Source organism: Furipterus horrens, unplaced genomic scaffold (genome assembly GCF_987537825.1).
Source record: "Furipterus horrens unplaced genomic scaffold, mFurHor1.1.pri manual_scaffold_5, whole genome shotgun sequence".
NCBI classification, from domain to species: domain Eukaryota; kingdom Metazoa; phylum Chordata; class Mammalia; order Chiroptera; family Furipteridae; genus Furipterus; species Furipterus horrens.
This window is the reverse complement of record NW_028327175.1, coordinates 1,307,370-1,368,317: the sequence shown is the minus strand read 5'-3', so window position 1 is coordinate 1,368,317 and position 60,948 is coordinate 1,307,370. Positions and strand designations below refer to the sequence as shown.

The following is a 60,948-nucleotide window of genomic DNA, read 5'->3' as shown; positions in this document are numbered from 1 at the left end:
GTTACAGAGGCTTTTCATCATCATCTTCATTGGCCGATAAAGCACAAAAAGCACTATTGTGTGAGCTTCCATGGGATTTTTATTAGAAAGGACGCTTATCGTTTTAGGTGTTGAGAAGCTGGTGAAAGATATTTTCTTTTTTAAGAAAAAACTTCTGTTGCTCTTTCCCACAGAACATGATACATTTTACTTTAAAACTTCGGAAAATCCGGATAAACAAAAGACAATGAGAAAGAGACACCCCGTGGTCCCAGCACCAGAGGTAGCCCCTGCTCAGCCATGTTGTATGAACTCCCGAATACACATGCGCCTCACGACTCCACATTGGCCGGGGACAGACCACACACAGCGGTGGTCCCCAGGATTGGAACAGAGCTGAAAAGTGCCTGTCACCTAGCGACAGGCAGCGTCCCGACAGCCAGTGCAGGGCCGCGCGCCAGTCCCGCATCTGTGCCACGCGGCGGGGTCCACAGACCGCCTGCTCTGCTGTCCCTGCCATTGTGTGACAGCGCAGCACCTGCGGTGACGTCGGCCCACGGTACCGACAAGGATGACGGTGCCTGCTCCCGGGCTAGGTGTCTACCCTGCTACCCTCTGCGTCGGGGCCTGAGCGCACACGTCCTGCCTGTGAAAACGTGCACTGTGGAGCAGCTTCGTGCTACCCGGCAGCGGCCTCCTCCGCCTCGTCTGCCTGTTCACCACTTCGCGGTCCCTCGTGCGTGATTCGGTCTCGTGCTGCTCTGCGTGGGAACGTGCCGTGCAGGGCTGGGGCCCGGGAGCCCCAGGCGTGTGGCGGGCCAGACAGGCCGGGTCCCTGCGAGGGCACTCTGGGAGGTCTGCACGACAAAAGCCCCGCGTGACGCGTTTCTCAGGACGGATCCCCATAGTTGAGGCGCACGATCGTATAAACAAATGTTCTCAATTGTACACATACGTGATCTGAGCTCACTTGTGTTTATGAACATCTTTTTGACAGTACGTCCCCACATTTTAACTAGCTACACAGCATTCTGCAGATGGACCCGCCCCGGGTGACCCCCTGTGGGACATTTCGGGCCCTCGTTCCTCCATCACGGCGCCGCAGGGATGAGCACGTGTGTGTGTGTGTGTGTGTGTGTTCACACCATTCCGTCCTGAGGCTCTGCCTCTGGGGTGAGTCCCGGGCGTGCCCGGGGGCTCCGCTGCCGTCGCCGCGTCACCTCCAGAAGGCCTGCGTCACGTCACACCCGCGCTCACCACCAGTGGCCCCTGCACGCCGTGGTCAGGGAACCACCAGCACTACTGCTGTTTCAGGGCCTGAAAACAGAAAGCCCTTTGAACTCCTTTTCTGCCGGGGAGGGCGCACGTGTGAAAATCAGCTGTGGGGTCATTTACGTTCCGTGAATCCAACCGGTGTCAGCACGCAGCCCCACGGCTCCAGGGACGACACAGCCGGGCCACCACCCCACAGCCCACGGCGGGGCCGTGCCTGTCGCCCTAGGAAGTTCCCTCCCGCCCATGTGCAGCTAATGCCGTCTAGGGCCACCCCCGCTTTGCTCTCTGCCCCTACAGATTTACCCTTCTGGGCGCTTCATAGCCATGGCAGTCCCTGTGCCGGCTCCTCCACGCCATGATATGTTTCAGGTGGGCCAGGGGCCCGTCCCTGCAGTTCAGCCCCCAGCTGTCTCCTCTTCTTCCTCATCTGCGGTTTTCTGGCTGAGACCTGCCTGTTCCAAAGGCCCGGGTTTGTTTGTTTTTTTTTAAGCTTTTATTTATTTATTTTTAGAGAGAGGGGAACGGAGGGAGCAAGAGAGGGACAGAAACATCCCTGTGTGGTTGCCTCTCCCGGGCCCCCAACTGGGGACCTGGCCCGCAACCCAGGCCTGTGCCCTGACTGGGAATCGAACCAGGGACTTTTCGGTTCGCAGGCTGGTGCTCCATCCACTGAGCCCACCAGTGGGGCCGTGGAGGACTTTACAGGGGCCACCACCCAAGCCGCATCAAATGCGGCACCCTGGCAGCACTGGGAAGAACTCCCTAGTTGCGCTTCCAAATCCGGGGCAATGGGTGACAGCCTTCTGCCTGGGCTGGGCTTCATCGCTGCCCGGCTGCAACGCAGCACTGAGGGGCGCTTATCGGAGCAGTTAGGTCCCTGATTCTGATTTAGTCTCTACAGGTTTGTAGGTTACCCCTTCAAAGCTGGCTTCCTGTTCCGGTAGGGGAAGCGGACCCTGTCTGCAGCGAGGCGGCCTGTGAAGGAACCACGCGGCCTCACTGCGGCCGGCGCTTTGTGGTCTCAGGAGCCCTTGCAAAGGTCCTCGTCCCTAAAATGCAGCAACCAGCTCTTTGACGCTCTTTGACAATTAAACAGTATTTGCGGGGCTCTTTACTCTCTCTGTAAAGATTGAAAGGAAAATAAAAACTCCTGCCAGATCCATTCTCAAGTAAAAACTAATTAAAAAAGAAAAACGTCCTGCTATTCTGATCCCAAATTCACCGGACCGAATTAGTAGTCCATGCTGTGTTGCTAAATCCAATTTGACTCCTGCGGAAAGAAGAGCTCAGGTCTGGTAAAAGGGTGACACCCCGAAAGCCTGGCGACCAGCGGGCCCCAGACAGCTCCGTCTGCCTCCTGGGTCCCCACCCGGGGGCTCGAGCCAGGCCCTGACTGGCTGGGCGCCCTCCTCCCTCTGCGCGTTTTCCTTTAAGAGGAAGCTCTGAGCTACACAGACGTCAGGACCCCCAAACCCTGGCTCTGCCCCTTCCGTCAACGATCTCTCTCACCTGCTGCAAAGCTGGTTCACAGCTTGGTCTTGACTTCACAGGCTGAGTGTAGATTTCTTTCCTTTCCACAGTTTATCCTAGACATACTTTTAGAAAATCTGTCAGGTAAATCATAAAGTCACAAGACACATGATCCACCTGGACTCCCATCACCTCCACAGGCCACCTGTGTTCACCTTCTGTGGCCCTTCCTTCCGGTGTCCGTCTGCATGTCCACCTCATTTTATGTCACTGTAAGTAACCTATGCCTTGAAAAGTCTCAGCTTCAGAACCACGCTCCCTCCACAGAGCCGCATCTTGTGCAGCGTTACCCTGGACACATCCCTTCAGCGCGTGGATGGTGTGGCTCCGTCACAGCACTGGACAGAGATGGGGCAGGGGGAGGGGCCAGGCCGGGTGCTGGGGGGCATTTAGGGAAAGTGGCAGTTGCCGGGGCTGGGCAGGGCGCTCAGTTCCGGGTGCCCAGGTCCGGGCGCTCAGCTCCGCGGCCAGCATCAGCGAACACTCAGGTGCTGACTGAGGGTCTCCTCCTAAACCCCACTGAGCCCAGTTCTTTTCTTTGAAACAGGGGACAAAATCTTATAAAACAGCAATGAACTGAGTGCGCTGCATTCAAGCAGACCCTGGAGAGGGGACCCCATCCCGCGTTTGCACCTCATGGCCGGAGAGCGAGGAGGAGGGAGCAGCTTCTCGCCTGTGAGGAGGCAGCCTCCTTCGGTCTCCGCAGAAGAGGGGACACAGCAAACCGGCACGGGGAAAGGCGCTGGCTGGGCGGAGGGGGCAGGGGGTCATCCTCAGGGCCTTTGTCGGCCCTGGGAGAGTGTGACCCTTAAGCCTGTGGCCTGTGACGGGGCTCCTGTTACGTTAGGTGACACACTCCCTCTGCAGTGTCCTTCCAGGGAGAGGCCGCGACGGTCTGGGGGCCAAGAGGGAAGCCCCCTTCAGGTTTGGTCAGCTTCAGATGGCCTATACCTTTCTCCGGGATCGGCCTGTGTGGCCTGATGTGACCGGTGGCAGTCACGTGAGTGACCTGGTTGGGACACACGCCAAGTCTCTTGAGAAGCTGACGCTGCAGAAGAAGAGCGTCAGCTTCCTCCTGCTCCGGGGTCAGGGGGGCCAGGCCATGGCATTTCCCGGCAAGATATGAGTCAGCAAAGTCCCAGGGTTGTTTTTCTTCACCATAATTTTGATTTCATTTCTTTTCTATTAAAAAAACAACAAATGACACTCCAGAGAACACAGTTAGGGTCCGAGGTGCACACCGGGCGGGCGCACACCCTCCGACGCGAGTCCCGGGGCCACTGGCTGCCCACAGGGGTCACTTGAGAGCACTGACCGAGGCCACGTTCCACTTTCAGGCATCAACTAGATTCGGACTTTGCTTTGGACGCTTGGGTGACAGAACAAGCCACCGCCACGCGCGACACAGCAGCAGGCCAGCGCTCTGCAGAGAAAGCTTGCACCAGCCCTATTTTCTGCTCTCCCCAGTGAGCTCAGCCGCTTGACATTTTGGATACTGGTATTTAGGTCAGTCCTTGGAGAGAGGGTTCTACAGAATCTTTCTGTTTGTCCTGCCCAGGGCGTTACTAATCATTTCCCCTATTAATCAGCCGCTCTCGCTGGCCGGCCGGAGGCAGAGAAGTGAGTCACGCGCTGTTATGGTAACAGGGCAGGGAGCAGTCCCCAGGGGCAGCTGAACGCCACTCGTGAAATATATCTTAGATGAAACGGCCGAAAGGCGGGCAGTGGTGATGGCCAAGGCCCCGGGGGGAAGGGGAACGCAGCAAAGGCCCCCTTCTGGGCCGTAATTAGGGGCCCCGCCCCGCCCCCGCCAGCACCCCACTCTGGGAGAGGAGAAGTGCCCCTGTGACATGAGTGTCTGACTCACCTGTGTGTTCTCCAAAGCCCTGAACACGGCTGACTCAACGGAGTATGGAAATAAGTCACAACAGATGACAATTCTCCTAACGGACTCCCAGTAGAAACAAAACACTCTCCCTACATATTTGCATTGTTTGCAAACCCACCTAATGTAATTCAATATTTCCCTTCCACATAGTCCACCTTGTGGGTGGACTTATTCTTTACTCCAGTGAAGTTTTGGGTGTGATCATGGCTGGCTGTGGCTGCCCAACCCCAGGGGTCACACGTCGGAGGACGTTTGCCTTTCCCGACTCAGTCAGCGTTCGCACATACTGTTCACCCAGAGGCGGGCTTAGGAAGACTTCGCTAAAAGTCCGCCCTCAGTTGTGTGTCCAATAGGCCAAATTCAGAGAAACTGAAGTCAACCACATCCGAGCAAAAAGTGAAAGCCACTGAATCAGGAAGTGCAAAGAGGCGCGGGCAGGGGAAGCGGGCGCATCAGAACGGGCCCGGGCGAGCTCACAGCTCACAGCTCACAGCTCACCACCCTGACGCGGGAGGCAGGCCCCGCAGCGCACGGAGCGTCCGGCCGAGCCGCGCGGCGGGCTGCAGGGGCCGTCCTCACGCAGACGGACTGAAGCAGGCCGAGTCCTTCAGCCGACGTCCAGCAGGGTTCTGGAAGTTCTGAGTTATCGAGTCTTTTAAAGGAAACAGAAAGCGAATACCCACGTGGCTTTTTAGTTTAGTAAATAACACATTCAGTGTCCTTTCCACGTTGATCATTAAACGGGCAAAAACATATCACGTTGTTCCACGTGTTAAAACATTCAAGCAGATTCAGAAGAGTCCATGAAAACTCTGCTTCAGGTTCTTAGAGACGAGAGGGGCAACGGGTGGACAGGGGCTAGGCCTGGGAGGTCTCTCAAGGAGCTGCCTCGCTTTGGATCCCAGGTGTGTAACTGAGCCAGACTCTGAGGCCATGAAGATGCACCAGCTTCCAGAGAGAGCGGGAGGTGGGGGGGAGGGGGGAGAGAGGGAGGGAGGGGGGAGAGGGGAGCGGGGGAGAGAGGGGCGCTCTCCCCAGGCTCCCCGCGCCTGCTTCCAGGCAGGTAAACGCGGAGACTCCGACACCAAGTGCAGAAGCTTCTCATCAACCCGCCTCCGACCGGCAGTTGCCGCTAACCAGCACCTTTGAGACGGTCTCCATCCCGAAGTGGAACTAAGTCCAAGGCCGTTTAGTGCGCATCAAGGTTTGTTGAGAAGAAATGACGGGACACCCAAGGCTGGCGTTAAATATTCCCGTGGAAAAGGGGGGCCGCGCAGGGCGAGAGCAGTGGTCTTACTGTTACTAAATCGAGGGGCCGGGTACTATGGGGTATTAGCATATTATTATTTTTTGAGTTATAAGCAAGCATATTATTTTCTCTTTTTTGCGTTTGCTTGAGAATGTCACACGGGACCTTTCCCAAGAGCTGCAGGAGATAGAACCCGCCAACACTGGTCTGCGTCTGTGGACGCAACACCTCACAGCGGGACGTGGGGCTGGTCTTGCGTCTGCGGCTCTGCCGGCTCCCACCTTCCTCAGAGGGAGGGAAGGACATTAATCTACACCCCACCCTGGGGAGCGGGGGGGTGTGGGAACACAGTGCACTTTGCAACATCAGCCTGAAGTTAGGAACTCTTAACTTCTCGGTGGAACAAGGAGGCTGGGCCACAGGGACTACACGGACTTCTTCGTTCTGGCTTAGCTTTTAGTTTGAATGAAAAGGAGGGGCGTGTCCAGTCCAAGAAGTCAGATCCCCTAATCCTCCTGTCAGATCCACGGAGATTTTCTTCGGGGAATGTAGTAGCCCCTGCCCTGCCAGTTCGGGAGGCCACTCCTCACACAGATGTAGCCCCCCCCCCCCCCCCGTAGTAATGAACCCATTTCACCAGAGAGCACGCTGGAAGGGCACCTCGCCCAGTTCCCTCCTCCACTCCTCCCTCCCGGCCAGGCTTCCTCCACCCTTCCCCACGGGGCCGTCCCTTCCCCACAAACCCACCGCTGGATCTAAGGGAGCGATCACATGGGGCCCCGCACAAAATCTGGCCGGGGAACCAGAATTCTGACCTAAGCCCCTGGTGCTGGGTCAGGGACAAAAGAGAAGTCAGACAGCAGCCAGCTCCATTGGTGCGTTTATTTTCCATAAATTTCACGACATGGGGCCTGTGGTGACATCCTTCTCTCTTCTTCTCCAAAAGAGGTTGAGGACATGGTTAAAAATTCACCCTGTGGACACCCGGGTCATGGAGATTTTTTTAAAATGAGGTATTCGGCTGACTGTCCCAAATAGCAAAGGTTCGGGACACCCGGAAAACGGTCTGGCAAGCACGGAGACGAACCTGAGCACGCGGAGCGCGGAGCAGAGACAGAGCCCGGCACACACTCCGCGCGACACCCTGAGAGTCTTTATTGGAGCCAAACACCCCCCACTTCGCACCCAAAGCAGAACAGAGCGCAGTTCCCCAGGGGCCGCCCCTCCTGCCCCGGGCGGACCCGGAGAGTGAAGAGGGAGAGAGAGGAGCGACCCAGGAAAAGGGGGCGACGAGGTCATTCCGATTGTCCCTTTGCTCATTCTGGTCAAAATCCCTTGTGAACGGACCACTGTGTCCCTCGTTTCCAAATCATCTTAGGGAAACGTCTAGAATCACGAGTTCAGGCGGCGCTGCTGCCCAGGGTCCGAGAGCGTGGAGACCCGGCCAGGCCAGCGGGCACGTCACGTGAAAAACTGCGCGAGCAGGTTGGCCAGGCCCAGGACGATGAGGGCTGCGTGCGCGAGGAGCGTGGGCCACGTCAGCCGGCCCTCCTGGCGCAGGGCGAGGATGTGGGTGAGCGCCGGGTACACGAAGACGAAGGCCAGGCCGCAGGCCGCGCCCGAGTACCTGCAACGGACGGGAAAGCGCTCTGAGTGCGCCCTCGTCAGCGCGCCCTCTTCTGACTCACAAGCGGGGGGCCCCTGGTACGACCGACACCCTCCTCGGCCTGACGGAACCGCGCTATCACGAGGTTTGGGGGGAAAGGATTTTAACGGAAGAGCCATCTGGGATCTGAGTTCTTACCAGGACTCTTCCTTTCTGACTACAGTTGGCCCTGAAATATGTTCCTGATAGAAATGGGGAAGACGATTGGGACGTGGCCTTGACATTTAAGAGGCCTCCAGGCACCCGGAGAAGTTATGTATTACTCAGTAAATATAGCTCTTTATGTCGGGTAAGAAAAAGGAAAACAGCACAAACTAATGAGAAAAAGAGGGGAAAGAAAGGCCTAGGTGTCCCAAGCTAATGGCACCTCCGGTTGGAAACAGGCAGAGACGGCCGACAATGAGCCCTCGGCCGCGGCCCCGGCCGGCTCCTGCATGTCCGCCCCCCACCCCCTGCGGCCAGGGCGCGGCTCCGCGTGTCCCCTGCCCTAAACGCCAACATCACACACGACTGAGTGCCAGCAGCAGCGGGAGCAGCAGGAAAAGCAGACAGGGCACCCACGAAAGCGGAGGCCCCACAGCAGCCGCACCTGATGATCCCTCCGATGTTGGGGTAGAAAGAGGCCATGATCACTCCGGCTCCCACGATGATCAGATTAAGGACCAGCACATGGAAAATGCTAGAAGTTGACGAGAGAGTTTGGGGGAAAGAAAACACATAAGTACAGGCAAAGGAGGACCATTACTAAGACGATACGATTCGCCATGAACAGCTTTAACACAGGATCGTCCTGAACTTGACAACAACATCGCAGCCGTGACAAAAGGCGGCCCCGGCCAGGGCAGGGGACGGGCACTCGCCCCCCGGCGCGCTGACGTGAACGGCCGTTCGTTTAGGAGGAGCGGGGTCACAGCCCGGCTCGGAGTTCACGCTCCTGGGTCTGCGATCCCACTGGAACACCTTAGGGGACAGTCAGATCCCGAGAAAGCGACCTCCCTGAGGGTACTTGTGAAAAACAGAAGTAGCCTGGACATACTGCACACCGACCGTTCACGTGATGGGACATGTTAAAAGTTACTGAGAACACTTATCGTCGTTACCCACACGGCAAAAACCCCTCTGGGCAGCTTGGGAAAGAGCTAGCCAGTCTTCCTAACAGGAGAATCGGAAGAAAAGACACTGAAAAGCCAGCAGTGATGGTGTTAAGATTTGGGTACTGTTTTTTCACTTTTCTATATTTTACAGTATTTAAAGGTGTTTATTTTACTTTTATAATCAGATAAATTAAATGATGGAAAGGGCAAAGTGAGCAGGTTCTTATTTTCAAACTCAGCCACTTAAGGCTATTCAGTATTTACCACGAATAGAATATCTACTAAATACTTAAACTAGATGTTAATAATTGAAGGTCTGGGAGTCGATCTGGACACAAATAAAAATACAGTAGATGAAATCTGACGCTCAAGAAATAACTCCCTTTCCCCAAAACATGGTTCCTCAAAGCCAGGGACACAGGGCAGCGCCCCGGAGCGGGGGTTACCAGCTGTGAGTCAATCCCAGGTAAAGACTGCGAAGAGGGTTAAACACAAGAAAAATCGTTTCTACAAACGAGTGGTCAGTCACACACCCTGAGGAATTACAAAGGTGCTCAGGCTTCTGGGCCTCACTGTGTACCCAGAAACTCCAGAGCTTTGGGACCTGGCTGGGCCTTTGTTATTTCTGGGCTGTGAAAGGAAGCAACTTCCCGCATTTTCCAAAGCTGTGGTTCCCCAGCCGCACCCCAGCCCCAGGGAAGTCCCACGCCCTCTCAGGAAGTCCCCAAGGCAAATGGTATTTTTATGGCCACACGAGGCCTTACTGCTCTGCAATAGCACCACTGGGCAGAGGCGTGGCCCCAGGCAGGCACCGGCGGCAGCAGCTTGTGTGCCTCCCGACTGGGCTCTCGGTGCCAGACAGGCCCCCAAAGGGGCGCTGGAACTGACCTGGGCAAAGGAGCCAACGTTACCAGCCGCAGCGCCTCTCGGGCGGACGCCAGCAGAAGTGCCACCTGGTGCGCTCACTGTGCGTCGCCCGCTGTGCGTGGCGCCAAAGCACCGGGGGCCGAGCCGCAGGGCACCCCACGTGCCCCCTGGAAACGCTATTTCTGCTGAAAGGCGGAGAGACGGTGCTCCCCAGGCCTGGCTATTTGACAGACACTTTCTTGAAAATGACACTTGTCATCTGAAGGAAAACAAATGGTCATACGTGCCACCAGCGATAAGATTGGAGCTTTCAAGTCAAACAAGCATTTTGGAGGCCTTGAAATTGCTGCCCTGAGCCTGACAGTTTTCCAGATTCAAAGGCGTAACGGAAGCGACGGGGCGTTGACACTGTGGAAGGAAGGGTGTCCACCGTTGGGAGACCCTCAGAGCCCAGGGAGGCAGGAGGTCCCAGATGACTAACCATGATGTTACGAAGCCATGCGTGGGAAAGTTCCGAAGGGCGAGGCAGGCCCATGGGTTATAACGCAGCTGAGCTTCGGATCCGGCTGATTTGCACAGAACCACCACCTGACGCGGTTTGTCAGGTTTTGGAAGAAGAGATTCGCAGTCACCTGAGAAGCCTGTTAAAAGTGCTCGTCTTTCCAGCTCCGCATCTGAGTGAGGGGCTGCTTTGTTCTCACATTTAAGTAAAAACAACATATGACAGCAGTTTGACTGAAGAAGATAAAAGAATCCAGCTGTCATAAGTCAGACATTAAAAAAAGTTTTGAAAATATAAAACAAGTTATTTTAGAAATAGTTATTATTCATAACCATGTTACTTATGTTAATAAGTAATGGTTTTATTGCTTTTAAAAAATTAATATTTTTAAAATTCTTGGTTTTAATTTTTTATATGTTGAATATTGGGATAGAAATCGAAGTCCCTGGGGTCCGCAATAAGCTTTGAGAGTGCAAAGGGGTCCCAAGACCAAAAAGCATGCCCCCAAAGGACACGGCCCAGGGGCTGCGAGGAGCTGGCGGGTGGACGCGGTTCCTGGTGGCAGGGAGGAGACGGAGCGTGAACACAGGGAAATTCCAGACTCTCCTCAAGAAGAAAAACATTCTAACGGCCAACATGACGCAAACAAATGGCCGAAAACAGGAACATGCTTTACCTGGAATGTGCCCACCTAGGACGTCACTGTGTTTGTCTGCCTTTGGGGATGAGGACGCAGCACAGGTGACAGACGCAGTGAGCGTCGCCCACGCACGGACGTCCAGCCTCCCGGGGGAGCAGCGTGACACCCGCGGCAGCTGCTACCGTCGATCCAGAGACCTGGGGACTCTTGACTTTTCTTTTAATGGTTTATGGTTTTTAAACCAACACATTTATAACTAATCATTTATTTAATGGGGGACAGACGGTCTCCATTCACTTCAGAGAAGAACTGATTAAGACCATTTGTTGGTTACTGTAAATGTAATTATTTTTTTTCAAATATTATCCAAAAGTTCTCTTCACTGAAGATGATTTATTCCCCACGAAGCAGGTCAGGTCGCGGCGCACTGCACTGTGACGCGCAGCCAATGAACCGGCTGAGTGAGTGGGGTGGCCGGGGCCCCGGGGACTTCGGGGGGCCTGGCGCAGCACGTGGACACTTCTCTCGGATGTGACCCGGATTCATACAGACACGCCCCCGGCACCACCAGCCAGGGGTTACGGCAGCACCTACGGTGACTCGATCTCCAGCCAGCACGGACGTGAAACGCACGCGTGGGAACACACACACGGGCAACCGAGAAGCCCGAGAACCACCGATGCACGGCAGCCGCGGCTCGGCAGCTGACGCGGGTCCTTTATATCATCGGCTCCCTGACAACGTGCGGCTCAGCAGCAACCAAGTCACAAGATAAATATAACGGGCATCAGCCCCAACGCAACTTACCGGAAGGCACGGACTTTAAATAATTCTGGACAAGGAAGTGTCTTCTATTTTTAAAGCTCTTCGGGGAAAAGAATAGCAATGATCTACCCCTAGTAACCATCTTTATGAGGCAAATTTTTACAGCAAAAGGACCAGCCTCCTCTCCGACCCAGCCGCTGCAGTCGCGGGCGGCCTGGCACGTCTCGCTGGTCAGAGAAGAGCCCTTACCTGGGATACACGTCCCCAAAGACCTGGCCCAGGAGCTGGACCCGAGCCAGGTAGCCCAGCAGCGGGTACACGGTCACCATCTGGAACAGCAGGAAGATCCTCGCAATGAAGGACAGGACGTCACTGCTGGGGAAGTTGTCTAAAAAGTTCTGACCCGGGAGAGAGAAGGAAGTCACGTTAGAGTCCGCCCTGGGCGCACACACCGCAGGAAACGGACTGTCCGCCCATCGTGGCCAGGCCTCCACGCTGCGGTCTGCGGCCGGCCCCCCACCTCAGCGCACCATGTTCAGAAGCTACAGGAACGTGATGGCACCATATTTTTATTCCGTTTTACAGAAGCATCAGCCCACAGTTGGTTTGACATTGAAATGGCAGAGACCTTGTCCTTCACAGGGATAGTTGAGGAGCAGTGGCCTGTAAGGTCCTGGCGATGATTTGTCTGATGTCACTGACTGCTGTCCCCTCCCCCCCACTGGCTCTGAAGCACCTGAGCATGTCCAAGGGCAAGAGTAGGAGCAGACCCACCACCAGGGCCACCACTATTTACAGTCCATCACTAAGAAGGAAGGGATTTATTTCTATTTCATTTCAGGGTTCTTCTGTCCATTGCAGCTTGGCATCCCCCCAAACAGTTAATCACTCATTTCCCCCCCTTTCGAAATAAAATACCACAGCTATTCCTCTTCCCAAGGGAGTGAGCTTTACGTGGGATTGCTCCCATCAGGGGAATTTTCAGCAAACACGTGGCTGCCAAGAAACTTCTGGAATGAAGGGAAAAGCCGGCTCCAGACCCTCACAGCAGCCGCGACTCAAGCCAAGCCCTCTCACGAAGTAAGGGACGACGTTAACAGCGCGAGACTGAAGGGGCCTTCGTGACTCTTGTGTGACGGGTCGCGCTGCAGGTGTAATCGACTGTGCTCTGCAGGGAACGCTCTCTCTGCCCAGAGGCAGGTCACCTGCAAAGTGTGTTCTTCTGGGAGGGATTCTGCTGCCCCATCGAACCCCAGACCACACCATGGCTAAGTTCACGACGGGCCGGTCGGAGACAATCTTACTCACGGCAACCTTTTAGTAAACAATGTTTTTTACTCCGTCTGTCTGTCCCTCTGCCTGTTTTGCTGCCTGACATCCACAGTGTCCAGGAGTGTGGGCCTGCCATCAGCAGAAGTGCTGGCCTTGGCCGGTTCACCGGGACGTCCCTGGGTCTGGTCCTGGAAGCCCGGGACTTGAATGTGCTCTTGGTGGAGGTTCTGGGGGCCACTGACTACTGCTGCCACCCTCGCCCTCACGGAGGACAGGGGTCATTTATCTGAGCATCCCAGGTGCCGGCAGGAGGCAGGTCTCCGCAGAGAGCCCATCTGCAAACCTCCGGCATGGGCGTCCCACTAGTCCGCAGAGAGGACACCCAAGTTCAGGAAGGATGGGGATGGGGCCGAAGCCCCACCGTGAGGAAGCCGTGGAGAGGGGAGTCCCGCACGGCGCCGCCCTGCTGGCCACGCAGGGTGGAGGTGGGAGCCGCGCAGAGGGGACGCAGTGCCTCACCTGTTCGATGCAATCTTTGGGTAATGGTGGCGAAGGAAACGAAGCGAAAACCAGGACTCCAATATAGAGATAAGTCAGCGTCACCAGCAGGTAGGCGACAGACAGGTCCCTCACCTGGGAAGAGAGGACACCACGCTCATAACCCAGGCCCCGTCTGCGGCGAGGCTGCGGAGCAGGGCGACATCTGTCTTGTGCTGTGTGTCTGTGAGCACAGACCTTCTAGGGTCCCATCTGCTCTCGGGAAGCAACGAAAACAAACTGCAGGGACCTGGGAGCCAGTCCGACCGCGCCTTTTACTGCCCTGCGGGGTGGGCGCTCAGCTCCCTTCCGGCCGCTTGCTGGGTTACCCACACGGTATTAATGGGACAGAAACACTGGCTTAATTTCAGACCCGATTTACTTACCAAAGTATAAAATATTTAACTAAATAATAAAGCTCAGGGACAACAGGAAAGCAAGGGTAAGCCACCTATGACCTATGAATTAGAAATTTTTTCTTTTAGTAAATTAACGTACATCTCCAAAGCCTAGACTGAAAGAGACGGCTACGTAACAGGCTATATTAAATGAAGAAGAAAAGCCGGTTAAGGGCGGACAGCAAGCAGGCATTAAAGGCAAGCTTAGTAACCCCAACCAGTAAACAAACGGGAATTAAAAGCAGCTCAAACAGCCGCACATGTTATTGCTGGAGTCCATAAACACACAGAACACGGGCTAAAGCGACAGGTCTCCCCCCTGGCGGCTCCCCCGCCGGCCGCCCACGCCCACGCGGGGTCAGGCCTCCGCGGCCACTCCTGCCGCCGGCTGCCGGTCTCAGCGGCACGGGCCCGCGCTCACCACGCTGCCCCCGCTGGCACTCAGGTGATGGCTGACAGTTCAGCACAACTAAGTTACGGCAAGAAGACTATTCGCTTTTCACTTCAAACACCAGTTACTCCGCAAGCTAGGGAAACAGGTGAGAAAAGTTACATCCAAGTTTCCTTTGGTTTGATAGATAACACGAGAACACACACGTGCTCCGAGGGAACACATCTGATTTTTGGACAACTTTCCTCCTTAAAGCAACAGCAGGGAGTTAGACACTCAGGTGTCGATAAATTCACTTAAAAACCAAGTGACGTGCTATGAGGAACCTTCAAGTCAGGTCTGAGCTGACACCCAGCAGGAAAAGCAAGCAGGGATCCTCTGCCCTAATTTCGATGACGCACCTGGCCCGTGGAGCTCCGGGAATCTGGGTTGTGCAGGCTGGTTCAGTCCCAAAAAGCTGCTAATTATTTAGGGAGCAGGAAGGAGAGGCTGACCAAACCTCCAGGGGGTTCAAAGTTCTCCCCTCAGTTCACGAAGCTCTAGGCTCACCTGAGACCAGGCTTCCATCACCCCGACGCTGCCCTGTGGGCTTGCATGGGACAGACAGAAACGGACCACACAACCCTTATTCTCCCATCACAGGGTCGTAGCCTCAGATTCTGATGCTTCAAGGTCATCCCCCCTCAGCCTGCTCAGTGCCACTCAAGGACCAGGTAGTCCTCAGGGGCGCGGCTGTGTCAGAGAGCCCCACATTAAAGGGACAGCCACCATCTCCCAGACAGCCATTGGCCCGTGTGCCCCTGTCACTGCACCGTGCGGGGCAGGCTTCCCGCAGAGCCGTGAAGCTCAGCAGCCTCGGGGGTCTGAGGGCGGTGCAAGGCCTGCCCAGTGCGACCGCTGCCCCTCCCCCGTCCTTGCAGCGCTGCATGCGGATCCCAGGCACAGCCTGAGGACAACTGGCTGTCACTCATTTGTATCACAAAGGTAACACACGTGAATCTGGTGGGTCCCTGACCCCCAGAAAGTAGCCGAGGTCCCTAGTTCTTATGTCAGGTTGGCATTGCAATTACTCCACATCTAAGCTGGTCCAGGCCACCAGAGGAGGCGACCCCGGAGACAGGGGCTGCCTTCCTCATCTTTAATCCTCCACGCCCTGGTGCTCAGCGGGGACTCAGCACACGTAGCGAAATAACCCGTGTCGGCTACAATCCGGAAGTGCTTCCCAGCGCCAGGCCCTGTGCCAAGCGTGCTGCATGTATGATCTCACATGTCCTCTTCATTCCACAGCTGAGCAAACCAGTGCAGTGGGTTCAGGAACTTGTTCGTGAGTAGCTGGGCAGTCAGCAGTCCCCCCACATTGTCTGGCTCCAAACTGGACGCCCGTAGCTGCTACAATGGAGGGCAGGCTGGCCCCTATGCGCTGTCGCAGCCAATAAGCGACCAGCAGGACAAAAGCCAAGGAGGCAGCGGGCTGCGGGTACGACAGACACAGGGCGGCACACCCGGAGATGCAGGGGACCCTGAAACCTGCGCTCCACTTCCTAGCAGCCCAAGCGCACCTGCAGGAGGAGGGGGTCAGGAGCCGCCTATCTGCTTCCATCTGAGGACACTCCGTGGGCAGAAACACTGTTTCGGTGCAGAAGTGGCCGAGGTCTGCACGACCCTCGGCGACGTGCCCCCTACGGACGGCCACCTACGCACGGCCCTGCGGCTCCCGGCCTCGAGCACAAGCCGTCCCTGTGCCGGGCCAGGCAGGCAGCTTCTGAAAAGCCCGCCGGGCGGGAAGCGGTAGGAAAGGCTCTCTTTCGGAGCACGCGGCTCCGAGTGAAGGACGTACTGAAGAAGAGGCACTGGTGACGATCTGAAGACCCATGGACAGCGTCTGTCCCCGCGTCCACTGTGACCACGGCCGGCCTGCAGGGGCTGGTTGCAGATGTGAAAGGAGCGACGTGCGCTCAGACCAAGTAGCACAAAGGGTTGGGCCACGTCCTCCTTCTCAGACACGGTTTCCCGTCGGTCCCGCATCCCATTCACAGCGAAAACACCACTGATAACAGCGAGGGGCCGACCACCCAGACCCACCCCACACGCCCATGGGAAGACCTCTGCTGCCGTTAGTGACCTAAACTTCAGCGAGAAGCAGGGAGTGAGCGCGCTAAGACGTGAAGCGTTTCAACTCGTTTTTCAGGAACGAGGCGGGTGTGCGGTAAATAGCGGTGGGAGAGACAGAACAGAAAGGCGCTGCGTGGTCTGGATTCAGGGCGAGTCAGACCGACTCCCCTGCGGCCAGAGAAGCGTCTCCATTCCAGAACGGTAGGGCCAGGCGGTCCTCTGCACAGCCGGACGAGACAGTGGCACCACCGGGGGCCCGGGGAAGCCGTGGCCGCAGCTGCGCGGAGCTCGGGCCGGGCTCTGCTCCGGCTGCCGCCGGCTGTTAGCGCTCACAGGAGCGGGGGGTGGGGGGGTCAGGAGACCCCGGAGGATGGGGGCGACGCTAAGCAGCCGCGGCGTGAAACCCTGCAGGTGGGTGCTGACTTGATCAGAGACATAAAGGAAATGGGTCTCAGCCTGCCACCCAGAGTGGAAGGACCAGTCTCTGAGAGGCACCATGAGAAGAAACCCTTATGCTGATGGTCTAAGACTAATTACTTCAGAGGAAGGAAATAAAACTTGAAGGTCACCGAGTTAGGGAATTTGGAAAATGCAGATTCACTGAATTCCATCTCCATTCCGAGGTAATATGCCATACGTATGTTGCCAGGTAATGGAAAAGACGTACATTTTTGGCCTAATATCAGAGCTAACTTCCTTCTACTTTGTAAGATTTGTTTTGCCTTTTTTTCCCCCAAGATTTTATTTATTTACTTTTAGAGAGGGGGGAAGGGAGGGAGAAAGAGGGAGAGAAACACCCATGTGTGGTTGCCTCTCATGTGCCCCCAACCGGGGACCCACCCTGCAACCCAGGCCTGCGCCCTGACTGGGAATCGAACTGGTGACCCTTTGGTTTGTGGCAGGCACTCCATCCACTGAGCCACACCAGCCAGGGCTGTTTCGCCTCCTTAATGACTCTGCCAAACATCACTCAGAACCTTCTCAGAAACTCCGGCACAGGGCGCTTCCTTGCTGTGTACACCTCGAGCAGCAGGGTACACCCCTGTTAGAGCTCCATCGTGATTTCTGTTTACATGGTTATAAGCTATCAAATCAAGTTCAAAGTCTGCAGATGAGGCCACAAGTAGCTGCTGGCACCTGCATGCTCGGGTTTAACTGGCTCCTCTTCTGACGCTGCCTTAAGGGAGGTTAGGTATTGGATTTGAGAGCTTCCTTCTTTTCTGTGTTTACAGCTATACATTTTCCTCTAAGCCCTGCTTTAGCTGCATCCTATAACTTCTGCTATGTTCTGTCTTCCTTTTCAATAATCTCTAAGTATTTTCTTTTTTTTCCTTTTTTCCTCATAACTTCTTCTTTGGCCAATTGGTTATTTAAAAATATGCTGTTTAATTTCCACATATTTGTCAATTTCCCACGTTTCTTTCTTTTATTAATGTCTAGCTTCACTCTGGTCAAAGAAGTACTTGGCATGAATTCAATCCTCTTAAACATACTGAGACGTGTTCAACACATGGTTGAGCTTGGTAACTGTTCCTGAAACACATGTCCATCCTGCTGCTGTCTGAGAGAAGACTTATAAATGCCGATGAGATCGGGTAGGTGGACAGCATTTTTCATACGTTCCGTAGCCTTATTTTCTGTTCATTCTGTCAGCTGTTAAGGGAGGGGTCACAGACACGCCAGTCACCACTGTGGGTCTGCCTGTGTCCCCTCTCAGTCTGGCACGGCCGCTGTGCTGTCTGGAAGCTCTGTCACAGGGCGCCCACATCTAGGGGCAGTATGTCTCCCTGATGAGCTGATCCCCCAAGATCATGATGGAACAGGCCTCTCTCTCTCGGCAACACTCGGCTCTCTGAGGTCTCCCTCGGCCCTAACACAGCCAGCGCCCCTGCCACATGTCCAGTGCCTTTATGACACATCTTTACAGTGAAAGTAAGTTTCTTATAGGCCGCATCTGCTGCTGTTAGATTGTTTGTTTAACCAGCCTGACGATCCCTGTCTTGTGACTGCAGCATTTAGACCATTTTATTTACGGGAATTAACAATATTATTTGGTTTAAATCTATTATCTTGCTATTTGTTTTTGATTTGCTTCATCTATTCTTTGTTTCCCTTCTAGATGACTTGGGTATTTTTGAAGATTTCACCGCTACCACTGGCCACCAGCCACACCTCTTTATTTTCAGAGCTTGCTCAAGCGGGCACTGGGGAACTCTGACCCGTCGGTGAAATCCGGCCTCCCTTTGTTGTGGTAAATGAAACTCTCTGGGAACACAGCTACCACCCCCGCTCACATTGGTCCGTGGCTACTTATGCCAGAGCGGTGGCTCGGGCAGCTGCCACAAAGGCCACACGTCCCGCCAGGCTTAAGCTATTCACCCTCCGAACCTTCACGGAACAAGTCTGCCGACCACCGCTCTACGGTTTAGACGTGAAAGTTAAGATCCCGCAATAAAAATCAATGCCTCGGGTAATTACTCACATTGTTCTCTTGGTTCTTGTTGTTCTTTAAGAGTGTGATAATACAATTATGAATAAAGAAAGCAAGGGTAAGCACTCCCGTCAGCTGTGGGAACTGAAATCTTATCTCTAGGAGAAAAAGAGAGAGGGGAAAACACCACGTTAACACTCACAACTGGAAAACGCATATAAGTTGCCACAAGCTGGTCGCTAAGCACAGCTGTCGGGCTGCCGCTGCTTGTCCAGGGACGAGACTAGTCGAGCACCCCAAGGCTCGCGTCCCCCGAGCGGAGTGCGGCGCCCGGGACAGCAGAGGCAGCGAGGAGCGGCTGCTCCGAGCGGGGACTTTCCATCACTTATTTCTGCCTGAGATCACCTGACCAGCCTGTGGCCGAGCCCGGCTCAGATTACTGTCGTGTGTACGTGAAACAGAGTTTATTCCTGTGCTGCTGCTTAGTAACTATTACGTTATTTTCCACACGAACAGCTGTGAGCCTGCTTCCGCCCCGCCCTGTGCCAGCTATTTCTGCCTGAGGCCACGTCACCAGCATGTGGCCCACGGGGCTCAGACCTGGGGCCTGTGTGACTCTGCAGCTCCCCCTCTCCCACTACGTTCACCGGCCAGAAAGCGCCTGTAGGAAAGGAGTCGCGGGAGGGGAGGTGGGTCACTGCACGGTTTTCATGGCTAAGCTCAAAAGCACTGCCTGACGATCCTGGAAATAAGTGTCTGCAGAGAGGAAAGGGCCGATACCATGAGCCACCCGTCACGTCGAGTGAGCGAGGAGTGATGTTCTAGGGAAGATCTGCTGTCAGGACAAACGTCCATGACCCAAACAGCACGTGCAGAACGCCACTTTTATGTTAAACCACGTGTGTCTGCAGAGAGAAGAGACTGGGGCAGCGTCCCAAAGGGCAGCGAGCAGTAACTCTGGCTGCTGGGGTTTATTTTAAATTAACCACTTACCTACATTCTTTACATTTTCTGCAATAAACGCAAAGTGACTTTAAAACAAGAACAGTAAAGATGACACCATCTAGATGTCAGCATTATACGTATGTAATTGTAACAGAGGCAGCGACTTTGGAAAGATGATAAAAGTATTATTTACATCTGACATTATTTGCAGACATTGTTTTTAGAGAAACAATTGGAAAACGTTTTAGTAAGAACTCGAAGCCATCAAATCACAAATAAAAGCAATGGAATTACAAGGTGACCAGAAACCAGTTGACAAAATGGCAATAGGAGGTCCATACCTATCGATGATTAGTTTAAATATAAACAGGCTACATTCTCCAAACAAAAGACACAGAGCGGCTGAATGGAGAAAAGCAACAATAAAAAAGAACAAAACCCCCAAACAAGATCCCCTGACACTGCGGACCAGGGAGCTTTGAGGACGCACAGACGAGCGTGAAGGCGTGTGCCGGGCCAGGAAGGGCGTCCCCGCCAATGGCAGCCAATGGCCACCGTGCCAAGTGCAAGAACACAGGCTCCGCAGCACTGTGGTCTCGAAGAAGCCCCCAACCTGCCCCCGGTTTCCAGCTGCCGCTTGGACCCTCTGAGAAAGCATATGAAGGACGTAGGCAAAGAACGTGCATCTAGAAGGTATCAGGAATGCTTGGAAATCGATTTAAAGAACAGAAAATGGGGCAGAAGACTTAAGAGGTACTGGCTGGAGGACAAGACAGAGCCGGCCAGTGTCGGGGAGACGCTCGCCACTGGACGCGCCGCTGGGGAGGGGACTGGTCCGGGCGTGTTGGAAACTGGGTGGCAATATCTTGTGAAGCGGAATGTGTGCACACCTCCACCCAGCAAACTCGCTCCTGGGTTTACACGCAGGAGGACACGGCCACGTGCTCACTAAAGACACGGATGAGAACGAAGCCCACGCCATGTGCATGCCAGCCCAGACCTGGGGACACTCCCATGTCCCTTAGCGGCCGACCGGAACGAATGCAGCACAGGGCACACAACACTGCGGGTCACTGTCACACGCGGCGTGGACCAGAAGAAGCCAGACACCAAGGACTGCCCGTGGCACAGCCCACGCCCACTCAGTGAGCAGGACACGCGACCTGCCCTCGGGGCTGGAGTCAGAACAGGGGTCACTGCAGGGAGAGGGCAGGCAGGAAGCATGAGCGGGACTTCTGGGTGTTGGGGACCCCTGTTTGTTCCTGTAACCCTCACGTGAGGACACGTTTATTGATTGGAGAGAGAGAGGGGAATGGGGCGGGGGGAGGGGGCGGCAGGAAGAGACTGGAAGGGACATCGGCCTGAGGGAAGCTGGAGCCGGGCCTCCTCTGCGTGCGGGGACGGCATTGAAAGGCGCGCTGGACGGCACCCCGCCCGGGCCGTTTCTTCTCTCCCTGCCCGGCGAGCGGGAGCGGGAGGGTTCTGTCTGGCTATTCCCCACACGAACCTTCAGGAGCGCTCCCTTTCGAAGCCCTTCACCCCGCGCCCCCGCCTTCAGGCACCCCCGCACCTCCAGGTGTGGGGGCTCCAGGGGCCGCAGGCTCGGCAGGAGGCTGCGCTCACCCCCGTCACTCACTCACGGCTGCCAGGCCGCGGCCAGCGGGCAGCCCCCCGCCTCACCCCGCTGCCCTCCCTCGCCTGCTGCCCGCTCTCCGACGGTCCCTTCTGTTTCTTTACGGCTGTTTTACGGCCCGAGGAGAACGCAGAGATAAAAACGTGTATCCGCTGGAGTCTGTACTAAGCACTTGCCAAGCACTACGGGCCTTGGGGACACAAGAGTCGCAGGGAAGAGAAAACAGCAAAGACAGAGAGCCCTTTTCTCAGAGAGCGGACGTTCTGGCGAGGGGACAGGACGGCGGAGAGGAACGCGCGCCTGGCTGTTCCCTCCTCGCCGCCTGAGCTCTCCCGGTCGGAGTCCCCGAGAGCCAGAGACTGGGGAGCGTGTTTGGAAAAACCCCCTGTTGTCTGAACTTCCGCTGCCTCCGCTCTGCCACTCAGGACCCCCGGCGAAGAGCACAGCAGACGTCCCTCCGTGTTCCAGGCCCCGGCAGAACCAGCAGCCCCGCAGGCCAGGCCCCCTGGGGCGGCCGCAGGTAAGAGCGCTGAAGAGGGACAAGGCAGGAGACAAACGGGGGGTAAGGGGGTCCCTCAGACGGCACTCAGTGTGAGGACACCTGAGGACAGACAGGGCACCTGACGCAACGGGGGAGAGGAGGTGCCCAGGTGGCGGGCGGGCCGCCTGCCCGGCGTGATGCAGAGCAGCGAGGAAGACGCTGTGGCTGGAGGGACCGAGGGGCAAGCAGGTGGCAGGAGGCCACGTCGGAGAGGAAGCCAGGAGTCGGGCCACCCAGGGCCTGCGGACTATGGCCTCTCCGCCCTGAGAGGCGGGGAAGCACTAAAGGCGTTTTGCAGTGGTGCTCTGGAAACCCCACTCGGGCTGCTGGGGTAGAATGGACCCTGGAGGGACAGAGTGGACACTGGGCAGCTGGTCCAGGGCTACGGTGATCCAGGTGAGACCAGGAGCCAGACCCAGGTCCTCCCGGTGGAGATTATAAGGGCAGGCAAGCAGGGTTCCCAAACTTTTGGCCTGATCACGTGGAAAATGGGAGTCCCCCGCGGTCTGAAGCAGAGACGCCCGGAGAAGGGTAGGTTAAGCAGGTGGGTGAGGAAGGACACAGGTCTTCGAAGTCTGGGACCCCAGCGGACATCAGGTGGGGACGTTGAAGGCGCAGGTGGACACATGAGTCTGGGTGTCAGTGCAGAGACTGGGCGAGAGACACGAGACCGAGCCCGGTGGGACAACAATAAAGCCCAGTGGCCCGACGACATGACCTGGGGAAGAGGGGCGGTGAGACCCCATCACGCACGCGTCAGGAACAGGAGGGGGTGCAGCGACGTCAAAGAACCGAGAGAGGGGGGCTTGGGAGTGGCGCAGAAGGGTTGCTTTGAAACGGCAGAAACAACCCAATGCGCCTGTGCGGTCAGCCGGGCAAGAGGAGCGTGCGGCCCAGGACCACGCGCACGTCCTGCCTCGGGCCTCCCAGCTCCCTGGGAGGCTGGGTCTACGGCAGCGAGCGAGGGGCGCTCAGGCGCAGAACAACAGAAAGACCCCATCAGAACCCACGTCTCCGCGCACCCCTCCCCGGACGGTAAAGGCGGACCCTCCCGGGAGCCCTGACCCTCAGCAACTTCCGTCCCGGAGAGACTGTGTCACAGCAGAGTGGTAGATTTCACGGGCCGGTTAACACAAACGTCTCGTCCTCAGGATGCCCCCTTCAGGCCACGAGAAGTGACATGACATTAACGGCGTGGGGACTGGTTAGCTATGCCCCCTCCGTCGCCTACGTAACCGTTCCTGTCCTGCTCCCTCACGCTTGTCTCCCACGGCCTATCGTCAGCAGAAACTTCTACCACTCAGATCTAAAAATAAATCAGTATGGACCTAATTCTAGACATTAGCACCCAAGAGTATTTTCATTGAGCAGCAGAAGAGCCAGCTTCGCACTTCCGCTTCCGTCAGCGCCCGGTCTTGAACTTGCGCTGCGGGGCACGGCCGCCTTTCCAGACCCAGTACTTCCTGGACCTGAACTTAAATGGATGTTCTAGTCTTTGTAGGTCTGGAATAGAAATACCCCCCAAAACCCGAAGCTCGTGCAGCTGCAGGTGTGGAAACAAGTAACCACGGTAACTAACACAAACACCTTCCCTTGGCCACCGAGTCAGTACACCTGGAGACCGCAGGGACCAAAGGAGCCCAGACAACGCTACCTGCTGCCTTTGCAGGGCGACGCCAGGGACTGGCCAGAGACCGGAAGTTCTCAACGGCCGGCATCGCCGGGGGAGACAGAAAGAATGCCGTCCCTCTCCACCAATAGCAGGACTTCGTGTGACGGTCACTTCATTCTCTTTCAAGACATCAGTGTGACGGTCACTTCCTCTCTCTAACCTGTCTGCTCACTCGGCATTCGTTAGCCCTCACTGCCTCAGTGCTTACGTCACGCCCGAGCCCTCTGCATTTGGGGGAAACTTGAGAAATCGCCGAGTTCTAGCTAGGAGCCAAAAGAAGGGGGCGGGGGACACTCACTAACCACCACGAGGCTGTTAAAGGCAGCCCCCAGGGGAGCAGCGGGGCCGGGGGCAACCCTGCCCACCGCGGCCTGCGGCCCCGTCTCTGGGACCCTAGGCTTTCGTTTCTCAGGAACGTGCAGGCAACGCGTCCTTGACCTCCCAGTTGCACTGGAGCGCGAAGGAACCCCAGTTCCGTTCAGAAAGGACGAAGGCCTGTATGCCCCGAACTTCAAGCAAGCCTGGGCAACAGCAACCGGCCTCTGGTCTCGGCTTAAGGGCACCAAGGAAAATGCTCCTCATAAAAAACATCCCCACTTGTTTCAGAGCCACGAGTCAGAAATAGGTCACTTCGAGAGCAGAGCGCTGCGATTTGTTAATTATGTGGCGAAAACGGCTCACCTGGTACAAAAAACTCTGTTGGCGTAAACCAGTGAAACTCCAAATGGAATCCCAAGCGAACAGCCTTCAAGGTGACGAGGAAAATCAAGTAGAGGACGGACACCGTGCCTGTAGGGAACAGCCAGAAACCAGCTGTCATCTCTCTGTTGTTAGAGACTTAAAAGTCGACCTCTGCTCCTTTCCCGGGAAAGGCTGGAAGGCGGTGACCTTCCCTGATTACACCCACGACAACCCAGGAGGGGCCTCGGAACGGGAACCAGCCTCGTGAGCTACTGGGAAACAAAGCGGAAGCTGTGGAGGGGCCTGAGAGGCCCGGGAGGCGGCTCCCACGCCACCGACGCCGGCGGCCCAGAGGAGCACGTGCAGTGTCTGCCCCGGAGCCGCTGGCTAACTAGCAGGAAAAAGGCCGCGTAAAGCTAACTCCCTCTTCGTCCTGGCAGCATCAGAGACGGCCAGGAGGTTGGAAGAGCCTGCCACACACGCAGCGCATGACAGTAAGGGAGTGAAGGTGTGCATGTGGGTCACAAGGCCCCCCGGGAAGGGTGAGGAGCTGACAGTCCCCCAGCTGGTCTGGTGGGCGGGGCTGCCTGTAGGTGACGGATCCCAGGCTCCACTCGCAGGCCCCGTCCACAGGGCAGAGGAGCACCCAGAGCTTCCTAGAAGCCCCCCAGTCAGAGGACTGCCCCTGCCAAGGAAGTCAGTCCAGTCACCGCGGAGTGGAGTGCAGGGAGGGGCCTAGAGGAACCACATGCTAACTTCCCTAAGGAAGCTACCAACTTGGAAGGACGGAGGAAAGGGGCCGCAGCAGAAGAGCCTGAAGGAGGTGGGAAGCAATCAAGCAGGGGAGACGGCCGGGGGTGGCTTGCGTAGCGGAGCCCTTCTGCTACAAGCTTGCACGCTGATCGTCCAAGGTCTGTTCTGCAGGGAAGTCAGCAAGCAAGCCGACCAGGCAGCCACGAGCTGCGTGAGCTCTGCTGGGGACCCGGCGACTGGCTGGGTCAGGAAGCGTGCGAACAAGAGGCCACAGCGTGAACGACCAAGGTCTTCAGTTCCTGTGTGCCTGCCGCAGAGGGCCCTGCGGTGAGGCCGAGGCTGATGGAGCCGTGACCTGCCCTCAGCCTGCGGTTTGCCGGAAACCCAAACCCTGCCCTCCACACGTTGGGCGATCTAATCACTTTACGCCCTGACGGCCCCCTGGGAGCTCAGCTCTGTAGGGGAGGGGAAACTATGCTCTACGCGGGCTATGAATTCTTCATGAACGCTGTCCTTGTCTTTACTTAACTAGACCTGAGCTTTCACGGCGGACCCCTTTCATCAGCGTAAGGCTGGAAAGGAAAACATGGTCAGAACATCGCTTTAGGGATTCAGACGTTTCTGGAAAACAGGCTCACAGCACGAAGTCTGGTCCTCCAAGGAGGCAGCGTGAGGGCAAGCAAAGCAGATGGGCCCCAGGCGTGGGGGCCAAGGACGGCGTCCCGGCCGAGAGGCAGTGGCGGTCCTGTGCTAAGCTCTTCAACAGAAACTGGGGGGAAAACGTCCTCCGGTGTCCAGCCTTTGGAACCAAGAAATCCTACCATCCCCCTTGGGTCCTGCCCCCTGAAGGCTTGTCCACTCCTTCCAGGGTCACCACAGCTCGGAGAAAACGAGGAAGATGTGCTTGGTGATCACACAATGGGACGCCCAGTCACTGGCCTTCAGAGGGACTTGGCTTTGAAACGCTCGCCAACATGCTTCTCAGGGCCAGACTCCAGGAGAAAACCCAGCAGCGGGCAGCGGGCCGGGGCAGGTGAGCAGGCCACACAGCGGGGGGCCGGCCCGAGCGCTGCCGGCCCTCCTCCACCCCCGGCAGGGCCCGCCCACGCCTCAGCTCACCCAGGATGTTGAACTTGGAGAAGAAGGAGGGCGACTTGAAACTGAGCAGCGGCAGGAGCAGACCCACGAGGTAGAAGGGCACCGTCTGCGACTTGTCCCACCACCGTTCGAACTGCTGCAGGCCCGTGCCGTTGGCGCGGATGATCACGGAGCCGTTGCCGGCCTGGCCGCTGCCTGCGCCCGGGCAGATCACTGCAATGGGAACCCGCCGGTCAGAGAGTGCACAGGTGGCGGGGGCAGCCGCAACCCCCCGGGCACCCCCACCTGCCCAGCGACCTCAGCCTTTACCCCAGACACTCGGAGAAGACGAAGGATTACATTAGCTCTGTAATCTCTCGCCTGTGACTGCTTAAAAGGGGCAGAAAGTTAGAACACTTTGAGGTATATCCTTAATTTCTACTGGAAACTATAAAATCTTCCCACCGGAAATCCTTCGGTTCCCTCGCCAGAGAGAAAGTACCGGGCTGGGTGGCACTTGATCTTATGTCAACAATAATATACAAATATTATTCAGGGTCACTGTTTGTTGTGATAATAACCCATACAAAGGTCAAAGAACAGGTTCCTTAAAACAACAAACAAAATCTCTGGCTTTGGAATAAAAAGCGGATGTTGAAACAGCTGTCGCCATATTGCCAAAACCTAATTACGGATGAGAGCTTAAGAATCCCGAATTCCAGCAAGCCAGAGTAACCCTCCTGGGAGCCTGTCACCCCTGAGAGCAGCCTAGGGGCCCAGATGTTAACCAGAGAACCAGGAAGTAAAATCTGTTTTTCTTAACACGGACTACAGGTGGCAATTTCTTCTGTTAGTAACGTACAGAGCACTCGCACGGTTTCTAATTCCGTAACAGCACTTTTGCTAAGAGCCAGCTCTCTGTAGGGAACCCCTATTGCTTGTGGGAACGCTCATACTGAGCCACAACCGTACGCTGCATCAGTCAAAGTTCTGCGTTTAGTTCTACTCCGTCCTCATTATTTGCGTGCGCGGCACAGCCAGGCCCCCCTTTCCCGCCGCCTCCTTCCTTGCCAGCGTCTGTTTTCACATGCACCTCCCTTCCGTGCCCTGAAGAAAGTTCACTCGCGTTTCCTGGTGCGAATAACTCCAGGGTCAGGGCGCACAGGCTGTGCAGCACCGACCGGACGGTGAACCGCGGCCCTCTCTCCTGGCCACGCAGCCTTGCTGGCCACCAGCTCCGCTTTGCCCCGGTTTCTACATCCCGGAAGTCGCTGTAAAGTGCTCAGGACGCCGCCCGCCCACGGCCGGTGTCCAGCAGACGCCGGCTGCGGGCTTTACACGAACTGAGGACAGCGCTGGCTCCCTCTACCGCACGCTCTGCTCAGCGTCAACAGCAGAAGAGCCAATGGCACCAGTGCCAACGTGAGTCACCACTGTGCCAAGCACGGCGGCCTGCTGCCGGGGCGCACCGGGCCGTCGGTGTAACTGTGACACGCGGGAGCTCAGCAATGACCCGACTCCTTACGGAAGACACCCTATTAGACGTGAATGAACTACTTTCATCAGCTGATATCACGACAGCGGCAGTGAGAGGAAGTTCTCTCTTAATACAAGGATGCTACTTGGTCCTGCGAAAATTCTAACATAAAGGATAGAATTATACTAACACATGTTAGCACGATTATTCAAAGGTGTACGTGTGCGTGTCCACAGAAATAAAGGCTAGTGATTCACTCACTCATTTTCTGGCGCTAGCAAAAGACAGGTTACAGTTAATTAGGGACAAAGTAAGACACTGAATGATAAACACTGGAATGTTTGCTTCCCGCAAGGAGAGACGCTTGTCTGTTCATTGTGTCCCAGAGCCCAGAACAGCGCCTGACACACAACATGCTTAGTGCATGTGTACTGAGCGAATTGTTCTTTCAGTGATCGATGTGTATTTGCAGCAAAATGATATCTAGTTGGTCTCTCTGAAACCTACACACACACGCGCGCACACACAAGCTTTAGGTGATGGGCAAGGGTCACCGTGTAACTGAACAACGTAACTGAACAAGGTTACGTTCACTTCTAGTCTCCTTCCCTGCGACTGCCACACTGGATAAAATCACGGGCCATGGACATTTATTTTTAATTGTTAATTAAAGAAACTTAGTCCTAAGAAATTAAAAATTTTTTTGCCAAATCTTCAGTTTACTTGTCCATATTTATTAACTTCTGTTCCTTATTAGGAAATTAATTATTCTAAAGATATAGATTTGTATATCTTAAATATTAGTAACTAAAACAATAAATGTTTAAAACTAAGTTAACAGGCTGGGAAGTGTACTTCTACACCAAAGCAATTAGCAGTGATATAGGTTCTTGAAAACATGTACTGATTATTTATAGGCAAATATGGATACTAAAGACTTGAGCTACAATCGTGAATTGTGTAATACGAAGTAAATATTGTGGAGCTCACACTAATACAGCCTTTGGTGGAGCTGGTCTTTTCTGTTTTTAAACACACTGATTGCCAACAATTTACCAGCGATAATGATTTCACGCTGACCATTCACCCAAAGCAACGTCGTGGGTTCTGACCTTAAGCCCTTGCTGAAGCTAAGTGAGGAATAAAAGACAAGGCTGATCGTGAACCCCAAACCACTCACCAGGGCTGCTGCCGTTGGTGCTCAGCACCGCGTCCGTGTCGTTGATGTGGTGAACGAAATCTGAGAAGTAAGGGGACAGCGTCATTCAGTGCCGAGTGAGACGCTATAGCGATCACCCGAGGACGTGTTTCATCTGTGACAATCTTCGCAGGTCTACTGTGAGGCCACACCCATGCGGCCACCGAGCCCAGGCTGTGCCGTGGTCAGGGTGGCTCCGCATCCTCAGCCTCCCGCCCTCACAGAACGCGGCCCGCGGCCCCACACCCACTGTGGCCACGTCACAGAGGCAAGGACGTTTAGGACCCGCCCACAGGCTGAATTTAGTGGAAGCTCTGGAATAAAGATGACGTGTGCATTTTCTCCCCTGTGCACTCCCAGACTTATGTAAGTATAGTTACACCTTAGACTAAAGTGCTAACGTCTATGAAAGGGGAAAACCAGCACTCACAAAGGCCGAATTCAACTGCAAAATCATTTACTTCTTACGAAGTAGAACCATCTTTTACAGCTCAAAGGCTGCAGAGTAGTTACTGCTCCTATGCACACTCAGGTCCAGGACAGGTAGCAGCAAACAAACCCAAAACCCTCCTGCAGGCGCCCGGGCCTCGGTCATTCTAGAGTGAGAGAATGGGCCAGGGGTGCGCTTCCCTGCTGGCCTGAGAGACTTCACTTATTCTGTTTCATGTTGACCTTTTATAAACTTAGCAATAATTAATAAACGTGTTTGATTAAAACTTAAACAAGATGGTAAAAATGATGGCTTGGAATGGCTTGGACTTTAAGGTCATAAATTAAGTTAAACACGTGGATTATTCACCTCCATTGTATGCCTGTCAAGACAGAATAAAAGAAGTAGTTCAGTGCTCTAGGCTCTTACAGCATCCCCAAGGGTTATTAGGGATTTAAGACGAGAACTTTTGAGTCATTATGTAGTTCCTGATGCCGGGGCCTTCGTAAGGCTAGCAGCAACGAGGAAAATCTTGACACCGAGTACACTAGGCTGGACGGTGTCTCCCCAGACCCATGTCCACCAGGAACCTGGACAGCGAACTTATTTGGAAACAGAGTCTTTGCAGATACAACGAAGTTATGAGGAGGCCATGCTGGGTGTGGGCGGCCCGCAGTTCAGTGGCTGGCGTCCTCAAAGGAACAGGACAAGGTGGACACAGAGCCGTGGAGGGAGGATGGTCCCGTGAAGAGGGAGGCAGAGATGCAGGGACGCAGCCACAAGCCGAGGGTGCCAAGGCCTGCGTGGCCGGTGTCACCCCTGAAGCTGGGAGCAGCGGGAAGCGCTCCACCTGGAGGCATCAGAGCGAGCAGAGCTGCGCGGATGCTTGGATTTCGCACTCCTGGTCTCCGGGCTGTGAGAAAACCCGCGTCTCTCCTTTCAGGCCAAACAGAGGCCCGAACGCCCCGAGGCTCCACAAGGACCGTGTGGGAAAGAAAACCACAGGCCAGTATCTCGTAAGAAAGGAGGCGGAAGTTCTAAATAAAATGTTCGCCCCACTCCTCCCACAGAAAGTCAGATCCAGCCAGGAGTTTTAAAATTATATGTGATGACTAATAAACCAAGTTTTCCCAGAGTATAGGAATGATTTAAATATGACAAAGTGTATTCATTTAAGTCGTTATGTGAACAGTTTGAAGGAGAAACACTTAGGCTGTTTTAGGAGATGAAGATTAAGTCTCTGATAAAGTCCAGCACATGTTAATAAAAACGCTTAGGAAAACAAGAGGCAGGAACATCTTTAAATGACTAAAGGGTGCAACCAACATCCCACAATAAATCCTGTAAATTACACATTTACACGTAAGTTCCATCCCCTCCTGTCTCCTAATTTAGATCCGGATATTTTGAAAAGCGGTGACTGAAATTTGTTTCTCCAAGAGTCTACACATCGAATGGTCGATAACAAACACCAATGAACTTCACAAATGCTGCTGCATTACATTTTTGTGGGAAATACTGAAACAGTGCTTAAAATCTCTGCGGGTACTTAGAAATATTTTATATTAATTAGAGAATCCGAAGGACTATTAGTTATTCAAAAATTAGTTTTTGGAAATAAACATATACATTAAATCTGAGGTCATAACCATAGAAAACAAACCGAATCAAGCATTTTTTTCAGAATTACCAATAGGACTTTTAACTTTATTTATCCCAAGTCCAGAATTTGAGGCTGAAACTAGAACATGACAGTAGTTACTGTTCCCAAAAGCAACTGTGTGACAACGTGTGCCATGGATACTTACTAAAGATAAACTCTCCGGTGTTAAAAAGAAAGTTCGACATAAGCACCCAGTACACGATCATCGCTCCGATGAGGGACACCAGGGAGAAGAGCAGACTCGACCACCGTCCGAAGGAGCCGAAGTAATGCCGGCAGACGTCGGGGTACTCCCAGGCCGCGGTGTCCGCCGACGCTGCGCGGCAGCGGGGGGCAGAGACAGGCGTCAGGTGCCAGCGATACAGTCCGCAGCCATCATTTGTTTTCCCCAGGTTAACTCAGAGTTAGTCAGAGAATCGGGGTATTCCGCCAACAGATATTTGACCGTATTACGAAATATAGAAATTAAAACATTATAGAACAAGCACATAAAAAGGAATGTCGTCGTCGTCGTCGTCGTCGTCGGCAGCCGTCCGTCTCGAGAGACGATGGTGTAGCTTCTTAAGAGTCTATCTGCACCGCCGAGAATGGCTGTGCAGTCCGACTCGGGAGTGACACGGTATCTGTCTCCTCCCGTGTTGAACCGACATCTTGCGATGACGCTGGCAGCGAGGGGCCGCCGCAGGAAGTACGCATGCGCGCTGAGCCAGCCCCCGCCCCGCCCCGCCCCCAGCCCCGCCCCCAGCCGGCCCGCCCCGCCCCGCCCCGCCCCGCCCCGCGGCCAGTCCTTACCTATGGCGGCTCGCGACGTGGCCACGCGGTAGCAGCAGTACAGTGTGAGCAGGCCCATGAGCACGATGACGCACACGCCCGTGGTGAACCCCGCCTGTTTGCAGGGGAGCGCACAGGGCAGCCGGCGTCACCGTCGAGTGAGCATGCACCCCGTCACCTGAGGCCACCCCGGGCAATGACAAGAAAACCACCGCACTCCGTGTGACATTATATATAATGATCCGTTTTCTTTAAACACTCATGGCGATGGATTAAATCCTCCACTGCGTGTGCCCACGCGTCCCGGCCTGTGAGTGACGTCCCGTGCTCCGGCTCCGGACGGCGGGCACACCGGCGACGCAGACGTCGGGCCCCAGCGCGGACACGTGCGTGACGTGGCCGACCAACGCCACCCGACACGCTTCACGAGGATGAAAACCAAACCAACCCCAAAGCCATAAAAACACCTCTATTACAAAACGTACGACGTGAAAAGAAGAAACACCCGGGCTAAAATGACGCCGAAACGCTGCCTCACCTGCTTTATGCCCCAGGGGATGCTGAGGATCGACGTGCCCATCATGGTGTTCCAGATCACGAAGCTGCGGGCAGAGGGGCGGCGGTGAGGGCGCGGTTCCGTGCGCAAGGGCACAGGGAGGGCAGGGGGGCCGCCCCCACGCCGCGCGCTCGGCTGGGCCCGCCCACTCACATGGTCACGACGCTGCTGTTCTTGCCGGGCCCGTCGCTGTCGCTCTGCAGTTTGTACGCGGAGCCCAGGGGGCTGTACACATAGCGCTCCTCGGGCGTCGGGACCACGTGGTCCGGGGCAACCTGGCGGGACGGCAAGGGACAGGTGAGAGCTGGGCGCGGCCCTTTCTCACTGTCGTGAGCGGGAACAGCAGGCGGCCCTGAGTAACAGATACAAACGCTCCCTTTTAAATGCAGTAAAGACCGAAAGGAGCAAGGATGTAAGGGCTGTATGAACAACCAGCGGGTCGGCGGACAGGAGGATGAGTTCTGGAATACGCAGCTGTCAAGATGCTGTTCTCTTCCGCTTCACGGGAAAGGAGGCAGGAGAGCCAGCCTGCGAGGACCAGGGGGCTCCAGACGGAGGAGACCTGGGCCATGGTCGGGGGGCATTTCAGGAGTCCAGCGGTCACTGAACTCCCACGAGAGGGTGGTTCCGGCAGAGCCAGGCGGGGGCTGAGTGGTCAGGAGAGGAAAGACCGGACTAATAAACACAGACTGGGCAAATGCTTCAGCAGCAGCAGGAAGAGGTGAGCTGAGGGGCGCAAGGAAAAGGCAAAGTGAGGCTTCTTACAGGTGAAGGATATAAACCCAAGGGAGGGGCCGGCAGAGGCCGCAGACACAGAGCGAGGGACGGTGGTGTGGGCCTCCAGCCCCCCAGCTCTGCCACCGTCTGCCTCAGTCTGCCTCCCCGTTTCGGAGGAAAAGGTGCAGCTTCCTGATGGAGTCCTGCCTGTCACCCTGAGAACAGTCCTTGGAAACCTTGGGGATTCTCAGAGAATGATGTGCATGTGAAAATGGCCGTATCCCATGGTTAGTTTCAGATCACTGTTTATAGGCTTTGATTTATACCAGAGACGTCTCACAGCCAGTTAACAAAAGGGATTCACCCGGCGCGCGATGCTGACTTAATTTTCAGGCACACAGTGTACAATCCGGCCAAGACCGGCCCAGCCGGTACTGCTGAAATTCGCTTCCATAAGCAGAGTGTACGAGGGCTGAACTAGATCTGGAGATACTGGATTACCTCTGGCTCCCCAGAGGGTTTAAATAATTCTGGTACGAAACTAAGACTTTATCACAACTGCTAATGTAAAGGCCTCGGGGAAGAAAAAGTGAAAAAATTGGGGGGAAAGTCATTCCATCCAGAACACTTTGGAAGCCCCCACTTTGGCTGTACAAAAGGGGCCCTTAGTACTATGCAACACTTCAAGTGATGTGTCTACGATCAAGTGACTGGCCCAGTCCTTGCCCCCTTGGAAAAGCTAAAAATGTTGGTTCCCTTCTCCCTTTTTAGGATGACCTATAAGAAAGTCGTCTTTTCTCACAGATGTTTCCATTTTTCTCTAAGCTTTCGAGTGTCTGAATATCTCCCAGTGGTAATTCTTATAAGCAACCAAGTTAATTATAATAAGTGTTTTTGACCCTAAAATAGTAATTCTGATTTTAGAAGATGAAAGGTTTGGCCTCCCACCTGACCTGTTTACAGCTCCGTGGCTGAGAAGAGCTCTTACACCTGGAAGGATATGAAACAGAAGTCAGAACACGTGACAGTGCGGGCTGCAAGCCTGCGATGTTCCGCCTCTGCTGTCTGATCCAGGTTTGGATCCAGGAAGGGGCGCTGAGAGCGGGAGAACATCACCTCTCCACAAGTGCGCATGTCAGTTTCCCACTCCTGTAGAGAATTTCTACAAGCATTTTTCCCTTGCAGCTTCAAACTTAAAAATTAAGCCAGCTAACCAGGACCTTGGGTTATTTATATTAACCAAGGACTTAACTACTTCGAAGGCCGTTTGCCCTCTTCTGAGCGCTCAGCATTGGGGATTCGCAGAATTGCAGCCCATAAGCCTCTAGGCTATTGTCAGCAAAGAGAAGCTGTTTCCAACGCCAGGCCGAGCACGAGGGAACCAGCCTGAGCCGTGGGGCGAGCATCAGTGAACTACTATCTGTGACTTTCCATGATGCCATCATGGGCCCAGGACCAGCAGAAAGGTCAGCCCTGGGCGTCGCCCTGGCTCCTGCTGCCCCTGCCCCTCTCAGCCCGGCCCAGACAATGAGCAGGGCTCCGCCCTTACCAGCGCCGTGTCTGCAGGGGCGGCGAGCCGGCTGTAGTAATGGATCCTCTTGTTCATGGCCGAGGCCCGGTCGCTCACCCTCTGAATGGCGTCATTCACGCGGACGATGTTTGTGGGCTCCACACAGAAAGGCCTGGGGAGGGGAACAGACACTTGACAAAGAGCAGTCAGCCAGAAATCTGGAAGTCAGCCATGGAGGAAAACAACGTCTTGTCCTCGGAGCGAAATGGGATGCACCCGGGCAGGACGGGACCGCGCACGTGGGAGAGGAAGCGGCACAGAAGGAGGATTATCCAGTCCACAGAATGGAGCTTTTGTATCATCCGCTATCACTTTACAGCGACTTTTTTAAACTTAAGAAATTTAGCAACAGAGGGGATGTAAGAAAAGGAGCTTCAATCAGTTATTACAAAGAAATATAGCAGCTGTCAATTTTTGACAATAAAATGTAGACGCAGCTTTGAAGAGTCTCTCAAAAAGCCTCTGGCACCAAATCAGAGGAGTTACAGAAGAAAATGTTCCCATGCTGGAGCCTGTACTCCCACTTTCTGGGCCACAGTCACTTCCGGTGACAAAGAATTCCCGTTTCTGGGTTCGGGCACTGGGGACTAGTCACCCCCACGCTCTCCCTGTGAGACTTGACCCCAGCGACTATGAGGCGGAACGTCACGACCCCAGCAATGTCCCCTTTCCTTGGAATCCAGTAATGTCCCTGTTAGGCTGCCTGCTTGCTTCCCTCTCACAGCTGTGTCCAGGGGTCATTTGGGGTGTTAACCCCTTCTGTGCCTTGCCGAAATGCCCTCCGTCTGCTCCAAGCTTCCAGCGGTCCCCTTATCCAGGATGGACAGACCTGGCAGAGATGTGCACAAGGACTGCGTTCCTCTGCGGGTCCTCAGGTCCCCTGAGGCCACAAATGATTCTGCACCCCAAAGTGCACGTAAGGAAGGGAACAGGGCCGCAGGTTTGTCACTGGGTCCCAATGTCTCTCTGCACTGGACATTTATTAAAGTACGGCCACCATTTCTGCAGGAGATGCTGTCAATCTAAGCTGGTGGGAAGCACCTGCAACACCAAGGGACTGAAATTTTAGTTCCTGCTCTTGTCCAGCTCCGTGACAGTAGAGGAATGGCAGCACAGATGCTAAATTTAGTCTCGCCTCCCCGGTTAGCACACAGAACCTCGGCTCTTCCTTTTATTGTGTGCCCTCCGCCACGCACTACATACGGGGGTGGGGGGGCTTTGTATTTAACCCAACGGAGGTCGAAGAGGAGCCCCTATGCGAGCAGACACGTGGGTCAGGGACGGACGTGGCACGCGATCTGAGCCAAGCACAGAATCGCTGAGTTAGTCAAGTGCTGTCAGTAAGCCTCCTGTGGACACAGCGGAGAAGGGAGGGTCCCAGGCAGAATAAACCAGCCCTGTGTGGAAACCGGGGAGCCTGCGGTAACCGCCCCGCCTCGCGAGCACGTGCCTGCTCCGTACAGCTGACATGCGGCTGCGGCACTCAGGGCTGCTGAAGGGCAGTGCCAGGTGTCTGTGTCCAAGAGGCAGTCTAGCGCACCTGGGGTCCCCCTCCAGGGCTGCACCTTCTTGTTCTGCAACAGCAATGCCCCCCAGAGCTCGGGGAGCAATGGCGGCTTCGACGCCCCCAGAGCTGAGGGTGACCCGCAGCCTGGATTACCCAGGGGACTGAAGTGGGGCTCTGACGGAGGGAGACGGGCGTTCCGCTGGGCGCGTGTGAGTCCCAGAGCTCGGTGGTGCTGCCAGCAAGCACTCAGGGGCCGGGAGGCCACAAGGGCCACCCGGCAGGCCACGCTGCGCGGCCACGGCCCCACACAAGTGTTTGCTGACTGCCATGGCCGCTCGGGCCACTGAGAGCAAAGGCGCCCTTTCCCAAGAGCTCTCACTGCGATGCCGTGCGCCTGTTCGAGCAAGTACTTGGGCATCTTTTCAAAACAGATTCTCTTGAAAAACACGTAAGTCAGCACATTTTTACAGACTCTTTAGGAACAGGTGCTTAAGGCTTCCTCTGAGAGAACAAACATATAAACTACATTTCTGAGCTGAGCTGGAGTGGACCTGAGAACACTGACACCGTGAACAGGACTACAGAGACCACTATCAGAATGGCAGACGTGACATGTGGCCTTTTCCTGTGGGCACTTTCACAGGACGGCTCCCCACCCACGTTCCTGCCCTGTGACATGCAGCTCAACTGTCCCGCACTGAGCAGAAAGGATCATCTTTGATGGAGAAGTATATTTGTCTACATGACACATTGTGATGGTCATGCTACAGAAAATGCTTTTGATGTTCAGCAAAAATTTTAAAGTATTTTAAAACGTGATTCAAAAATCCCATATTTTCATTTTATATAAACAAAGAAACCTTATCTCTACCCACAGCCTTTTCTAGGTCCCACTGCCTAAATTCCTTAAGATTTTTGGCTTTCACACCTGTCTCCACCCTCCCACGGACCAGCTCTACTCCTCTGAAGTTCAGAACAGTTCCACGCCTCTGAGGAAGGTTTGCACTCAAGATGAAGACCCTTGGCTTAAAACTGTTCTCCTCCTCACATGCCTGAGAGCTGAAGCACTCAGCCGCCTGCCAGGCGGGGTAGTTTGTTAAAAAGAAAAGAATGAGAAGGGAATCTGGTATTCAAAAAAATACCATGCAAACAAACATTCGAAATAATGAACCACTGTGCTTGATTCTACCTGCTTGGGGAAGCGGAGTGTGTCTGCCGGCAGCTTTTCCGCACAGACGACAGAAAAGAAGTTAATTGAGCCGCCGGGCCCAGAAATTGCTTGCTGCAGGGAATTACTGGGGACCTTGGGCTGGCCGCCACGGCCCTCGCCTGCGATGCCCGCACGACAGCCTTTCACCGACAGCCTTTCACAGAACGGCGGGCCGCTCCGAGCTGACTCCCGGCCCCCGCAGGCCAGGCCTTCCCCAGGCCCCGCTGCTTCTGTTACAGCCCCCTAATTTATACGAGTTCCCAAGTCCCTTAGATGTGGCCTTGAGTGCCAACCAAATCCAAAGCGTTGCACTAAACGCCTAATGATGACCAGGATTCTGGTCTGCTGGAGGGGATTCCGGTGACTCCATTCCCATGAAAAGAGGGGGGGAGCTGAGGAGCCGCAGGGGAGGGGCGGCAGAGGGGCTGTGTGGTGCCGGGGGTGGAGCCCACAGGGGTTCATCCCCCCACGGAACTGTAAAGATAATGTGCGGGTACCAGAAATAACCTTTTATGGCAGATAAGCATCTCATTACCCAACATCTGCTCTTCTTATCATCCTGGGAATGGCCTCCCCCTGCCCCCGAAGCCGCAGGGCGCCTGACCTCATCCCTGGCTCAGAATGTCACATGGGCCTTATCTATCTTTCTGTCTCATGTGCATGGAGTCTGTGACGTGCTCGCGGACGCAGGAGTTCCCTTATATGCATATGGGATTAAATCTGGTCATTTTCTCTTTTTCTCTCTCTCATGTAGATCTGCTTGTTGGATCAGCAGGCAGAGACTAGAAGGGTAAAAGAAAGGGTCTCCCTCCCCAAAATGAGTCAGCTGCTCTTTAGGACAGTATCACTGACAAATGACCGTGACAAAGGCCACTGCGCCAAAGTGCCCGCCAGCAGCCGTTCCGCGACCAGGGGCTGCAGGCGCGCAGTGTGTGCGTGCGCCCGGGAACGCTGCCTGACCTAAGTGTCTGCCTGTGCCCCACTGGCTTACTGGAGCGCTTCAAACGTCACCATCAGGGACACCTAACGTTTAGGCTGGACTTTTATGTTTCCGTAATTCTCCACCTTAAATGCAACCAGCCATGGAAGGGGTGGGCCGACCCCTTGCCACTGCAGCGCTGACCAGGGACAGGGCAGACGCAGAGGACGGTCCCAGAGGCTGCAAGGGACTCCCGGGGGGTTCTTCTCTTCACAGAGAAGAGCACCGAAGCCCCAGACTCCAGGGGACATGGAAGGAGAGCGGGGGCAGGGGGCCTGGAAGGGGAGCGGGAAGACAGAGCAGCCACCATGCCCCGCATGCCGGCTGGGCAGCCCGACCCCTGGGAGCGGCAGCAGGTGAAGCGCACGGTGAGCAGCTCAGCCTGTGTCCCCAGGACGTCGGGAAAGGCAGCGCAACAAGCTCCCAGACCGCTGGCCCCACGGGACACCCCTAACCCAGCTGAGATTTCCATCCCCCCACCCCAAGAAAATCTGATGGGGGAGGGGAGACAGCCGTGCGGAGAGTGGGGGCTTGTGTCGTCTGCGAAGTCCCCAGAGACCCAAGCACGGAAGGCCAGCCCCGTCCTGCACCGCAGCAGCCGCCTAGCGCCCAGGTCCACTGAAGATAGCAGGTCCTCTCTCCTGTCATCTGAGCCGAGAGACGGTTTGCACTGCCTGCCACCCAGTGGAAGAGACAGAACCATCCACGAGCCGAACTGCATGTAGGAGCTCAAGTACCCAGCGCTGCTTTCTACCCTCTGTCAAAACCCCCACACAGGCCCAAGGGACGTCCCTGCCGCTCAGCCGTGCTCCGTACACCCGCTCACTGCCCGTCGCTGCCGGTCGGCCTCTGCCGGGAGAGCCCCCTCAGCCGGTCCTGGGTTCCCTGGCCACAGCCCTTCCTCACCTGTCCCCTTCCAGACGCAAGGCTTCCCTGTGGCCACGCTCCTCTGGGCGCCCACCGAGGGCTCATGGCACCTGCCGAGGCGCGAGCCCCCGACCAGGCCAGCGAGACCTGCACCTCACTAGGCTGAGGCCCGCGCTTCGGCACCTCTGACCGCGGGGGGCGGTTCTCCAAAGGCAGCGACACGTAAGGTGCTGTAGGGCCCCCCGGAAGATGCTCCTCTACCTGCTGCTGGGCACTGCAGCGCGTCATAGGGAGTACAGACCGTTCTTCAGACACATCGACCCACAAATATGCAGAGAGGAGGCCACATTAACCCTAATTTTTAAAAGTCGGTAACTCAAAAACACATTAAAATGTAATATTTTACAGGGGGTAATGGGATATCCCCAAAATCACATGGTCACTAAAATGACTGAAGTTCTTGAAATATCATCAAGCTGTTTCCTCTAACAGAAAATAAACTCCCCTCCGTGTTCCTGACTTTTATTTACACGTGTGAAGTGAAGTAGCTCACAGTTTAATAGAAATGACGATGTTTCAGGTACTCCTACGTTCTCCTTCATCAAACACTAGTTTGTTTTCAGTGCCAGTGAGTTCACAGGCAAGGGAGGGTCCGCAGCCCACACACACCCCGGCCTCCTGGCTCACCCGGGCAGCTCCCCAAACCGTCAGTTGTCGGCGCCCTCTCGCTCGGACAAGACTCATCACAGAAAGTAGGTTCCCACTTAACCTCCGCGCTTCAGCAAGTTATCTGAGCGCTGTGTGCCCCTGCCGCCGACCGCAGGGGGATGTCCCCGCCGGCCTCAGTCCGTCATCACAGGGGCGATTGTGTGTCACGGAATGCGGGGGCTTTGGAGAGCCGAGCGTTCCGCCAGCGGGCGTTAGCCCTCGTGGAAAACCACAAGCGTCCTTTCTCTCTCTTTCCTGGCGGCCACCGTACAGGACGATGCTAAATTTCTCGTGCGGTCCGTTTCACGTGGCCACCCCTCTCTGCAGGACTAACCACATTCTGGCCCACCACCGACTGCCTGTACGATGACGGCCCCGAGAGACGTAATGGGGCGGAAGAGTCCCCGTCACCCAGTAACAGCGCGGTGTCCCACGGCACAGCGCAGAGCGACGGGCTGCACCGGCCGGCAGTCCGGCCACCCAGCCCGGGGAGCGGGAGGCCAGGTGACCGAGGCCTCTGTGCGGTGCACGTGGGCGCGCAGCACAGCCTGGACACCCGAGGCCGCGTTTCTCCGGCGGCAGCCCCCTCGGGGACCCGGGGCTGGCTGAGTATCTGCCGGGCAGTTCTCTGGCGGTGTCCCCGCCCCCAAGCTCAGGCTCTGGGTGTCTCTCCGGGGGCCACCAGACCGCCGACCCTGTTTATTCCTAGTCATTTATACCCGGCGCACTCCATGTAGCGATCTGTGTTCTGCCTCACGGCGGGCGCCACACGCCGCTCTGCACCTCATTCTCCTCGCTTACCCTGAGAGGCTGAAGGCTTGTTCCAGTTCCACACGTAACAAAGCCACTTCCTTCCCTTTCATGGGTGGAAAGAGTCCATCGCATCACCATGCCATAATTTCCTTACCTAGTCCCGTGAGAAAAGGCAGCCTGCTGTTTTCAACCTTTCGCTAGTATAAAAACACTGCATTCAACGACCCAGTACGTGTATCATTTGACATTAGAGTGAGTGTTTTGACGTGAAACTGCTGGGACATACAAACTTTGGAGCTGGCTGCTGGCATTTGGGGGGGGTGTCACATTAGATCTGTGGATTAAAATGTACAGGGCAGGACGTTTTATTTTAGTCTTCCCATGGAGAGCAGAATATGCCTGTTTGGTACATGTCTTATGTTACTAATTCTAGTGCCGTAGACACATCTAAACATTTCTAAAATGTGGAAGTGTCTCAGAACCCTGGACGCCTTCTCATTGCCGTGAGCAATGCTGATTCCTGGTGGCCTGGCGGGGCCACCCCACCCCTGCTCCACGGCCACCTTACCCTCGGGACCACTTCCGGGAGAGCTAGGAGCCGTGGTGCTGTCACACAGCCTTTGGTGACACCTCCTGGCAAGATCGGGGACGTGCAAGCACTGAAACTCAAAAGGTGCCCGTGACCTGGAAGAAAATTCTTCCGAGAAATGCTACCTTATCAAGGCTCCTAGTGGTACAGAGGACCATTCTGCATGGGGGAAAACACTGATCTTGATGGGTCCAAAGCACGATTCAGAAGCATCAGAGCAGTAATGTCTTCACTGATACACCGTTTCTATTTTCATTTTTATAACTGCCCAAAAGATACAGGACACAGGACAAAGTACCAAGTCCAAGAGCCCTCCAGTAAACAAAATATAAAACAACAAAACCCTGAGTCCTAAGAGAATATCGGATCAGAGGTACCGGCGGCAGTTAACCTTAGTGTGATGCCTGTATGTCTCCCTGTCTGTCTGTCTCGTGCAGCTTACAGTCAGCATCTCAGGTCTGAAGCGATGCGCTCACCTTACCGTAGGTCCCTCGGTGGTAGCTTCTAGTTTCTCTCATGCAGATTTTGCACCTCCTTCAGGCTACCTTGTGTATTTTATCTTTTCTCCCATGACATTTCCTCATCAGAACGCTATTCACTTTTGCCTGTTTTGTAAACAGCCACCTTACTGAATTCTCTTCCTATTTATAACAGTTTTTCGGTGTGTTCTTTGGGGTCTTCCAACTATGCACTGGAATAAATTTTAAACTCAAGTCTTACGCGACGTGCTGGAGTCTGAGCTCAGCGAGGGCCGGGCTGTGTCCTAACTACTGTCTCTGTTCCGCCCTCGGCATCCAGTGCGCTGCCTTGCACGAAGCAGGGAGTCAGCACGCACTGGTCCCATGAATTATATAAATGCATCTCACTTCATAAAACTCACCGCCCCCAAGAGAGGCTGGGTGTGGTTGGAAAAGTCCGATACAAACGAGGAAACAGTATTCAAAGTTATCCCTTCCCACCACAAACATACAGATCCGGTAAGAAAGTGGGCATTTTTATCATTAAAGCTATCTATGTTTGGTTCTAATTAGTTCTATTTTAATAACCAAACACCCTAATTACAAAATAAGTGTTTTATTTTAAACCTACCTTTTGGACCTCAGATCCGATGAGTCAAACTGAATGTTCCCAGGCCCGGGATGTATTTCGTCGCCTGCCTCGGGGACGAGGAGAGGCCTGGAGGCACCGTCCGTACCGGCCATTTTCTCAGGCTCTCAGCACTGAACAAGTCAGCCCTGTATAAATCAGGAAAGACAGGTAACTTAAAGTTTCTGCTCTTAATAAATAATACATTTACATGCCTAAGGAGCTGGAAAACTACAGGAATTTGCTGACGATGTCTCAATGCAGTCTGTGCCCAAAACATTTATTTTATCAGAAACTTGCCAAGTTGAAATGAAGTTACTGCTTATTTTCAGTTTAATAAAAAGTAGGTGGACCAGTCCGTTTCCAGTAATAAAACAGATTAGGCTATGTGGACCCATTTTTCTGCAGAAAACAACGAAAAATACTGGGTAAAATACTAAAAACACTTTTCTGGAAAGTTTCAAACACCAGCAGGAAAAATCAGGCCATTTGTCAGTAAAGTTAAGGAGCCTAGAGAGTAGACAGCTTAAGGAAGCTGCTTCTGGCTCCGAGGGTATTTTCTGTACCAGGAGAAATTGGGCTGAAGTCTCCAAGGCCTTGGGAAGTACGAAGAAAATATAAGCCAAAACCCGATTCACTCCAAGTGCAGAATGACGCAGTGAGAAGTCACGCCCTCTTCCTCCTCGCCATCATATTAGATGGCTGGGCCCACACACAGCTCTACACAGCTTCGCCACCCCTGTAGGAGCTAACGAGACGTAATGTTGCTTCACTGTCCCACCAGGGGCCTGCAGACGTGTTTTCCTGACCCTGAGCACAGCGTGTGTGTGTGGGGGGGGGGGGTCTGTGTTTGGGCACACAGGCATGGGGGAAACGGTGCCCACCACCAACTGTATCCCACGTGGATCTGCAGGTGGTCAGAGTACTTCAAGGGCTTCCAGGTGACTGGCAGGATGTAAGTCTTTTCTGTGGGGACACACCTTCATCCTAGGCCCGAAGGAGACTGGCTGACAGTCCTTCAAGGACAGTGGCTAGTACACAGTCAAAAGCACCTAAAGGGGAAGGCGCTGTTAGTGAGAGCCAGGAGAGACTTCAGCGGAAATGGGTCCATGAGGGCTTCAGCTATAGGGATTATCAGAATAAGACGACCGAACAATAGGCTTCCTATGTTTGAATAGATAAAGAAAAGGGCACACTGTCAAAAAGTAACTTAGCATGTTGGAAAAGGACCTGAGTGAATTTTTAGGCCAAAATAATAATAATAATAATAATAATAATAATAATAATAATAATAATAATAATAATATACAACCAAAATTTAAAACTCTACACATGGGTTTAAAAGTTGATGAGAAAATGCAGAAGCTATCAGACTAAATCAGGAGAAACTACCCAGAAGTGGCAGAGAGAGGGGGAAAGACAGAAGACGAGGGAGCAGCTCAGAGACGTGGGAGAGGCAGCGAGAAGGTCTAACGCGCACGTAACCGGGGAACCAGAGAGGACCCAGCAGAGGCAACACTGGAAGAGGTAAGGGCTGAGCAATTTCTAGAATTCATAAAAGATAATCTGCGGCCTCAGGAAAGGCAATGAATCCAAGCAGAATTAATAAACAATGTATTACAGGGCTGGAAAAAAGGAATCACAATTCCAAAGAGAAAAAGAATCAAGGGCAGGTATTGGAACTAAGGCATTTGAAGGCCCTTGTATCGCCCAGAACAGTAACAACATGTGACACATGTTGTAATTTTAAAGCTAACGACTAACATCAAAGAAAACAATGTGTAACTGAAAATCTAGCAGGGAAAGGAGAATAATAAAAATTAATTGGCCTAAAAAGGGGCAAGAAAGGAGAAAAAAAAAACCCACAAAAGAGGCAGGACGCAAGGAGGAAGGCAGAAACAGGGAAGAGCCTCGCACTCCTTCCTGAGCCCACGCGAAGCCGGCCAGCGTCCTCAGACCCGCACAGAGGCTGCTCTCGCTGGGCCCCAGTGGCCTCCAGGTGGGTCCACCCTCGGCTGAATCAGTTCTCGGGCTTTAACTTCCTGGCCCTGTTGGAAATATGCGCCACAGGCATCGCTCTCCTCCTCAATAAACCAGATCCACTCGGCTCCCGCTCGTCTCTATACCTCTCTGGTCCCTCTGTCTCCTTTGCTGTTTGCTCCTTGTTTCCCAGACTTAACGTTGCAGAGGCCAAGGTTCGGTCTTGGTCCTCTTCTCTACTTACTGTGTTTGCTGATACAGAGCAAGTGTTAGTGGTCTGGGTAGAAGATGAAACCAGCCACAACTGTCCCTGAAGCCAAAGCCTAATCCAGATCCAGAGTAAGGCCCTATCTCTTTTCAATTCTTTTTTTATTTTTTAAGATTTCATTTATTTATTTTTAGGGAGAGGGGAAGGGGAGGAGAAAGAGAGGGAGAGAAACATCAATGTGTGGTTGCCTCTCACACGCCCCCAACTGGGGACCGGCCCACAACCCAGGCCTGTGCCCTGACTGGGAATCGAACCGACGACCCTTTGGTTCACGGCAGACGCTCCATCCACTGAGCCACACCAGCGAGGGCTCCCTTCAAGTCTATTGAAGGCTGAGAGAGATGAGGAAGCTGCAGGAGCAAAGTGTGAAGCCAGCGGAGGCTGGTTCATGAGGTTTACGGAAACAAGCCACCTCTGTGACACAAACGCATGAGGTGGCGCGGCAGGTGCTGATGCAGAAGCTGCAGCAAGTCACCCAGGAGGTCTAGCTCAGGTAACTAACAAACGTGGCTCCACAACAGATTTTCCATGCAGATGAAACAGCCTTATACTGGGAGAAGGTGCCAGCCAGGGCCGTCTTAGCCCCAGAGAAGTTAGTGCCCGGCTCCAAAGCTCCAAAAGACAGGCAGGCTCCCCTGTGAGGCGCTCATGCAGCTGGTGGCTTTAACTCTAACGAAGTCAGTGCGCACTTTCCATTCTAAAAATCCTAGGGCCCCTGAGAATGCGCTCCATCTACTCTGCCCGTGCTCCCTAAACGGACACAACACGGTTTACTGAATCTTTTGAGCCCACTGTTGAGACCTACTGCTCAAAAAAAAGATCCCTTTCAAAATATGACGGCTCCTTGAGGCGGCACCTGGCCACCCCCGAGCGCCGATGGAGATGGGCGATGAGACCAATGCTGTTTTCCTGCTGACACAACATCCGCTCTGCAGCCCACGGGTCAAGGAGCCATGTCAACTTCCAGGTGTTACCCTTTAAGAAACACATGTTGTAAGGCTGTACAGAGCTGTGGATGGGTCTGGGCACAGTAAATCGAAACCTTCGAGAAAGAATTCACCTTTCCACCTGCCATTAAGAACATGTGATTCCAGGGAAGAGGTCAAATGTCAGCATCAGCAGGCGTTTGGAAGAGGCTGATTCCAACCCTCCTGGGTGACTGAGGGGTTCAAGGTCAGGGGACGACGCAACGGCACGTGCGGTGCGGACAGCGAGGGACCCCGGGTGAGAAGTGGGGCCGAGGACGGGACCGCGTCACTACCGTCTTACGGCAAAGCTTTCCTGGGCGAGGAGCTGCTGCTTATGGGTGAGCAGAGCCGGGGGTTTCTGGGGAGGGACCCGACTCCCGGTGCGAACCGTGGAAACGCCAGCAAAGGACTGAGAATATCACAGCCGCTTAGCCGAGGAGGCAGCAGCGGGGCTGGGGAGGGCTGACCCCAGTTTTCAAAGGAGTCCTATTGCAGGTCAAGCGCCAACAAACGAACCACCAAACCAAGACCCAGCCTCGCACCCTCCAGAGGCGCCGTTTGTAAAGGAAGCGACAAGGAAGCGTCCGGCCGCGCCGCCCACTGCGCAGCGGCGTGAGGGCTGTCACGGCCACGCCGGCCTTCCGCAGCCGCCCCCCGCTGGGCCGGCAGCCGCCACCGCGGCGGCGACACGACATCGGCAGCCGCAGGCTCGGAGGACGGTTAGCATTTTCTGGCAATAGAGTATTTTCAACGACGAGCCGCGCGTTTGTTGGACATAGTGCTATCCACACCAGGGGACGACAGTGCGCACCCGGAAACCGCGTCGCGCACGGGGCTCGCTTCCCTACGCGGCCGCGCCGCCCACCTGCGGGGACACTCACAGCCGAGCCCAGCCGAGCCTGGGGGACCCGCCTGCCGGGCCCCGCCCCCTGCAGCCCCAGCTCAGGCCCCGAGGAGCAGCCCCCCACCCCGCTCTGCGGCTCTTCCCCGCCGGGACAGAGAAGGGCGCTCCTGTTCCCGCAGCCCCTTGTCCCAGCTAGGCGTGCATCGGAGCAGCCCCGCCGCCCCCGCGCCCCCCGCGCGCGCCCCGCTCCGGAGCGATCTCCGCCCGGCTGCGGCCTCGCCGCTCCCGCAAGAAGCCACTGGCCCTCGCGTGTCACCGAGAACGCCCCGACTGACAGCTCAGCGGTTCCGCCCGCTCAGCCGTTCCGCCGGCTCAGGCCTCCCGCCGCTTCCCCTCCGCTCCCTCCCGAAGCGCGGGCTGCAAGACCAGGGAACGTGCTGTACCCGATCAGGCCCAGCCCGCGGCCTCCGGAGCCGGGCAGGAGGGTGGGAGCCCTTCCCCGATCCTGGGCAGCGCGGCTTCGCGTCCCGGGAGCAGGAAGTGGCCCGGCCGGGCCGTGGGGGCCGGCGGGGAAGGGAGCGAGCGGAGCGCGGGGCCGCGCTGCGGACTACAACTCCCAGCGGCCCCTGCGCCAGCAGCCCCGCCCCCGGCCCCGGGGCGAGTCGGGGTGCGGGCGCTAGTGGCTCTCGGCCTCCGCGGCTGCGCTCGCGCCTGGGTCGCCTGCCTGCCCCGAGGCTCCGAGGCGTCGAGGAGGAAGGACGCCGGCCGGCTTTCGTCCCTGCAGCCCGGAGGCCGTGTGACCCCCGTGCTCTGTGGCCCCGCTTTCCCGGTGCTGCGCGGCGCTCTGGCACGGGCTGCGCGCACCCTGGGGACCCGCGGGAAGGCTGTGCGGCCAGCACCTACCCCCGCGCCTAGACACGGTCCCGCCCCCTCTAAACGTGCCGCGGAGGTCACCTCCAGGCCAGCGACGCTTCTCGTCTCGTGGCACACGGACTACTGCGGCTCCGCGGCCCCCGGGAGTGTGGCTTACGCCGAGCCCACAGGAGGAAGGAGGTATAATTTGGGTTCATTCGCACTCAACAGGCTCTCGAGTGGGCTGTTGTCATTTTTTTACTTGGCAGCCTAAATAGCCAGGGATTGCATGTTTTACGAAATCTAGTGGCCCGCGGTTGCAGATCTGCCCCAGGTTAAAAGAGGAGTTTGGGGAGGATTTTAGCACCCTCTTCCTGTTATCGGAGAAACCCTGGTTCTGGTCAGCGCAGTAAAGAATCACAGATCCGCGAGCCTGTTAGCGTGCAGGCAAAGTTCACTAGCGAACGGGAGAGCCGGAGCAGGGGCGGCCAAAGGCTGGGGTGGCAGGCTCACCCCAGGGTGGCCAGAGCACCAAGAGCCCAAGAGGGCAAGCGCTTTGTTCTGACTTCTATACTTGGTGGGGTGGGGTGAAGAAGTTACATACCGATTGATGGATAAAGGTGGTGCCAGCTTTTGGGGGGGGACGTGACCACCCAAACTTAGGTACGGGGTGGGGGGGGGTCTGTTAGCCTGAATCCATATCTTGCTCCAGACTCCATTTGTTCATCTTGTTATAATAGATGTGTGACAAGAGGCAGTGAATTAAAGTCGGGGCAGTTACCCAGAGTTATTTATGGGCTCTTTCTGTAAGCATTGGGGACTTCCTCATAAAACCGATAGCAGCCAGAGGCAGGCAACTAACCAAAGTGGTTTCATGAGCCTTCTCTTTGTCCACTGTGGACCCTCTCCCGCCTTTCTGGCCCTGGGATGGGAGCACAGTTTCAAAGGCTTTCCTTCCCGGGAAGTGGAAAGGGTACATAGAGTTTCAAGGGCTGCCCTGCTCCCGTGTTAGCCTGGTGTTTTCCTGTGATGCTGGAACACCTGGCAATGTTATCTGACCAGGCCCATGGCTCCCCGTGCCTCTCCTCCTGTAACACGTATGTATCAGCCACTGCCACCAGTCAGAGCCAGCAACACACGGGTCAGAAGGCCTGGAAGGAAGGGGCTGTGGAAGCAGATCCTGGGAGGAAAGTGGGTTTGGAAAAGCTCCCTCCTCTTCTGGGGAATCTAGAAGGCCTCTTGCATGCCCCGATCCGGACACGTGCTCAGAAACACCTGAGAAGACCCTCAGCTCTCCCCTCGGACTGCCCTTCAGACCCTGTGCAAGCAGGACGTGAAGACCAAGGCGGCTTGTACACCATTTGACTAAGCGTGCAAGAAGTGCCCCGAAACACAGCTAGCTGGCAAAGACTGGGAGAATTTTTTTTTCCATTTTGGCTTTTTTTTTCTTTTCTTTTCAAACTACTTCACAGAAGTAGAAGAAATGAGCTGTAGGAAAAATGGGATCAGGAAACAAGGTACAGAGGCAAAGAATGGGGCCCTTGGAGCTCAGGAGAGGTAAAGGTAGCATACCTGCAGGGAAGAGGTGGGGGCCGTGGGGAGAGGCGCTGGCATATCCCGAGAAGGAGAGCACCTGTTCTTTTTTTGTTTTAATTTTTAATTTTATGCTTCCAGGCATTTAATAAAGAAATCTCTGTTCAATCACTAGCTGACCACTGGACAAATGGAGCAGAGACTCAGTGACCTCACAACAAGGAATGCAGACTTGACAGAATGGGTAAACTGGTAGTCAAGCTTAAAACCTGGATTGGACTCAAACTGAGTCTTTTAAATCAAGCCTTTATACCAGGAGGGACCCAAAGAAAACTGAATTATCTTCTGGAGAGCAGGCCCCTTATAGGATAGGCTTCAACCACTAGGTGAGTGTTCTAGAAACCCATCTGTATCAGCGTGTTTGGCTTTGGCTTCAGTGAATATTTTTTTGAAGACTCTTTGAACGCATTTGCCCATTTCATGATGGGTGATTTATGAGTGCACCTGCCCATACCGCGCTGAGTGTTCAGCAGTTTTTGACCAAAGATGGCATGACCCCCATGCCACACCCTCCTGATCTCGTCCCAAGCGACTTTTTTTTTTTTTCCAAAATGAAAAATGTCCTCAAAGGGAAATGTTTTGCTGATGTGGAAGGTGAAACAAAAAATGGCAGAAGCAATAAAAGGCATCAGAATTGATAAGTTCAAAACCTGTTTTTGAGCCATGGGAAAAATGTCTTGATGGGTGTGTTGCATCAAATGGAGAGTACTTTCAAGGTGAATAAAATTTAAACATGAAAATAAATACCCAATGTTTTAGAAATACATTTCGGATTTTTTGGATCCCCCTCATAGGTGATGTTTTATGTTGGGTTGACCAAAAAATCCATTTAGTTTTTTCCATAAAATAAAAGAGAGATTTTTTCATTTTCACCAATAACTTTGTTGATCTGGATATTCTGAGTATGTTGGCTTCTAGTGGGTACAGGCCAGAGGTTCTGCTAAACATCTCCCACTGCATAAGCCAGCCCCACAGCAAGGAATTGTTTGTCCAAAATGTGAATAGCACCAAAAAACTTGGCAAACCACTTTAAGCACATTCAATCAGTTACAGCGCCTTCTCCATACACTGCATAAATCCTTTCTTGTGTTTCAGTTGTGGTTTTACCCTTCTTGAAATAATAAAGCATAACATGCCAAAAATGTTGCGTATTTTCTTCCATCTTCAATATTAAAATGGTGGCACAAAAATTCACCAATTTTGATTTTTTTTGTAACGCATGCTGATAAACAGCTGTCCCAATACAATCTCACAATTGTTCTGAATGAAGTAAAAGACAAGTAAGCACGGCCAGAGCCATCCAACAGAGAAAAAACCTAAACTTTTGAGCCACCTCAATATTCCCCATCACATCGCAAAGGGCGGGAGGCCTTTCACTGCGACATTAAGGCTGCTCGGTGGGCCCAGAGGCTGCCTCTCACAAAGTTCCCCTTCAGCTCCGCACCGGCCCAGTCAGGGTCGTGCCACCCTGAGTGTCGGGGGACTTTCTTCTCAGTGTCCTTTCTGTTACTAGGTACGTAGTTAGGTCCGGACAAATCAGGACGTGTTTGGTCCTAATAACTTAGTGGCCATTTGAAAACAGACACATAAACTGAAAGGGAACTATTTTATTTCATCCTCAGCCACGGTTGCTTACCAACGGGGTGCATCCACCTGTGGGGTGCGCCTACCTTCACAGCCCTTGAAACCAGAGGGATGCCACGCGCCCCATTTCCTGCCCCACAGCGGCTTCTGTGCAGCGCTCCGGAGCTCATGGCGACTGCAGGAAACAGCCTTGCGGAAGCATGATGTCATCCGAGGCTGACCTCGATGCTGCGTGGAACCCGCGCGTTACCTCAGGCCGCCAGTTCCCACGGTGTCGGCTGTTGCCCTCAGAAGTCTGAAGTGCTCTGGGGTCCCCGTGAGGTCCCTGTCCCTGGGGTGCTCGCGCGGGTCGGGAGGTGCGGGCCACTGGCCACTCCTTTCCTGGCCCGCAGCAGGGACTGGCAGATGTCCCCTGCAGAGGGTGCAGAGGTACAAACTTTAGGCCTGGCAGCCACCCGGTGTCCGCAAACCATAGGCAGCACCGCCTGTGCGGTGCGGATGCGGGCACCAGGGACCCTCCAATCACAGAGGCGGCTCCGCTGGCAACCAGCCTCCGTCCTGGATGTGGCCCAGAGGTCACCACAGAAAGCCTACCTTTGCCACTCGCATCATTTGGGACGTTGCAAGGGTTTTAGGAGCTCTGCACCAGGAAGGGGCTCCGAGACCAAATGTGCACTTCTTATCTCACGTCACAGTGTCCCAGGAGCACGGTGGTCACCACGGATGGCTAGGCTGTGAGATCTGCAGCGTCTCCGATTTTCATGGCTGTCTATAGTCTCCACTCCTTGAACCCCCACCAGCTCTGTGATGTGTTGTCACCAGTAGACTGTGGCAGAGGTGACACCGTGTTTCTTCTCATGCTAGGTCTGAAGACGCCTTGCGTTCCGGGCTTGGTGGATGGGAATGCTGCCTCTGGAAGGTTTGTGGGTTTGGCATGCTCCCTCAAGGGGGGATGCTCACCCAGCCCAGCGCTCCAATCTGCCCAGGAGGTCAAGGCAGCCACATGGAGAGGCGTCTCGCCAACGCCCAGCTGTTCCAGCCACCAGATACCCGAGTAAAGAAGCCACCCTGGATATGTAACTGAGCTGACGTTGCTCCATCCGCTGAAATACGTTCAGACATTTGACGGTGACTGTGTGAGCAGTCACTGCTGAGCTCGATGAGTCCACAGAACCACGAACAACAACAACAATGAATTATTGCAAGCCACTGGGTTTGGAGGGGGTTGTCATGCGGCGACAGGTGCCCAGATAGTGGCTTTAACTTTGGTCCCTTGGCTACGATGGTGTCGGCTATGCTGCTCCGTGCTGCAGCGACTGTTTTTTTCTTTAAAATTGCGCAGTTGTGGGGAGACACTTTAAGACCTTACTAATACCCTTTCCTTCATCAAACTTTTGGCTACCAGTTTTAGTGAGCCAGAACCTAACGCTACAATGATGGTTGCAAAATGGGGATAAAAAACACTTCCAGCTCTTCTACATGCATTAGTTACATTCTACTGTAAGAAAAAGCTTTGCTTTTTTATTTACTTACTTATTAGTATGGGTGTAACCAAATGCAGGCCCGGCTGCCTGCCACTCCGAAAGGCAATACTCAAGAGGCAGGTGCTGATGGAAAGGAAAGTGGTTTATTCAGGTGCCGGCCACGTGGAAGATGGGGACCCACGTCACAGAGCCCATCCCCACCTCTCAGTGGAGGCAGAGGTTTTATAAGGAGGGGGAGGGGGTTGCAAAGTTTTCTACATGCAGATGAGCACAGTCCATTCCAATAAGGCACGTGATGGTCCGGATGCGTCATCCTGATTTAGTCATCCTGGCTCCATGTCACCCCGGCTCCATGGCTGAAGGTCAGCAAATCCCCCGGAGCTGGGGTGCCTGAAGGTCAGGGTATCTTCTGAAGTTAGCTCCTAGGATTCTTACACAACGTGCTGTTCACCTACAAGCCACGCAGGAGAGTCAGCATCTACAGAAACAAAGTCGGAAGGATGGTGGTGCGGGTTACAATCCCCACTGTTACTTGGGTTCTCCTTTTATTCAATGCATTATTATCTGTTACCATCATTGTTTACTTTGATGTTTATTGTCCCAGATTGGCTAATGGGAGCCCATTTCAGTTGGTTCCCTGGTGCTTTGATAATTTTTAAAAGCTTTCTTGCTTTTTTTGTATGAGCTGATGTCTCAGGCTGGTCCTGCATATTTCTGGCCCCTGACTGATATGGTATGTGTTTCCCCCCACAAGGATGCTGGTTCCTTATCGTGGGAAATGGTATTTAGAGACCACAGTCGGTGTGTGAGCATGCCCATTGCTAACGGATGGGTCATTGTTTCTAGGTTTTCTTCAGTGGGCAGGGTTAGGAAAGTTTTTTTTTTTTTTAAGGAGATATAGCATGAGTTCATACTGACATTTCCATTCAAATTTAGGAATATAGGGTTATTCCTTGACCTTTTTGATTTTCTATTTCAATCTCTATTCTCTCACATAAACACTAACTTAATTATATACTATTTTATTACTAACAATACAATTGATTTTTTGGTATAGTTCTTTTTGCATTATGATATATCCCAGGAGGAACATATGGTCAAATTACTGTATTTCATTTTATTTTTAAGTCTATTTTATCTATTATGCTATTACAGTAGTCCCAATTTTTCCCTCTTTGCTCCCCTCCACCCAGTACCCCCCCTTCCCTCCAGCAATCCCACCCCCTTAGTTTGTGTCCATGGGTCGTGCACGTAAGTTCTTTGGCTTCACCCTTTTCTATACTATTTTTTACGTCCCCGTCTGTTTTGTTCCTACCAATTATGCTTCTTAGTCCCTGCACCATTTCCCCATTTTCCCCCCTTCCTCCTCCCAGCTGATAACCCTCCAAATGATCCCTTTACTTATGATTCTGTTCCTATTCCAGTTGTTTGCTTAGTTTGTTTGTTTTTATTTTTTAGATTGTTGTTCATAGTTCTTTGTTGCCATTTTAATGTTTATAGTTTTGATCTTCTTTTTCTTAAATAAGTCCCTTTAACATTTCATATAATAATGGCTTTGTGATGAGGAACTCCTTTAGCTTTACCTTGTCTGGTAAGCACTTTATCTGCCCTTCCATTCCAAATGATAGCTTTGCTGGATAGAGTAGTTTTAGTTGTAGGTCCTTGCTTTTTATCACTTGGAATACTTCTTGCCTGAAAAGTTTGTTTTGAGAAATCAACTGATAGTCTTATAGGAATCCCTTTGTAGGTAACTCTCTTCTTTTCTCTTGCTGTTTTTAAGATTCTCTCTTTATCTTTAAACTTTGGCATTTTAATTATGATGTGTCGTGGTGTGGTCCTCTGGGTCTAGCTTGTTTGAGACTCTGTGTGCTTTCTGGACTGGTATGCCTATTACCTTTGCCAAATTAGGGAAGTTTTTTTCAAATAAATTTTCAGTTTCTTGCTCTTCCTCTTCTCCTTCTGGCACCACTATTATTTGGATGTTGGTACTTTTAAAGTTGTCCCAGAGGTTCCTAAGCCTCTTCTCATTTTTTTTTTCAATTCTTGCTTCCTCATTCTGTACTGGTTGACTGTTTATTTCTTCCTTATATTCCAAATCGTTTATTTGAACCCCAGCTTCCTTCGCTTCGCTGTTGGTTTCGTGTGGATTTTTCTTCATTTCATTTAGCATAGCCTTCACTTCTTCCCTTACACATTTGCCATACTCACTCATATCTGTCAAGCCTGTAAACATCATTATCACCAGTGTTTTGAACTCTGCATCTGTTAAGTTGTCTATCTCTTCTGTTAGGCTGGCTATTTCCTCGTCGCTTAGTTCTCCCTCTGGAACCTTGATCCGTTCCCTCCTTTGGGCCATACTTCTCTGTCTCCTCATTCTGACAGGCTCCCGTGTTTGGGGCAGAGCTGTCGCATCTGTTACATTATAATGGGTGGAGCGTTAGATAATAGTCAGCATAAGGCTTCCCATTTCACCTCGTTGTGGCGCTGTGTGTGGGGAGGGGTCTGAGAGGGAACAATGCCGGCTGCTCAGCACTCACCCCTTTTCCAGGCACTTCTCCCACTTCCATATGGGACTGGCGCCTCTCTAGCTGTTGCCCTGGTTGTGGTTCCCAAATTAGGTGGGTCTGTGGACATACTAGGATCAGGGGGCCTCTAAACAGACTCTCACGAGAGATTCAGTATCTTCTGCAATGCCAGCCCCCATTGGTTTTCACAGTCAGAAACTATGAGGCTTTATTTTCCCGGTGCTGGAACCGTGAGCTGTATGGTCTGGTCTGGGCCTGGTATTGCTCCCCAGGTGCCCCTCCTGGCGTTTATAACATATGACTACGCTTTCCGCCAGTCATAGCCGCTGCCTTGCTGCCATCGCCACCGCAACTGCCACACCACGTCCTCTCCACCCGGGACCCACCCCTCCTACCTGTCTGGTCTTTGGCCTGGAGCAGGGCCTCACATCCAGACTGGTGGCCTTTGTGGTCCCCATTTTACAGAGAGACACTGAATAACTTGCGCCAAGTTCACATGGTTTGTAAGTGGACAACCAGAGACCACCAATGACGCCTTCCCAGCCATCCCTGTTTGGAAGCTCCTGCTCTTCAGTCTCGGGAGGGGCAGACGAGAAGAGATCCATGGCTGTTCACTGACAGGGCAGGGTCCCTGCTCCCTGTGGTGAGCTAGTTCCCCCTTTTCTACCTTGACCGACAGTGATGACATCACAAAGCCCTCTTCCTCTGCCATTTGGAACACAGAGAAGTCAGCGTCCTCTCTGACAGTTCGTGGGAACGGGAAGGGCTAGCCCTTGTACACCCTGCCTTCCGAGGGACAGGTCCCCGTAACCCACTGCTGAAACCCTTGTGCTGCAAAGGCCGAGGGTGCCCCGGGTCTGAGGGAAGGGCTGTCCCGGGGACCCTGACCCCGTAACTGACTTCCCACCCTGCACCCATGTGAAGCTCTCGCGCAGCTGTACCCGCAGGAGCGCTCGGGGACCGCCGATCGGATCTGTCCTTTAGGGCGTCTAGTTGACGCCGCTCACCCCCCAACGAGACTGATTTCTAACCCGGACCCTCAGCGCGTTAGTTCCCAACGGGGAGCAAGGAAGTCCTGCCCACGGGCCTCCTTCCTCATCTCCAAAATGCTCGGGGGGGGGGGGGGGGTGAGAATTACTCATCAGACGGTGCCACGCGAGCGACGGACCGAGCCGGGGCGCCCGAGCCGGGCCACCTCGCAGCGGAGGGCAGCCCGCGCAGCCGTCAGCAGACCCGACGCTTCCCCGCCGCAGCGGCGCGCGCCGCGTTTGCGCCATTCCTGCGTATGATTAATAGTTTTTAATTTTTAATTCATTATTTTAAACCTTTATTTATTTCAGCTTCATAACGAGCAGTTACTTCCTGCCGTCACAGGCTCGATGGGCTATTCCAGTTTCCCCCGCGCATCACGTTCAGCGCTAAGTACAACCCCGGAAACAACGACCGCAACGGACGCCGGCGACCCGCCCTCCGGTAACCGCCGCCGCGGCCGCAGCGTGGGGCCCGCCCTCCGCGGGGTGTGCTGAGCCGCCGGTGTGGGGGCCCCTCCCACGGCCGCGCCCCCGGCACGGCCTTCCCGGCACGGCCTTCCCGGCGCGCTGCGCGATGGACGGGCGTCACCGACACGCCGCCCGGCCGGCGGGAGCAGGGGCTCCGCAGGGACGCCGGTCACGCCCTTTGACCTGTGCCCCCGGGGTCGGATGGGTCACACGCCCAAGGCCGGATGAACCGCCCCCGCCGCCCAACTTCCTCTTCCTCTGCGGTTCCCGCGCCGAGACGTGGGCCCAGCTCTGTAGGACGCGGCCACCGGGGGCACTGGCGGGTAGGGTCGCCCCGCCAGCCCGGGGCCCCGGGCGTGAAGCAGGGACCTCAGACACCACCCGGGGGGTCAACCGCCGGCTGCGGCCGGGGCAGCAGAAGGCAGGCGGGTCGGGGCGGGCGCAGGCCCTGGTCCCTGTCGCCTTCGGTGTTATGAAGGGGGGGCGTCTGTCTGGCGTCGCTCGCACGGGGAGATCCAGGGGCGCTGCGCACCGAGGACGCACCCGCCCCCAGACTCCAGGCACAAGTGGCCGCAGCCGGCGCCGTCCGCCCAGGCCCAACGGGCCACGAGGGCCGGGACTGAAGAGCCGGCGGTGGGCGGGGCAGTGAGGGCACGGTGGGTGGGGCCGGGCGCTGATTGGCTGACGGCGCACGCCGACGGGCGCCATTAGTCGCTGCAGCGCGCAGCTGACGCAGGCGCGGCGCACGTCCTGCACGTGCGGCCGTTTAGGGAGTGACGGCACCTGCGAGGTCGTGGCACCCGGCTGGCGAGGAGCGGTGAGCGGCAGTGGCGGCGGCGGCGGTGTCCAGGGGCGCGGGCCGGCGCCTGCGGGCCACGCCTCGGGCCCGGGTTCCAGCCACGGTGGGGGGGGGGGCGTGGGCGTGGGCGGGGGGGCGAGCCGGGTCGGAGGGCGGTGTGGGGGCGGGGCGGCCAGTGCGCACGCGGCCTCGGACCCCTTGGCGCTGTTTGGGGCCTTGACCTGCCTTCGGGACCCTCGTCCCCTTGCCCGCCAGCTGCGAGGCGTCCGTTGGTGTCCGGCCCCGCTCCCCCGGGACACCTGTAAATAAAACCCCCAGGCCAACAACTTACCTGCCTTCGAGGGGCCCCGAAAACGGCCCCTCCGCGGGGGGCGGCATACCGGGCGACCAGCCGTGGGGGCGCAGCCGGCCAGCGCTTCCCTGGCGCGTCACGGGGGTTGGCGGGGCGGGCGCGGGCCGGGCAAGTTTCAAAGGCGACGAGGACGGCCGGCGGTGAATGCCGCCCCCGCGGGAGAAACGGACCTCGGCCCTTCCCCGAAGGCGTTTGCGGGAAGGCCCGCCCCTGGCGGAGGGGCTCCGCGTGTCTGAGGGCGAGGCTCGCGCGTGTCTCTGAGGCCCGATGCGCGTGTCTGTGCTTTTCCGAAGCAGGACGCACAGCCGCCATGGGAGACGAGGACTGGGAAGCAGAAATCATCGCGCCGCACCTGCCCTCCTACGTCCCCGCGGCGGAGAAGGTAGAAGACGCGCGGGGGCCCGGGGTCGGCCGCGTGGGGGGGGGTTCGGGACGAACTGCGGGGTTGTAACTACCTCCTCCCGTTCTCGGAGAACGCGCGTGTGTGCGGGCTGTCGGTGTCGGTCAGTCACAGCTGCGACTTCCGGTTTTAGCTCCTCCACTTTTCGCTGCTCCGTGCTTCCGATTTTCTAAAACTGACTTCTCGTGGTTACACAGTGTGTCCTGGGAAGGCTGTGCCGTAGCAGAGTTGATTTGCTGCTGGTGTGAGCGTGGACTGTTGGTCACGAATATCCACAGCGTATTTGTTTTATTTTGGGAGCTTTTCTCTCTTTTCACAAGTGGAATGACTTGGTCAGAGGCTGTTTTATCATTCTTTTCTTCCCCTGGTTCTCAATAGAGTTGCTACAATATCGAGTTTAATTCACAGGCACCTGTCTCCAGTGGACTTCAGTGATCGCCTGTGTAACTTCTGTTTCTCTTTGTCTAAGATTTTGTCTCCATCGCGTGCTCCGCAGACAGTACCCTGCACTGTGGCGTGTAGTGTGGAGTTACTGCCTGCGGTGTCTGAAATTCAGCGTGGCTGACTCAGGTCTTCCCAACGCACCGTTTTAGAACTTTTTAAAATTTTATTTATTTATTTTTAAAGAGAGGGGAAAGGAGAAAGAGAGGGAGAGAAACGTCACTGTGTGGTTGCCTCTCACTCGCGCCCCCAACTGGGGACCTGACGTGCAACCTGGTCATGTGCCCTGACTGGGAATCGAACCAGCGACACTTGGCTCGCAGGCCGCCGCCCTTTTTAGAATTTTTGTGCTATTCAGTAACCTCCCTTGTTGCACGACATTGGGAACACTCACTTGAATATAATCTCTGTTAACAAACCTGTGTTAAGATTCTTTATTCATATTTGCGTGGGTCTCGCCTGCAGTGACCTTTCTTCCGTTAGGCTGCGGACGAAGCACCTGGTGCTGGTCTCCGCAGCGGGTCCTCGGCCTGCTGGGCTTGAAGGGACCCGGCGCAGTTAACAGCTGTCCTGCCTGCCTTGCTTGAGTAAAGTGCCGAAACGAAGGTTACATATGAGGCTTTTTAAGAGACACTTTTATGTAGGAGAAACCCGAGGTCTTTCATTCAGCCTCGTGCCCTTTAAAGGCGGCGTTCTGATGGACTTTCTGGCTGCGCGGCCATCTGTGGACACGGCAGGGGTCCCCTTTGGGTAACGTGTGGACAGTGGTGTGAGACCGGATCGGGCTGGCGTCCCCCTCGCGTCTGTGGTCAGCCTTCCGTGGGTGCTGCTCCGGCTTTTATTTGGGCATCTCATGTTGACAGGTGCTTCCAGGCTGCTGAGTGACTGGTCACTGCCCTGGGAGCCCATAGCAGCACGTCCCAGTCCCAGATCCTGACGTGAGCGCCCCACCTCGGGACGGAGCAGCGAGAGCAGTGCGGTGCGGGAAACGCGCCAGTCCCACGCGTGGGCCGTCCCGACACGCCGGTGTCAGCACGTGCGCGGTGCGCACAGGGCTGCGGGCTGCTGGTTGGGGACCACGCAGTGCCCGCCTCCCCGGCCCGGCGCCTTCCTCGGGGCGCACCGCAGGAGGCTCGTGCTCACGGTCCACGCGGACACAGCCCGGAGCTCAGCGCGCCCCCAGTTACTTTATAAAGCCGCGGTGCCGCTCCTCCTAACTGCGCGGATAGGAAGGCAGTTTGCCTCCTCCTGGCTCCCGACCACACGGCGGTCCCGACGCCGCAGGCGGAGATGCGGCCCACGGGCGGCCGTGGCGCGGATGGAGCCACAGGAAGGTTCTGGCAGCTGCTGAGTCCGAGTCCCCAGCGAGGGGCGGGAGGTCCGGCTCTGTGACGAGGGCGCGGAAGGCCATGCACGCCGAGGAGCAGCAGGCAGTGGGCTGCGGACAGTGTGCGGCCCCCAGCTCCGGGGGGCCGGCGGGGCCGGGGTGGGGTGCGCTGGGGGGCAGGGTGCCGGGGGCCAGGAAGCAGACAGTGGGGGCCGGTCCGCGCTGCCGCTCCCTCTTGTCCCCCGGCCTCGGCCCGCACTCGCAGCTGGCTCTGCTGCAGCCTGCGGCTCGTGCCCCCAGCGTGGGTTTTGATAAATAGTTTTGTTTGGGGAAATTGCTTTTACTTGGAAAGTGCTTTCACACGGAAACTAGGGCCTGGATTATAAGCTCCTGCAACAGTCACATTTGTTTCTGGGCCTTGGTGGTGGTTCCTAGAGTTTGGGGTGCTCTGCTCTTTCCTGTGTGACCCGGTAGTTCCCTGGAGCTTCGGGTCTGAGTGACACAGGAGGCCCTGAGCCGCGGTGGTCCAGCGCTGACTCCGCCGGCCGCCGAGGGGGCGCAGGGGAGCCCGACTTCAGCTGGGCTCTGGCTGGGCGGGGCCGTCCTGAGGGGTCCAGGAAGGGGTGCCTGGTCTGCATGTGGGGACTTGAGTTTGTGTGAGACCCAAGGGGGAGAGGTGTGTCCCGTGTTCTGGCCAGAACTGAAATGTCTGTGGCCCCCTGTCAGATGGAACCCGTGTGTCCAGTGTGTCCGGGCAGCTGACCGCAGCTCCGTCTGATGTGGGACCTAGAACAGGAGGGACATCCTGGCGTCCAGTACAGGCTGAGGTCACACCCCGAGGCCTTTCAGGGGGTCTCAGCCTAAATTGAAAGTGATATCCGCAAAGGCCTTCGTGGGGCTGGGACGGAAAACGTGGAGCTCCCTGTGTCGGACCCGGAACTGGACCGGGAGGCGGTGTCTTCCAGGTTCATAAGTAGCCCAGCTAGTTTGTTTGAGCAGCAGACCTGCCGTGTTGAAAAAAGAACAACCCGGCGTGTGGCTAGAAGCGCTCACGCTCGTGGGAAAGACGGAAGACAGAAGCGGCGACGCGCCACGGCGGGAGAGCCCGAGTCCTTCGGGGGGAAGGAGCCGCGTCCACTGTGGCGCAGGGAGACGATCTGCAGTGGCACACGCGCCCTGGGGTCAGCACCTTGGGGTTTCTAAGTCGGTTCGTTTGGGTCATTTAAAGGGTTGTAAGTGGTTCTCAGTGACATCTCCAGAAGTGAGCTGGTGGCAGGGCCTGTGGTTCAGCCAGCAGGCGCGGGGCCGTGACCGCGACGGGGGTGCCTGCTCTCGGGGGGGTGGGGGGGTTGTGTTTTACAGGCGGAGACAGAGCAGGCACGTCTGGGGACCAGATTATCAATAGTGGAACGAGCTCTGGAAGAAACTGAGGGGGTGTGTGTGTGTGAGACAGAGCGACACAGACAGACAGAGACACACAGACGGGGCTCGGGCGGAGAGGGGGTGGAGGAGACACACTTCCCTGAGATGGCAGCAGCCGTGCGCAGGCCCTGGGGAGGGGCCCCCGCGGGTGTGGGGGCTCTGTGGCCACAGAGACAGGCCCTCCCGGTGCCGCAGGCCCATGTCAGCCGCGGCCTCGGGGCGCAACCCTCCGCGTGTCTGGCGGCATCTCTGTGGGCTCTGCCTCCCTACGGTCCCCCGGTGTCCCTGTGGACGCCTCTGCCTTTCTCTGCAAGGACCCTGTGGTGACACGGGGTGGGGGCGCCCACAGCGTGAGTCCCATGTGCGAGAACTCCCTCCGGGTAAGGTAACGCCGACAGCTTCCCGGGGCAGGACCTGGCCTCTGGGAGCCCTTCCTCAGCTGCGCGCAGCGCGGCCGGGCAGGAGGACAGGGGGGCCGAGGCGGAGGGGCCTGGCGGGGCGGGCTCGTGGGCTCACGGGCGGGAGTGGGCGCGGACTCCGGGCTGCTGGCGCCACTTCCGGAGAGGGGCCTCGAGCGTGGTGCACGCGGCGTTCAGTGTGACAGGCCCGGAGGTCCCGCTCAGCAAGGGAG

The 60,948-nt window shown here is 55.3% G+C and overlaps 1 protein-coding gene across 1 annotated transcript; it reads right to left on the bottom strand.

Moving 5' to 3' along the window:
- Positions 1-7,055: 7,055 nt before the first annotated feature.
- On the bottom strand, positions 7,056-42,124 carry SLC38A9 (solute carrier family 38 member 9). Its single transcript, XM_090276110.1, has 14 exons — positions 41,983-42,124; positions 34,260-34,392; positions 32,147-32,268; positions 31,976-32,039; positions 31,459-31,552; positions 30,812-30,982; positions 28,556-28,615; positions 25,941-26,132; positions 24,069-24,176; positions 18,648-18,754; positions 13,247-13,360; positions 11,705-11,853; positions 8,177-8,266; positions 7,056-7,548 (listed from the first exon to the last, which is right to left on the bottom strand). Exons 1-14 carry the CDS (start codon positions 42,093-42,095, stop codon positions 7,383-7,385), a joined length of 1,683 nt encoding a protein of 560 aa, XP_090132236.1. The 5' UTR covers positions 42,096-42,124; the 3' UTR covers positions 7,056-7,382.
- Positions 42,125-60,948: the final 18,824 nt, after the last annotated feature.

Coding starts and splice junctions, on each gene's coding strand:
- SLC38A9 (XM_090276110.1), bottom strand. CDS start 42,095: ATGGCCGGTACGGACGGTGCCTCCAGGCCTCTCCTCGTCCCCGAGGCA. Junction 31,553..31,975: donor TCCCCTGGGGCATAAAGCAG/GTGAGGCAGCGT, acceptor CCCTGCAAACAG/GCGGGGTTCACCACGGGCGT. Junction 28,616..30,811: donor CACCGGAGAGTTTATCTTTA/GTAAGTATCCAT, acceptor CTTACTTCTCAG/ATTTCGTTCACCACATCAAC.